This window comes from Melanotaenia boesemani, chromosome 8, assembly GCF_017639745.1.
Source record: "Melanotaenia boesemani isolate fMelBoe1 chromosome 8, fMelBoe1.pri, whole genome shotgun sequence".
Taxonomy (NCBI): Eukaryota; Metazoa; Chordata; class Actinopteri; order Atheriniformes; family Melanotaeniidae; genus Melanotaenia; species Melanotaenia boesemani.
Genome location: NC_055689.1, coordinates 14,716,087 through 14,771,838, shown reverse-complemented (window position 1 = coordinate 14,771,838; position 55,752 = coordinate 14,716,087). Strand labels below are relative to the sequence as shown.

At 37.5% G+C, this 55,752-nt stretch overlaps 4 protein-coding genes across 9 annotated transcripts in view; 2 read left to right on the top strand and 2 right to left on the bottom strand.

Annotated features, from left to right (window-relative positions):
* fem1a (fem-1 homolog a) overlaps positions 1-914 on the bottom strand; it is a 2,357-nt gene extending 1,443 nt beyond the window's left edge. The window contains exon 1 of the mRNA XM_041993150.1: positions 1-914. This exon is cut by the window's left edge and continues 1,443 nt beyond it. Within this exon, the coding sequence (XP_041849084.1) occupies positions 1-742 (742 nt within the window). The 5' untranslated portion in view covers positions 743-914.
* Positions 915-5,036: 4,122 nt separating this feature from the next.
* LOC121643859 (C2 calcium-dependent domain-containing protein 4C-like) lies at positions 5,037-7,949 on the bottom strand. 3 transcript variants are annotated; one of them, XM_041991439.1, is made up of 4 exons: positions 7,697-7,949; positions 7,260-7,293; positions 6,296-7,055; positions 5,037-6,184 (listed from the first exon to the last, which is right to left on the bottom strand). In XM_041991439.1, exons 3-4 carry the CDS (start codon positions 7,022-7,024, stop codon positions 5,633-5,635), a joined length of 1,281 nt encoding a protein of 426 aa, XP_041847373.1. In that variant the 5' UTR covers positions 7,025-7,055; positions 7,260-7,293; positions 7,697-7,949; the 3' UTR covers positions 5,037-5,632. The 3 variants fall into 3 exon arrangements, with proteins under 3 accessions (XP_041847373.1, XP_041847374.1, XP_041847372.1); XM_041991440.1 differs by lacking the exon at positions 7,260-7,293; XM_041991438.1 differs by lacking the exons at positions 7,260-7,293; positions 7,697-7,949 and having other exon boundaries at positions 6,296-7,213.
* Positions 7,950-35,849: 27,900 nt separating this feature from the next.
* Positions 35,850-40,179, top strand: LOC121644480 (phospholipid hydroperoxide glutathione peroxidase-like). Its single transcript, XM_041992434.1, has 7 exons — positions 35,850-35,960; positions 36,633-36,727; positions 37,853-37,997; positions 38,100-38,251; positions 39,351-39,375; positions 39,486-39,545; positions 39,730-40,179. Exons 1-7 carry the CDS (start codon positions 35,895-35,897, stop codon positions 39,760-39,762), a joined length of 576 nt encoding a protein of 191 aa, XP_041848368.1. The 5' UTR covers positions 35,850-35,894; the 3' UTR covers positions 39,763-40,179.
* Positions 40,180-40,439: 260 nt separating this feature from the next.
* LOC121644478 (phosphatidylinositol 4-phosphate 5-kinase type-1 gamma-like) lies at positions 40,440-54,040 on the top strand. Of its 4 annotated transcripts, XM_041992431.1 has the most exons (18): positions 40,440-41,000; positions 44,460-44,488; positions 44,682-44,771; positions 44,881-45,011; positions 45,099-45,216; positions 46,676-46,828; positions 47,276-47,575; positions 47,707-47,915; positions 47,994-48,077; positions 48,879-48,927; positions 49,107-49,191; positions 49,318-49,488; positions 49,983-50,139; positions 50,261-50,329; positions 50,419-50,950; positions 51,498-51,572; positions 52,209-52,292; positions 52,415-54,040. In XM_041992431.1, the coding sequence occupies exons 1-18, from the start codon at positions 40,907-40,909 to the stop codon at positions 52,415-52,417; spliced, it is 2,433 nt and encodes an 810-aa protein (XP_041848365.1). In that variant the 5' UTR covers positions 40,440-40,906; the 3' UTR covers positions 52,418-54,040. The 4 variants fall into 4 exon arrangements, 3 of the variants coding, with proteins under 3 accessions (XP_041848365.1, XP_041848366.1, XP_041848367.1); XR_006011280.1 differs by having other exon boundaries at positions 51,498-52,292; XM_041992432.1 differs by lacking the exon at positions 51,498-51,572.
* Positions 54,041-55,752: the final 1,712 nt, after the last annotated feature.

Genomic DNA, 55,752 nt, shown 5'->3' with positions numbered 1-55,752 from the left:
GTGCATCAATCCGCTCTTCTCTGGATGTCAAAGGCTGGTGGGCTAGATACTCCACGATGTTGGTGTGACCTGTTACACTTGCAGCCAGGAGTGGGGTCATTCCATATCCATCCCTCTCCATGCGGGCATTGCACTTTAGCAGCATCTTCATGATATCCAGACTACCTGATTCAGCACAGTCGTGAAGAGCGGTGTTTCCTTTTACGCTTTTTCTATTAACATCAGCACCGCGGTCCAGAAGGAACTTGGCTATTTCTTTATGGCCCTTGTAGCAGGAGATCATGAGACAGGTGTGACCGTGGCGGTTTGCGACCTCCATGTCAGCTCTGTGCTCCACCAGGTAGCGGACTATCTCCAGATGGCCGTCAAAGCAGGCGGCTCGGAGCGGAGTTGAGTTAGTTAAAGTTGCGTTGTTCACCGAGGCACCGTGTTTTAGTAGGGTCTTAACCACAGGGAGGTGACCGGCTGCCGAAGCCGCCCACAGCGGCGGAGCCCCCTCGATGGTTTCGCCGTCAAAGTTGACTGAACCCCCGAGTTCCACATTTGCTTTACAATGTTCAAGGAGGTAATCTACAACCTCTAAATGTCCGTATCTAGAGGCTATCAACAGAGCCGTGCCTCCCTGTGTTTTCTCCTCTGCTAATGCCTCCAGCTCCTCGGGAGTTTTGTTGCTCAGCAACTTCTGGAGAAGTTTCAGCTTACCATCTCTGGCCGCGTTGAAAACCACCGTGGTTATATCCATTTTACAGGCTCTGTTCAACAGCGCTGGACACCAGCCCCATAACCTCCCGTTTAAGGAAAAAATGGCACATTTGGTTTTAAATAACAGAGTTAAGGAATTTTAGTTTGGAGTCGGATTTGAGATCACATCTCTCTGCCATTTTGAGGCTGCTGTCAAGATGGCGTTTCTGTTGTTTGACAGATCTATGTTTACGATTTAAACAAAGCATTGTGGGTAATGAAGTTCCACGGGAATGCCATTTGTCCCTTGAACGATAGTATGCTACCGTTAAGTAACTACATTACCCACAAAGCCTGCGAGTTAAATCACCTATCAGCTGATGGGTTCGTTTGTTATGGTTGTTCCTGCTAACAAGGGGTACTGTGGTGGTCAGTCAACAGCTGATGTATGATCCAAATATAATATTCAGATAAAGTAACATGAATCCCAATACATGACATTACTGGTTCACACACACATATACAAATATTATCTTTTGCATTTTGCTGGTTGTCAAGTATGATATTATTATTATTATTATTATTATTATTATTATTATTATTATTGGTGACAGCTTACAGAGACAGGTTTTTAGTGGATGGTTGAGGTTCTTTCTTTGAGTAGTTGAATAACTTAGCAGTTCATTGTATTATCATAAATGAAAACAGTTAGTGAAAAACTTCAAACAGTCCCTACTAGCTATTCATTAAGTCATAAGTTTCAGCTACAGGGTAAGTAAAAATAAAAATAACTTCTCCCACACATGCAGCGAGGCCTTCTGGATTGTAAGCAAATGGCATCGTCTTCTGCTGAGAGCATTAATAGTTGTTTGAGGATGCAGTCACATCACATTAATGGTGACAAAATGGCTACACCATAGTCTGCCTATAGCATTGTTCATACTATATGGTGGTAGTCTATTTTGTTCACTGGATTAACTGTGCTAAAATCTTTCATACAGAATTCAGTATTCCGTATTTTCAATGGCAAATATTGTGCTTATTATTCTGAATAAGAATATTTAAAAGAAAATGTCCAAGATTGCACAACAGCAGTATTTAAAATAAATAAATAAAAATAATACTTTAAACTAAAACCTAAAAGCTGGTCCGAAAAATCTAATCACGGTTCTTCTGGAATGGCCTAGGAAAGCAAATCAGAGCTTTTGGTAAATAGAGGGCATTAATTTGATCATGGGCTACAAAACAGAGTTCATAAGATTTAAAAAAAAAACAACAACAACAAAAAAAAAAAAACAACATTCAGCATAACATGGGTGAGGTTCTGTTATAATGTGGAGCTGCTTTGAAAAAACAAAAAAATCCAGCTTTTTAAAGTGAAATGTATCACACTGCATCAGAAAAATTGGGTGAGGCTGCTGATCATTTTTCTGCAGGCCAACCCCTTGAAGTGCACATACAACTTCACACAAGAATGATTTAAGAAGAAAATGTGGAGCATTTTAAACAGGCCAACATTGAGTCCTGATTGAAGTCTTACTCATCCATGCATTCACCTCCAGTAGACTGGATTACTGTAATGGTCTTTTAACAGGACTTCCTAAAAAGAGCATTAAACATCTGCAGCTTATCCAGAATGCTGCTGCTAGAGTTTTAACCAGGACTAAGAGATCTAAACACATCACACCAGTTTTGAAATCTTTACACTCACTTCCAGTCAGTCACAGAATAGATTCTAAAACTCTTCTGCTTGTTTACAAATCCCAGAATGGTTTAGGCCCAGAATACATCTGTGATATGTTCAGAGAATATAAACCTAGCAGAGCTCTTAGATCCAAAGACTCTGGTCAACTAGTCCAGACCAGAGTCCAGACTAAACATGGAGAAGCAGCATTTAGCTGTTATGCTGCAAACAAATGGAACAAACTGCCAGTGGAGATTAAACTTTCCCCAAATATAGACATTTTTAAATCCAGGTTAAAAACATTTCTTTTCTCATGCGCCTATGCATGAAATCTGCACAGTAACTTTTTTAACTTATCTTGCTTTTAATCATTTTAATGTAATTTATTATTTTATTGTGATTATGTGTTGATGCCTTTTACTATTTCTCAATATCTGTAATGTCTTTGTTTTATGTAAAGCACTTGTCCTGTACATGAAATGTGCTATACAAACAAACTGCCTTGCCTTGCCTTGCCTTACAGTCTGTCACCTCAAAATGTACTTCATACTTAAAGGTGATTGAACACGTGTCTGTAAATAGAGATGGTAAGACATGCTCAAAATGCTTCTACAATGAATACTTATTGGATATCATTCTTTGGATATCATTTATATTAATGTTTTTTGTTTTATTGGTTGTGTTTTTTACTGCCTCTTGGCCAGGACTCCCTTTGAAAAGAGGTTTTTAATCTCAATGGGACTATCCTGGTTAAATAAAGGTTAAATGAAAAAAATTGCCCAATGCTCTAGTATCAAATATTAGTAAATAGTGCCAATAATTGTGACATTTGTTTTGCCTTTATATTTTTTAACTATTAAGTAAGTTTGTGTGTGTGTGTGTGTGTGTGTATGTATGTCAGCAGTGTGCATTTCCTGTGGTACCAGCACTACTCAGAAAAATATCTTAGTTTTGATTCTTGCTGGAAAACAAATAACTCACACATTAACACCACTTTGTGTAAATGAACTGGAAATGTATGTGGCTGAGTTTAACAGCTTAAAGGATATCTCAGTGCTCTGCACAATGGCTGTGGCCAGAATATAAACATCAACATTGAAATGCATGAAGCTGTACATGACCTGACCTGCTAAAATCCCCATCGTCTTTATTTAGGGTGTGTAGCTTGTTGAGATTTTAGCAGGGCAGGATAAGAATATTCTTAGTTTCTGATGTTTAACACTGATGTAAACGCGAGACAGAATCACAAGGATCAAGTTGGATGTTAGTTTTAGTTCTTCTTTTAAAACATGGTATGAAATACACTTGTGCTTAACATCAGGGGCAGATTTATCACCACACCACCAAGCTCTCGAGATTGACTAGCAAAGGATGCAGGATCTGCATCCAAGTCAAATATGGAGATGACATGATCGAAATGAGTTTTTTATAAAAATGAAAATTTTACCTCGTACCCTTAAATAAATATGTCCCATGCGTCACATTTATTCAGAAATGACAGATCTTTTAAAACAGATCTCCATAGAACTGTAGCTCTTTGTTGAGAGTTATAACCAAATCAATTCTTTCTATTTTTCTTTTGTTTTAGTCACCCTGATTGGTTTGTGCCTGCCAACAAATATAACCACATTTAGCCAGCAGTCACTTAAGTACAAAAAATATAGCTGAGGCTGCTTCGCTTCTCCTTTTGTTTGCCAGCTGGAACATTGAAAAACAATTTTTTCCTACAAATATTAAAAATAAATAAATAAAACCCTTTATCTGCATTTAATTTAATTAATTTGAACTAAATCCATATTTCTCAGTCCAGAGGTTACAAACTTCTACTTTTGGGTAATTCGCCTCATAAAGCTCTACCACATCCACAGACATAATTGCTCAATTTTTCTTCACCAGCTTTATCGCTTTGCTCTCAGTTCTGAGGGAAATTAATCTCCTTTAGGCTTACAGATGAATGTATCCCAAATGGGTGCTTGTTGAGACTTATTTCAGTACTTCAGAAGTTAATAGAGTTGGCCGGGCATAAGCCCCCCCCCCTCTCTCTCTCTAGAGATGGCAGTCGGGGCAGATCACCAAATAGTTTCAAAGATACCAATGAACTGATTTAATTCTTTAATTTCATTCATATTTTGAGGCATACTTGTCTGTCATTGTACTATTTGACCAGCAGAGGAGGCATATGTTCCACGTTTGGATAATTTTCTTTAATATTCTCTCCGCTGTCTGCATATACTGTATATTATGCAAACAAACAAACACATCATCATTTACCAACCCAAGCAGCAGTTATTAAGTAAAAATACTTCTTTTCATAGTGGGACTGTGCATCTCATTGAGCCATGATTCTCACTCTTGCCATCATTAATAATTATTACAAACATACTGGAGGATGAGTTGAGTTGGATGCGTAGTTTTAAAATTAAACAGGGAGCTTGAATGCACAGAGAGACAATAATGAGTGCGGAGAACCACTAAATGACACCCGGTTTTTTTTCTCAGTTTTTAATCTCAGAGGACTCAGCCTTCAAATTATTTGCTCAAATGGAAAGCTTGAGGAGCAAATGGGACTTTTTAATCACTTTTATTGCTTTCTTGTGATCCAGAGGAATTATTTGACTACAAGACCAAACCAAATACAACCACAAATAAAAAAAGGACATTAGCATTTTTTTGTCCTGTTTATTCACAAGTTCAGAAGTTTACATTACATCAGTCATAATAAAATACATTCACAGACAGGTAAAATCCATTTCTAAACATAAAATATTTCATTTTTACAAAGGTATTTTAATTTTCTCACAGTTACATGCAACTTATATGGGTTATTATTTAGTTATTATTTATTATTTATTACAAAAATACAGCTTCAAGTTAGACAAGATTTTTTAGAGCCAAACAGTTTATTTGATGCTCAGCCATATCACAATGCTCATCAGAAAGGGTTACAACATCTGGAACTCAACGCTTCAACAGAAATACACAAACAAAGACCACAGCTCCACTGTTCACATTGCTTATATATTAGTAAGCACATATGGTGACTTGCTTTTGATTAAAGTGGACAAACAGGAATAACGGCTTGAGAAAACTTGGAATTCATTAACATGCAAAACACAGGGTGCATGATGCGACTTCCTTGTCATCAGTATGCGTCCTCTTGTCCAGTGTGTCAGGTTTGTGAAGGGGGATTAAAAGGTCGCTGAGAAGAAGGGGGCCCTTTAAGCTGTGGGAGCTACTGGCTTTCACCTGAGTCTTGACAAGGCCTCTCTAGAGGCCTGCAAGCAGCTCACTGAGCAGCACCTCCCTTTCTCCTAGAAGCACATCTCTCTTCAGACTGGTTCCTTTGTTCACAACCTTTATCTTCATGGCCAGACTTTTTACTTGTGCCTGGGGCAGTGCGTCAAAGAAAAAGTCCTCATTGAAAACCGGATTCCTGCTATTCTTGATGATGGTGCTCCTTTGTTTCTGCTGTTTACCGGGATTCAGGTAGAGTGCAACGCAGCAGTTGATGCTTTTGAGGTCCGTCTGCCTGTCATAAAGGGCCTCAGCTATGAGCACACGCACCCTCAGCCGAGCTGCCTCCGGGTCGTAGTGAGTGCTTAGCCTCAGTGTCCCCCCCTTGTGGAGATTGACAGTGTGCTCACGCTGCAGGAGATCTGATGCTGTGCCTTTTGTGCCGCTGGTCTTAATTCCGCGGAAGGCAGGAGAGGGAGGGCAGCGCGTGCGGCGCCGCTGCATGTTGGGGCTGTTGTCTGCTGAGCTGCAATCATCAGTGGAGACAGAACTGTGGCGTGCCAAGGAGCGTTTGGCACGGGACACCTTGAGGCAGAAAGTAAAAGCAGTAGGCAAATATACAGACAGAAGCCTCATGTTGAAGATAACAAAACAAATTCAGTCTCAATTTAAAAATGTGGAAACAGAAGTGCTCACCTTGGCTTGTGTCTCCTGGGTGATAGAGCGAAGAAGGGAGGCTGATCTGGACAGGAGAGGGGAGTTAAATGGGGATGATTCAGCTGAGGAGCAGGTGTCACTCTCTCCTCCACTGAAATAGCGGTAGGGGTTGGGGTCAGCCGGAGCCAACAGAGTCCCCCCTTGGGAGCGCCTCTGGGAGTTTGGAGATGTGAGAGGACTGCTGGGGTCACTGTGGAACAGACTCTCCTTGCGTCTTGTATGAGGAGACTCCACCAGTGTGGAAAAGCCGTAGGAGGTTTGAGCCTTGGGGACATATGGCAGGGACATTGCAGTCTGTGACTGGGGGTCAGCATTGGTGTTGACAACACCCGCCTTGTCCACAGACCCAGCACCTGGCTCATCAGCACTCTCTATCTGGATAATGTGACGGTTGGCTGACTTCTGGAGGTTGCGGGCAAAAAGGCGAGGGCTGGAGGGGTTTTTGTTGCTCCGAGCTCTGGGACTCTTGCTGCAGATTGCGTGGTCGGAGGAGGAGGGTCTTAGAGTGGAGCAGTGCTGAAGTTCTGGGCTGGGAGACTCCTCTGGTGGGCAGCAAATAAGTTTGGGTGGGATGAAAAAATCAGGGATCCTTTCTGGAGTGAGTACATTGGCATAAACAGAGACTGGAATGGCCTCTACTGTCTGTGGGGGCTGGGAATGTGCTCCACTGCTCTCCACGGAGCTGCGGAGCTTCTCCAGTAACCACATGCCCACTCAGACGCCTCAACTCACAGTTTCTCTGTCAACAGAAAAGTGATATACAAAGAGAAAGCACCACATCCACAAGACAAGACAGACAAAAACAATAGAATTACACCTTACTGTTGCGGTTAAACTGTTTCTCTCTCTCTCTCTCTCTCTCTCTCTCTCTCTCTCTCTCTCTCGCTCTCTCTCTTTATTCCCTGTAAAAGAAGAAGAAGAAGAAGAAGAAGAAAAAACTTGCCTGTTGCATCTCAGTGGAAAAGCATCCTCTTGAACTGTGGAGTTAATAAAATCAGTGGAGTAAACACTAAAACAAGCACCCACGTTTCTCTCACAAATCTTTCAAAGTATAAGCATCTGCGAAGAGCACCGTAATTAAAAAGGAGAACATTGCAAACACAATAAGATTAAATTAAATCTTACCAAGAGCACTCATTTAACCAGTTCACACAAGCACCATTAAGATTTGTATCTCAGACAAATTCGGCGTTATATACCGAGCCAAACCCACTACTCTTTGCATGAATAATTCAATTTAAGTAATTTTTATTCTAATTACACCACTTAAATATTTAGCATAATCGAACAAATATAAATGTTAATAACTTTTTTCTTAATTTCCAAATAAAGCCACAAGTGTCTTAGTTATACTTTTCTTTTGCAATAAAAAAAACCCACCTGTTGGCTGTTAAACTCTTCCTTAAAAAAAAAAAAAAAACTGAAAAAAGAAAAAAAAAGAGGAGGAGATGCGCTCGCAGCAGTCTCTCCAAACTCTCCAGGCGTAAAATGTGTTTTCCCGACAGTTGAAGTGTGATTCTCAACACTCGCCAGCGGGAAGGGGGTTGGCACTCTCGCTTTATATACCAAGGGGTCCCTGACTTCTGAGCCAATGAGAAGGTTGTGAAACCTTCCCTAGATATTTACCATAAAACAGTTCCCTGCGCAAGCACGCGCGACGTGGGGTGTGGGGGGGATTTATTAGCTGCTATCTCATCTCATTTTAGAGAGAGAGTAAGAGAGAGAGAAAATCACTTTGATTGCATTTGGCGTTCAGGTGACAGCCATTCTCTTACGCATTGTCAAAGAGTGCAGAGCAGATCTGACAAGTTACAAAGATGCAAACATGCAGACGCCTTAATTGGATTTCCTGGTGGTAAACTGGTTATAATGTAGAGAGACAATATGCTGCGCTTTTACTCACCATCTGCACTCATTATCAGTAACAATTCCTCAGAAGCTTCTGTCTTGATGCACAAAAGAATTTTCACATTAAATGAAAGCAGGAGCATTTTTTTCATGAGCACAAATTACGTGGTGATGGCTGCATGTGGGTATCTGTTTCAACTGTATCTCACATTTTTCTACACAGCATTGCTCTCAGCTTCATCTTCACTCACTGTAATTTATTGCAACTGAGAAAAAGGGATTTCATATTAAACCACTTTTGAAGTCCCCACAACTGCTTCCTGACAATGTTTGGATTTTTTTTACTGTAAAATCCCACTTTGACTACTATAAAGCTTCCCATCATGCTGCTAAATGGAACATGGTGCCAGAGTGTGTCCCAGAAGCCTTAGATCCACACAACATGCTGTTCTCTATGAAAAACTCTGACAAAGACCTGGAGCAAAGATCCTTTCTGTAGTTTGGTTGTAAACTCTGAAACAGTCTCCCTGCTGATCTGAAAACTGCACATCAAATGAGGTCTTTAAGTCACCACACACAAGAGAGAGGATTTTTTTTTCTAATATGGCAGGTAGAGCTGAAACAACTTGTTGCTTAAATCATCAACTGACCAAAATAAACATAAGGATGCTCTCTTTTGTTTACATATGGATTACTTCGATCATTTCTAAAGTATAAATCTTAATCATTATAGCAGCTCTTAACTCTGAGGATTTTTCTCTTACATAACAGAACACTAAAAGCCAAACGTAGAGAGTGGGCTTGATTGGGCTATTTTAAGCATTTTCGGACTATTCTTCAGATTCAATGATCAATCAGAGAACTGAGGAAAAGCAAAGCAGAATCCTTTGTACTGTCTCAGCTCTATTTGCCCTAATTGATTGTATTTCTGAACATATATAAAATATACTGCTATATAAGGAGGCAATGAAATTGTAGTTTACTAAAATGTATTTGTAAGATGATTTAAGTCTTGTTAGTGTTTATCATAAACACTTCTGCTTTGTTTCTCTGAGCTGTGAGTCTCCATAAAAGCATCTCAGATATGCACTTGATGGTAGTTCTGATCGCAAACCTGCTAATTTTCATAATATGGAAGCTAATAAGCAAAAACAAACATTTTGAAGTGTGTAAATAATCTGTAGGGAGAAGTAAACATCCTGTTTAAAATCTGGGCCAGATTCTCTTGAAAAAAAAGTACAAAAGTATTCAACCCACATAGTTTATTGCCAGGTGTTAAACATGGAGGTGGATCTGTCATGGTATGAGCAGCCATCTCGTAGGAGTCAGTTGGACCAGTCAATGTTCTGCAGAGTTTCAAAAATGGCCAACAAATGTGACGACATCTTACAGGACCAACTGAAATTGAAAGTAATATTTCTGGTCTACAGTCATCTGAGGTATTTAAGAAAAATGTCCAACATTTATACTTAATGTTATTAAATCTCTGTATATATTTATTAAAGGGTAAGAAAAAACATGCTTATTTCTCCTTGCCTCTACGTTCTGATCTGCTTGGTTCTCAGTTTTCATATAATTTAGATTATTTATTCATGTTTATTCACTCAACAAGCAGGAAACTAGAGCTGGATTGCTTTATATCAAACAATAATACTTAATTCATAAAGCAAAAAGACAACAGACATGCTCTCAGTATATCAAGTTATACAGAATGTTTTATTGATAGAGGTATTTTTCAGTTTATGAAAATAGACAATATTGTATAAATTTAACCTTTTAATGCCTAATGTATCATACTTGATGCATATTTTTTCTGACAGGTCACAAACTATTCTTTATCTGAATATGCTTGTTGGGGTGTAGTTGTTAAAGAACCCTCAAAACAGGGAAACAGTCATCAGTCTTGAAGGGTCTCCCCAGTCATTTTTAAGAGCTCCGAATTTTACTTATAAACATTGTCTTTTTTTATGCAAATTATGGCAGGGTGGTTCACAGCAGGCATCACCACAGTTGGTTTTAACAGCAGCAGTCAGTCACTCAGTCTGATTATATAAAATAAAGGTCATTACATTCTTACTTTCCAATCTGGAAATCTTTCCAAACTGTGTGCATGCAGCTGCATTCACAATTCTCTCTCTCTCCCTCTCTCTCTTTTCTTTTTCCATAAACATTTAAGCCATAAAATCCGTGCATAGAAAATAACAAGGGACATTCATTAACTAATTAGACTGTTTTATGGTGAAAAACTCAACTTCAATCACAAAACAGCAGCAAAACTTACAACAAAGAAAAAAAGAAAAACATATATTAAAAAATAAATCCTAACATAATAAAACTCTCTGTGCAACAGGAGCATGTAACAAAATCTAACAGTAAAAAACAGAAAACACAATACACTTACACAAAAAAGACATCTATGAAAAACATTACAACTAAACTCATTTCATATTTCACTTCAAAAACATACTTTTTGTTTTTTTTTGTTTTTTTTTACTTTTTTTAATTGTTTCATCTCAAGGTTTCCAGGCCACTGTACAACGAAGGCTCAACAGTTAGGTTTTATAAAAAAAAATGAGAAAAATAAAATATGAAATTCTTTATATGGTTATTGATTTACCGCACAAATTTTATATAGAAGAGTAGTATTTTAAATGGTAAAATTTTTACAATAATTTAGCTGATGTTTTATCTAAAGCAGCGTACAAATGAGAAACACTGATGTGGGGTTTAGTAGCTTTCCCAAGGACACTTCAACATGAGCATGAAGAAGTTTAGGGCTCAAACCAGCATCCATTCAGTTCAACAGCAAACACTCATTAGCAAAGCCAATACTGAACATTTCATAGAACATTGCTCGTAGAAAAACAAAGAAAGGGCATCCACTGAGGCTTTTTGTTTTGGTATACTTACAGTGATATTACCATACACTTGTTCAGCCAGTGCTGAGAGTTCAGTCGTTATTTTCTTTTCTTTTCTTTTTCTTTTTTTTTTCTTTAAATAATTTTCTTTATTTAATTTAACAAAACCGTGGCAAATTAAGGTCTAAAGCAGATCTGTTAAGTCTAAGTTGTTTAACTACAGTTTGCACATCATATCCATATAAATCCAAACATTCTATAATTTTGCAAAAGTAAACTAACTGGACAAGGTCATGAATTTATTCCTGTGTTTATTATGAAAACATCTTTTACACAAATGACAAAAACACAACAAACCCAGCTATTTCTGATATATAAATATGTGTGTATGTAAAAAACACATAAGCTGGGGTTTCTGATTCTGCCAGTTTTAATTGGGCCAATACTGCTGTGCCTGTGTGAATAACAAGGTCTTGCACACATATCTGATTCTTCAGGATCTGTCCAACCCAACCTGCAGGATGGCACACATCATTTCTGGCCCCAATTAAGCCTGTGCTGTAGGCAATGATCACATCAACACTTTCACATCATTTTCGCTGACCAACATCTGATCCAGTCACCAGTTATATACTATATCACAACTGAAATGACATAAGTTTCTCTGCAGTAAATATATAATTCTCCTCATTTCTTGCTATATCTGATGTTGATGTTGATTGTTTAATTTACATACTGTTTATCTTGTTATCCTCTTATCTTTTGTAAAAAAGTGTCACCAGTTTGGAGATTTTCTTTGCATCTTTCTGGTTTGTTAATTTATCACTTGCCTAATGAATCAACTTTGCCAACAACTATGGGATGCATTGCCAGGAAATTTTTAAACAATACTCAGAGATCACCAGCTGATACTGGTTTATCTTCTAGCAGGTCCAACTTGTCAAAGTCTTCCAGCTAATAGGGATAGCAATGTCAATTTCTGCCTGAATGCTGTGAAAATTCATTTAATGAAAAAAAAAAAATGTCACAAAATACAAATATGTTCACCATTTTACTCACTGGTTTAGCTGCAGACTGAAAGAATAAACTCTTGAGTCATGTGAAGGTATTTTTCCTTCATTTTGACAAAATAGTCTGAAGAAAATCCATGCATTTACATTTTCATATAATTGACTTAATGTTTTTATTAAGCATGGACACATCGTGCACAGTGTTGAGAATGTGAAGGTAGATCATTTCATAAGGAACTCTGTGTGTGTGCAAAGAAGGGTAAAGATTGAAATGGGAATATAGAGGAATACAGAGAAAAAGAATCAATACACTGGGCTGAATTAGGATGTTGATCCTCATCCTGACATTGAAACCTACAATTTTGGACAAACTGAACTCAGGTTTAAATGTTACAAATCTAATTATGTGATGACAGATAAGATCTGCTTATTAACAAGCTGCTTGTCCCCATTTTTCCTGTTTAATGAAACAAACTAACTACAGGCCTTTGAGAAAAACTTAGTTGGGTGTTAATCTTTTCAAGATATCTTGATGTGATTAGTTGCTGTAATTTTTTTCTTTAAGCAGCATTACTGAACTTTGGTAGATTTTCACACTTTGGTGCCCCTCAACAACGGCTAATTCAGCTTTCATCTTGTATCCTGTCGCCTCTCTGAGCTCTCCTCAGCCAATAAAAGCCATTCTGATGTTGACTCTTGTTTCAGTTCTTGCTCTGTCACTTTTTCTCCTTCTTTTCCTCACCTTCTCTGTAAATATCCTGTTGGGGTTCTTTGCTGAATCCAAAATGGGCAATGTGTTGATATCCAGTTGTTAAGTGACGTGGTGGCATAAAGCAAAACCCAGCTGTGATGTGATGCTTTTGGCTGGAACACAAAGTAATGCAATCTCTTAATGCTGGGATGCTGCAGGGCAATAACATGCAAAATTTTCATTTCAAAATTAGTCTAAAGCACAGATTTTTAAGGACGAAAACTTATGTAGTATTACTTCAAGATTTGCTGGTCAAGTTATCCCTTCAGGTACATGTCTTCAATAAATAATTCCATCCATCCATCCATTATCTTGACCGCTTATTCCATTTCGGGTCGCGGGTGAGCTGGAGCCTATCCCAGCATTTTAACAGGTGAGAGGCAGGGTACACCCTGGACAGGTCACCAGTCTGTCGCAGGGCCAACACAGATAGAGACAAACAACCATTCACACACACACTCACTCCTACGGAGAATTTAGAGTGTCCAATTAACCTAACATGCATGTCTTTGGACGGTGGGAGGAAGCCGGAGAACCCGGAGAGAACCCACGCAGACACGGGGAGAACATGCAAACTCCACACAGAAAGGCCACCACCCTCAAGGTTCGAACCTCCCCCCAGCCGAGATTCGAACCGGCGACCTTCTTGCTGTGAGGCTGCGGTGCTAACCACCACACCACCGTGCAGCAATAAATAATTCTTCATAGGAAAAAATAAATTTACAACTATTTCATAAACTAAAACATGAAGCTATTAAATCTAATCAAACATTAGAAGCATTTTTTATAGGTATTTATGACTAAAAATAGCCTACAGAAAACAAGCTTAGATTCAAAAGAAGATTAGAGAAGATTAGATTCCCATAGAAGCCACAATGTAAGGCATTTCTTTTGTTTTATTTTCCCCTTTGTTTGAAAACCAGCTTGATTGGTGGCATATCATTTAATGGATGAAGATACATTTAATTAACATTCACTTAACACAAAGTTCTGATCCATTAAGTTTGATGTAATCACATAAATCCACAGAGATTATGATTATTTCTTGGTGAGGACCAGAATTCATGATGCATCTTGAGCCATACATTAACTAAGGATTACCACATGATTTGCACCCTTATTACAAAATGAAGCAAATTTTGCATTCTGTAAAACCAAGGAAGGAGAGCATTTGGTAATGACCACCTACATGCCACATCATTGAGATATTGTAGTGTTACCTTGTATGTGCTAAAATGAGATGTTCAAGTACCACAGTGAATATCAGCATGGCAGCATGTGGCCTTTATCAACCACTATTATTGCTCCAAAACAGAACTTATTGTTATACTAATTAAAAAGCCTTATGAGATTGGCCACTATTTAAAAATTAGTCAGAGACAATGTGAGTAGCTAAATAACAGGGGCTGAACAGTGTTGCAACATCTGATTTCAGACACTGTGACTGTTTATATCTTAGTGACTGTTTCATTCAGTTTTTAAACAGCAACATGTGTAAAATGAATTTTATACCTGTCACCCACTGATGTCACTGGCTGATACATGAAAACTGAAGAAAAATAAAGATTCATTTGAATCTATTTATCATAGTGGAACAAATGTAGTCTCAAAGCAGGACATAAGGCAAAATAGCAGCAATGTAAAAGTCCACCCACACATTTCAGCAGCATTGCCTTCATTATGATGTACTCACTATTGAATGTTATTTGGCTGTCATTATTATTGGCCTGATAGGCAGCAATTGGTCCCACATCACAGAGAAAATAGCAGCTCTATCTGTTCCTTTTAGGCTTTTTATTTATTTATTTTTTTCTGACAGTGTGCCAGATGTACAACGGGAGCAAAAGAATCTATTGATTTCAGTACTCATTACTTGCATAGTCAGTGATGGAGGTTGAATTCTCATCTGGGAAACAGTGCTGGAAACTTAAAGTAAATGTCAAATGAAATGTCAAAAGGATTATTGCCTCCACATTTTAATGCTCCGGGCTTTTTTTTTTTTTTTTTTAGCTCTTCAGTTCCATAGTTTTATGAGTTACATTTTCACTGTATCTACATTTCCCACACCAATGTTTTGTTTTCCTGAAAGCAACTTATATATACCATATGTATTTGGAAAAACAAAACAAATACTGTCTTCACTCATTTTGATTGCTGTGTCTTTGTGATCATCTTGTTAGAATCCCGGACACAAACAGTAATGCTTGCTTAAAGGTATATGGCAAATTCAGATTTTACATGCATGTTTTTGGATTGTGAGAGGAAACATGATCAAACATGTAGAAAAGCTTGCAGGTACAGGAGAAACTGTAATTCTCCAAACCATTTTGCTGTGAGCTGACAGTGCAGATCACCAAAGTACTACCACAATTCAATCCAAAACAGATTCATGATATTTCTCTGAGCATGAAAACGTTGTTTCTAAAAAAAAAAAAAAATGTGTGCATTTTGCAACTGAGCTGTTAAAAAGCTGCATTGTGGATGGTGTAGACATCAGGCTTTACCATGAGCAGGGAAAAAGGGGGTGTCAAACACAGGATAGTTTTATCCTGTTGGTGTTTAACTACTTCTTTTTTTTCTCTTTATCTGACTTATCAGCTCTTGTAAAAAGTTCTGTAGTTTTGTTTCTCTTTGCTCTGAAGACACATTTTTATCAATAGTATTGCTCTTTCTATAGAATGTTTTACATGCAGTGTTTAGATCATTATCAGATAAAATATTTCTTCTGTCTGACTGAAATCAGAGTCAAACTGATTTCACAAAAATAACTTAAACAATGTGCTGAAATTACATGCTGGCACTACTGAAATGGCAACAGAATGGAAATAAGAAACACAACCTCATGACTGATCAAATATATATGCTAATCCACTCAGAAATATGTTACAACTTCTCAATAGTTGTACAACGCCTACATTTTCCAACATTTTCCTTCTGCAGTTCTGTGCTGCAATTCAGCTTTAAATTTGGCATGTTAGTACATTGCTGATTCTGACATAACAATGTCAACAGTACAGAAATTCCATGAAAAGAGGAGTTGGTGAGTGGCTTTAATCCCTGACCATCATCTTGGATTTAGCTGTTTTAAATCCCTTACCACACAAGTAGTCCTTTTACCTTTCTACTTTGCTCTCATTTGCTGATAGTTATAGTTAGGTGACCAAGGCTGGGATGAGAATTACTTTGTGTGATTAGTTTTCAATATAAAATACATGGCTGGAGTTGGAAATCCATAATCCAGTGTCACAGACTAAGCAGTTCTAAACACATGGACTGCAGTTCCCATCATGTAACACTATACCCCGCTGCTTATCAAATGCTGTCTCACAATTTTTATTCATGGGTTTTTAAACTGCTATGTATAGGAAATGTAAGTTGTAAAACTACTGCTTTTTGCACATTTTTTCCATTTCAGTTTCCAAGGAAAGGTGCACGATGGTGTGGTGGTTAGCATTGTGGCCCCACAGCAAGAAGGTCTCTGGTTCGAGTCTTGCTGGGAGGGTCGAATGGTGGCCTTTCTGTGTGGAGTTAGCATGTTCTCCCCGTGTATACATGGGTTCTCTCCAGGTACTCCAGCTTCCTCCTACTGTCCAAAGACATACATGTAAGGTTAATTGGTCACTCTAAATTCTCCGTAGGAGTGAGCGTGTGTGGTTGTTTGTCTCTCTGTGTTGGCCCTGCGATGGACTGGTGACCTGTCCAGGGTGTACCCTGCTAATTGCTGGGATAGGCTTCAGTTTCCCTGCATCTCTGAATTGAAATAAGCGGTATAGAAAATGGATGGATTAAGTTTCCGGGGAGACTGAGCTGCAGTTGGTGTGGTAGACACACATTTTTGTCACTTTATTAAATAAGTATTAGATAACAAAACATCCATTTTTGGGGCATCAAACTAGACGTCAAGGAATGAAAAACCTTTAACAAAAAGTCATAGTTTGATATGTGTGGACATTTTTAGGTAATTTTAGGATTTCACTACTTTCAGCTGTTTTAAGCATACTTTAATTATTATTCTCAGCTTTAGTTTGGTTACAGTTCAACATTAAACTACTTGACAAACTTCAGAGATAACAACAGGGTTAGATAAAACCTACATGGTTTGGGCTGTCTGACATTATCCGTGAAATGCTGTCCTGTGAATGCATTTATTAGAAGTCTGGTGTAGTTGTCCATGCTTTGGGCACAACAATGGTTGCACAGCAACCTGGTCTAACTGCAATGTATGAAATAAGCACAAATTCTTCTATAGTCAATGGAAAACAAGCTTGTTGCCTTCCGGGTTACAGATGCGTACATGAAGCATCTCTACTTGATGTGGTGTGAAGAAGTCTTCCTTATCTGACCCTTTTCTGTGAGACCAGCCTGACTAACTTGCACCCTAAATATAGTGATCACATTAGTTGAGGTTTGCATCTGATTCAAATTTAATTTAACATCTTATTTTCTCCTTTTTTACATGTACAAAGAGGCTCTGCTATATAATATGCCAGACATGTGTAATAAAAAGGAATAATAATAAAAATGTTCATAAAATTTAATGTATTGAATTAAAAATGAGCAAGATGGACACACATATGCACCACAATCAATATTTACATTTCTGCAGTTTGTTCTAAGTGAGCAGCAGTCTCACAAGCACTGTCCTTTCTGTCCGTCCTCCCCATATCACCAAATGTTACCCAACATGGGAAACTAATGTCAGACTAAGCATTTGCTTTTTGCATTTCCATGTTAAACCCAGTTAATTATGATCTATTGTATAGAATGCTGAACTGAATTTATTGAGAGCACAGAAGATAATAGCCAATGATAAAGTCAAAAGCTTTCAGTGTGAGTCATGTCCACTGCTGAGGCTGAGATGAGAGGATGGTAGTGAGTTGAGTCATGTTCACGCAGGAGGAGAAGTCTGGCAACCATCCAAGCACTTCCCATTCCCGCACAGCAATATCCTTCAGGTTTACTAAAATGAAGAAATTCCCAATGGATTTTTTTTTTTTTATTTTACTTAACTTAACTGGTTATATGAATCAAATTTGAATTGTGACTCAAAGCTCAAATAAAACATGATGGCTGGGTCTTGATGCCTGTGCATGTAAAATACTATAACAATAGTATCACTACAAAGGTGATGTGAAAGATCTCCCTCATGAACCACTACTATTACTACTCTCTTAGTGAGCATAAACACGATTAGACAACACTGTGGGTTGGCTCGTTTTACTGCAGTACTGATATCCACGATATGGCTCATAGACAACCAACCCATCTGGTTAGGGGATGCCGGGCTCCGAGGTAAACAAACACCAAGGAAATATTGCTAAATACAGAATGGATTCTGGGCTGCTTAGTGTCTGTCTTTGGAATTATGATGATAAATTAGTTAAGGATTATCAGATATACAGACCAACAGACCAGAAGCCATGTGTGTACATAGAACAAGTAAACAAGACAGACAGGAAAAAAAAAAAAAAAAAAAGAGACAGATGGAGAGGGGGTGAAGATGGTGCAAGTCGGAGCATGTACAAAGTGAAGAGTGGACCAATACCATCTGTAAACCACTTGGGATAAACAGTCCACAAGAGACAAAAGACATGAGCAAAAGAACATACCGAAGGGAAAAAAATCAGTTAACGTGTAGAAGTCATGTCATGACATAGGTAACAAAAAATCATTTCAATACAGTGATAAAAACAAAATAATCTATTTTTTCTTTCTTCTTTTTTTCTGTTTTGAACTGTGCTATATAAATAAAGCTGCCTTGTCTTGCCTACACATGTACACAATTTTGAAGTATTTACCTGTAATGCAGTCACTGCTGTATCTAAGGCCACTTGGTTCATTCGCAGATTTAAACACATTTATGTGAGGAAGAATTTTGGCCACTGATGGCCACCATCCATTCCCAACTGTGTTTAGTATTTGAAGTTTATTCTATGCCCATCTTTACCACTAGATGCCAGTAATTCTTACACACATTACCTTTAATGGTCACAGACATGGTCCCAATCGAAATATGTTATCCAGTATATTTGATTGAAACTTTGCTGCCTTTGGCAACTTTCAACAATGTCAGTGTATAAAATTCAGAGATGAAAAAAAAGAAAAAATGGAAAAAAGAAAAACAGAGCAAATCAAACCTGCATGGCATTTGCACAATAAAAAAATGAGAAATTAAAGTAATGAGTGAGGAAGAAGGTACAGTATTGGGAAATTCTGCTTTAATGTGTATCTCTAAAACAGAAAAACAAAACAAAATTTTGTATTTATATAGCAAGAAAAAACAGACATTTACATAAAGCAAAAAGACAAAGTTAACAAAAGAAAGAGAGGGAAGACAGATTTAAACAGAATTATTAACACTGGAGACAACCAAGTCATAAATCCATTTCTGGTGCTGATTAAAATGCATGAAACTGCATGTCCTTTTCAGTTTTACAGGCTGCTTAGTTGCTGTTAACTATGAGCAGATGTTATTTTTCAGATTTTGTCTGCAGAGTGGTTCAGTGTGTGAGCTGCAGAGAATTTAAAAGCTTTAGTTTGTGTCTTTAGTCATTAGAGGTGTGCTGGCACTGAGCTCTGCTACATTACAAATCACTTCTTTATGCTCTTCTTGCTTTTCTGAAATCACATCTGTTGTATAACCAAGCTCATTAAAATGTTTATAAAAACTTCTGCAATAACTGTATCTCAAGGGAACTTGAAACATGGCCATATCAATTTTGAAATTTTACACTATCTGTGTTGACACATGCACTGATGTCCTTAAAGTCTCTGTATATGTTCCAGACAAGTGGTATCTTTATTTATTTATTTATTTTGTTTGTTTGTTTGTTTGTTTTTTGCTTTTTTTCTCTGCTGTGTTTTGCCTCTTTCAAAATTATGGTTGCATTTAAAGTCATTTTTAGTTTTACTGACAGTCATCGAAGAGCCACAGCGACCATTGTTCATGTGCTTTTTAAAAAATTTAATGCTTTCCATCATGTGGTGCCTCGTTGTTCCTTTGGCATCATGTCGTGCCACCCCCATACCCCGCCCTCATATTTCATGCTGCGAGAGCTCATCTGCAGCAGAAAATCTAAAATAAATGCATGAACGGCAACTGCAGAAAAAAAGTCTGGACCTAATTTTACCCAAATTATTGGGTTTTTAAGTGTGACAATAAATTATATGGGTCACTATATCATTGAAAGTATTTGTGTTTTATTATTTAACTGGTGTGGTGTGTTTGCTTAGCTATGGGGAATATGTTGATTTTAATAAAGAGAAGGTTACTAAAGTCTGATTACGAAAGGTCAATCAAGGTGCATATAGGACCCATTTTAATTGTGATTACACATACCTAATGCTGTCCATTTGGGACCAGATCACCCAGTTTACATGAAAATACAAATCTGACCAGCCTATTAGTGTTAAATCACTTTTTTTCCCCATTTTTTTTTTTATCACAACCTGGGTTTTGGCCTAAAGGTAACATTCCTGCTTCCTGTAAAGTTTGGGATGTGCTGCAGATCATCTGCCATTTTGTTTATTTCTCTGAAGTCAAAAATACCTCATGATGAAGGCAGCTGACCTTTGAACAATACACTGAAAAAATGGCAAAACTGTGCACACATCTAAAACATTTTCACATGTTTTTTTAGTAGTAGTAGTAAAGTAGTACTACTGAGTAGTAGTAAAATACTGGTGCACACATTAATACTCTGTAATACAGAAGAATTAGATGTTTCACCTGAATGTGTTTTTTAATGAGGCAGAAAAATAGTTGTTGTAAAAATAGAGCAGAAGTGATTCAGCTTGCCTCCAGCATAGTTGGAGAGATGAGTTTAATGTGGTCAGATGAGAGTGGAAAGAAAAAGCAACACACTCATTATTATCAGTATATTTATAAATCTTTGTGTTGAGGATCTGCTTCATCTTTCAGATATGTTGTAGTATGCTCTGTATGAAAGGTATATGGTATAAATAATAAGATTTATATTTAAAGGGAAGATCTGACCTTAAGACCAAATTGTCAAGAACTGTGGTGAAAGGCTAAGGAATGCAGGGTACTAAATTCAGGATCTTAACTTAAGGTGGAGAAGAACAGACCACCCTTCCTCACCTGGGGAAGCTTGGCAATATTTACAGTGTGCTTTCAATATTGGTGTAAGTTGATTTCCTGAAGAAGGTCAATGTCACAGAAGAGAAGTTCAGAAAAGACATTCAACATTATTTTACATTCCTAGAGAATAAAATGTGGGGAAGGTTGCACTGTGAAACTCACAAATTCTGGTAACTTCATTAGATTCTGCTGATCATGTCTTACTTGGATGCAAAAGAACAAGTGAGTAAAAACTTAAGTTTTGATAGATGTAAATTAAACCTGCAGGAGGCATGCACAGTACACTGTGTACAAAAACATTCAATAATTAAACTGGAAAATATTTCAGCCTTACAAAAATTTCTTGTTCTCTCATTATTGGATTCTTTAGGACATAGAATATTTTTACACAAACATGAGAATCATATTAATTACCTGGTCATCAATGTAGCATGAATGCTGTCTGTGGACCCTGAAGGCTGAAATGCTCTCTGGTTGTCATGGTGATGGGTAGGCACATCACACTGAAACAAAACACACGTTACATAGAGCCCTTATCTAATTTCTCAATTTGTGCAAGCTCAGTCCCTCTTCTCAACTCCTTTTTCAGAGATATGAGCACGAGAGTACAGACATGAAAAGAGGACAGGTAAGTAACTTCTAACAAAATTAGACATCTTTTCTTTAATCATAATTTTAAACTGACATCAACTAAATATGAACACAATTGAAAGATGAGTAGTACATCTATTTGTGACAAAGAAAAAAAATTACTCCAACACAGGGTTCCCAAAGTTCTGCAAGCAAAGGATATTATCTTCTCTGACCAGCCTCCTCTCTCCTCAATCCTCTCCTCTCCTAGTGCATTTTAAAAATTGCAAAATCCTTCTGAATATTTTGTTCTGAACAATTTGAGAGTCACATACAGAAGGATGGATAACTAAAGAGAGGACTAGCCAAAACGTTGCTCAAACATTAATGTGAATTTCACACAGTCCTACAAAACCTTGTACTTTTATAAAAAAAAAAAAAAAAAACAACAACAAGAAAAAAAAAATAATAATAACTCATTGAGCTTAAGAAGCCTTACAGCCTTTTAAGTGCTGGTATTCTTTAAAATTCCCCATTAAACAGTTTCAGGTCCTTCATCAAACTCAATTTTTAGTTTTTCATTGTTGGAATAAAACCTGACTGAATATTTACTTAGTAAACCTTGATAAACATGTTGCTGCTTCCACAGCTGATTAATTATTGTGCACGTGGAATTGCATTGTCCATTTCGCTGGCCATCTAATTTTTCTGCTTCTCAGCACAGATATTATTCTGAGCTGTAAAGGCCAGGTGGAAAATAGATCGACACTAAATCTGTCAAATAACCACTGGTAACAACTTAACTACCTCTTTCACAGGCCTCTTCTCTGATATCCAGCTTCTAAATCCTGTAAATGGTGAACTGCAGTGTCCAGCTTGAAGTCATGTCACGTTACACAGTTGAGTCTACTTTGACAACAATAAAAAATATATTTTAAGTGAATGACAAAAACCTTCTTGACTCTCAAGTGCTACTCAGTTATCCTATAATGCACTTTTTAAATGTCAAAACTGATGTGTATTTGTTTGGAGCAGCTTTCCATCAAGAACTTCCTTTTGAATGACAAGATGAAATCCTTCAGTCTTACGGCTACATTTATGCTTGTGTGTATGCAAGTGTGTTCTTTCCATTTCTTGTGACTGCTTGGCATTTTGACAAGTGTGTGACAGTTAAATCTGTGACAACAACAGCATGATGAAGCCTTACACAATATGCTGGCAGTGAACAGTGTCTCTCAAGACAGACAGAGAGAAAGGAGGAACAACCAAATGGTAGATGAAGATAAACTCAACAGCCTGAGTTTATCAGCAAGACAAATAAATCGATGAATGAATCATGACAAATGCCGATTGGCTCAGGGACAAGAGAAGCTTGATTAGTTCCACAATCAACAGATGTCAATACTGTACTTCAAGAAATTATACATTGTTCACTTTTCTTCCTGGAGCTGAAATATCTTGTGTAAGTCACATAAATGCAAGGAAAGTTTGATTTAGATTTTGAACTCATTCAAAAGTCAAACAAGTTAGTCATCACACAGATTACAGTTAAGCCTCTGGCAAATTTACAAACAGAAATGTGTTACTGAGGGATTTTAATATGATCCAACTCCTCTAAGATGGTGACAGGGCAGTACACTTTTTGTGATTGTTTTTCAAGGGAAAATATTGTGCTGTATACGTAGACTTTGTTATTTTGCAATTTGCAGTAGAAAAACAATCCTGCTGTCTGCAAATAAACCTCTCCCTGTCAGCTTAGAGGCCAGAGGGAAGAAAAGGAAATGGCTTGAAAGAAATACTAAACAAAATAATTAAATGACTCGCGAACCCTTTAGGCTTGTTTTTACAGTAAAGTCTCAATTTCCTCAAGTACACCCTGAACAGTGCTGTAAGCGCTCTTTTATAAGTTCAGCATGAGAGTGACTCATTTCATACTTCACCAAGGAAATGTGAATGATTGCTGGGATTCATTGTATTACAGAAGTTGTCAAAGGGGAAAGTGTCAGCAGGGCTGGAGACCTACAGTGCTGCACTTCAGAACCCTCAATCAATAATCACAGGTAAGAGTCAAACTGTAGCAATTTAATATTTTTAGTCTTTCTCTTAGTCTTTCAAAGTGAATGGAAACTGACTGGCCACTTTATTAGGTACACCAGTTCAATTACGTTACACAAATAGCTATGGCAGCAACACAATGCATTTAGGCATGTAGACATTGTCAAAACAGCTGAAGTTCAAACTGAGCTTCACAGTGAGGAAAAAAAGGGATTTAAGTGACTCTGAGCATGGCATGGTTGTTAGTGTTAGACAGGCAGGTCTGAGTATTTTAGAAAATGCTGAAAATACCTTCTCTGAATACACAGCATAACCAACCGTAAAGCAGATGGGCTACAACAGCAGAAAACCACATTCAGTGCCACTCCTGTCAGCTTAGAACAAAAACTGGACAATAGAAAATGGTAAAAATGATGTCTGGTCTGATAAGTCTCAATTTGAGCTGTGTCATTCAGATGGTAGGGTCAGAGTTTGTAAAAAGCATAGACCAGTCCTGTCTTGTATCAACAGTCCATTCTGATGGTGGTGGTGGTAATGGTGTGAGGGAAATTTTATTGGTACCTTTTGGGCCCCTTAGTACCAGTTGGGCATGGTTTAAATGCCCACTACAGCCAGCCTGCTGACCATATCATTCCTTTAATGACCACAGTGTACCATCTTCTGATGGTTACTTCCAGTAGGATAATGCACCATATCACAAAGTTCAAATCATAGTAAACTAGTTTTTTAACCTAACAATGAGTTCACTGTGAATCAAGCAATCATTAGCTCATGTTAAAAGGAGCTCATCTCATGATCCTAATGAGTAAAACAAGAAATCATCAATTGTTCTGGCTGTCCTATGAGCTTTAATTTATCCACAACACAGCAGAAGCTAATTGAGAAGGACTCTAACCAACTAAATAAAGATATTCATAAACTTTTAACAAAGTAATCACTACAAAATGGTGCACTTTTCTCAATGTCTTATTGTAACATACCTGGCCTGTTCTGTTTTATTTTTAAAGATTTTTTCTGAAGTATGGATAAATGGATCATGGATTGACAAGTTTTCTAACTTTAACTGTCAACAATGCAAATCTAAAGCTTTTCCCGCTGGCATTTTTCATGTGTTATATATACACATCTTTAACTTTCCTGTACCATTTTACACTGTTACCAACTTTAAAACATAATTTGATGAGCAAATTTTCCCATAACCATAGCTTTGGCCAGCAACAAACTTCACCCTTTGATAAAATCAGCTTTTTCCCTCAGTTTGCTTCAGCTGGACGGGAGCCTGGTTAGAAGGACAGGAAAATTTGAGTCAGCAATATTTGCAGCATGTGGCATTTTTTGACAGAAGATACACCTCAATGCACACTTGCCATCAATCAGCTCCTAAATCACAGCAAAATTACTCATATCAAAAATACATAAATGTCCACGTGTCACTACAAATGCACAGACCCTCTCCTTTTCACTGCCATGTAGACTGCTGATGCATGTGTTGATGGTTGATTATGCAGATTTAAGCTGTTAAATTTACACCGACCAAAGCTGTTGCTTGTATCTGTCAACTATCTAGGACAACTTTACCCATTCCATCATCTTGAGCTGTGGCAGATGGGCAGCACCTTCTGCCAGAGAGGGACAGAGCAATTCAGGCGCTGCTCTCTGCCGAGAGCCATCAGGCTGTACAACAGCATATGGATTGCTTCTTATTTAACAACTTTGGACACAAGCAGAGATGATTTTGCTCATTTATTATTTTACTCCAGCCTGTTTTCATTTGCGTTTTTTATGCTGCTGATTAAACCTCCCCTCCAGGGGATCAATAAAGTATAAAAATCTAGTCTTACATCAATAAATATCAATATATTCATTTTCTATGCCTCTGCATGAAATTAATGATCAATTTCTTCACGCACTGCACAGAAGGTGAGGTGGAAAATTTTCCAACTTTATTTCAATGCATTTTATGCGAAGAGCTTCAAGGAAAAGCATGAGTGGGGCTAGCAACAGTAAGCAAGAGAGCTTAGTCAGCTGATGAACATTTGTTCATCTATTATCTATACCTGTTTCTTTAATTCTGGGACACAAGGTGGATCCTGTCCCAGCAGCTAATAGGCAAGAGGCAGGGTACACACTGGACACGTCATCAGTTTATCACAGGGCACACACAGACACACAATCACTCACACTCACTCGCACTAGGGAGAATTTGAAGACACTTTAAATTCCAGCGGCTAGCATGTTTTTGGACTGTGGGAGGAGAATCCAAATTCCCTGTTTTAGTTGATATAGGAAAGCCAACCAAAAAATGTGAGCCATCTTTCTTGACAAGCCTTGTCTAAACACACACCATCTCATTCTGAGTGTGATGTAACTGTGTGAAACACGACACCTTTCACATTCTATGATAAACTCAATGAGTGAAAGACTTTAGAAAGAATGGATATCAAGAAAAACCAGCACAAGATTGAATAGAACTGTCTATATTTGAGTTGTTTTGCTTGCTCCCTGGACTGTTATCTGCTCTGACTCTTTCATATTAATACGTAGTCTCTTCAGAGCTGTTATTTGCAAATAAAAAAAGACATTTTATTTTATAAATGAGATCAGTGTGGCCCTTGATATGCTGATAAAGTTCTTTAATATAAAAGTTCAGCCTCCAAGCTGTTGTCGTTTGCCTGTGAAGGTGTTTACAGTGGCAGCCAAGTGATGAGGGTGTTTGAAATGGAGGAGGTCCCAATGTAAAATGCTGAAGACAATAACAGGCTACACTTAGCACCACAGAGCCTAGGTTTATTTATATTGTTAGCACTCCCACAGACTACAGTTGGAGTTATCAGCCTCCAGCAAGCTGAACACAGGTGCCAACTAACTTGAACTATTAATATTATAAGTTGAATAGGTTATGTTTTGATTGATTTCCTGCCAAACTCTTTACTGAGGAAGAACCCGCTTGTTGTTGGAATCACACCAACCATACCAATAATCAAAGATCAGGCTACATCACAGCTATTAAGATCAGTCTTCAGCATAAAAATGAGAAATTTTGTTATTTCAGAAAAAAAAGTTTTAAAGTCTTGTATTTCACTAAGTGTCCGATAAAGGGCTGAAGTTAGAAAGTATATCAGAAAGTGTAGAAATCCAAAAGAGATCTATTGTTGTGTTATTTTTAATATCATGAGTCAAGATCCTGTAAAGAATGGACCTCATTGGTAACAACCACCCACATCTTTTCAGTAGTTAGTCAATGCACATGCAAAAATATGGAAAAAATATATTGTACACACTATTTTTCACACATGCCTACATACAAATGGAGCCAATCCAAACATGATAAAATATAGGAATATTGAATCCTGAGAAAAAAAAAGCTAGACACTTTCTGTCTCCGTTGCTAAAGCAACAAGGAAATGCCATGCCTAAATACGGACTACTGAAGTGAAACAGAGAGAAGAAAAAAAGAGAGGAAGATAACATTTCTTTCCGTGCAGGTACCATGTCTGCCCAAACCAACTAGACATCTCCACCTGTCAAAGACTGCCTGCTCTTTTGTCTTATGTCAGCGGTTGACAGCTGCAGATAGAAAAAGAGGGGTGTAGAATTCTAGCTCATTTGATTAGCACACTTCGGGCATATCTACAACTGACAATACAGCACATGTCCTGTTTTAATGTTTCACTGAAAATAATTAGCCCTTCAATCAAATTTTATTCATAGCATGGTAAATATATTCCTCCTCACTTGGTTATGCTTCATAGCCACAGCAGTGTGTAATTATGCTTGTCTCTGGTGGTATAGGGCTATCAGCCTCAGCAGTCATTTTTATTGTAATCCAGTCCAGGTGGATAACAACTCTCTGAAATGTTAATGTATCTTCATAAGTGACAGTACATAACAGGCAACTGACATAATAGCTTGTTGTGATCACAGGGATATTGCATGTGAGCATATGTTCAAACTTCTGGAAATGTCAAGTGGAGCCATTTCTACTATGGTTCATTTTCTCAAAATAATGTAAAAGAAAACCTCTCAAATGATATTGCAATCTCACTCCAGGATGTGTAACAGCTTAATTTATATACAATGGAATACATAAAGGTTAAATAAGTACATTTTCATCAACTCATGACATATCAACATTTGCCTTTAAAAATTGTGTTAATCCTGCACTACATACAATACACATGTCATCATTAGGGTAGATTTAAACACTTAACATCAAAAGACTTACCTTGGCATTATGATTTTTATTATTATTATTATTATTATTATTATTATTATTATTATTATTATTATTATTATTATTACTACTACTACCTCTGTCAAGGTCATGTATTTTGTAGCATTGCTTTGTCTGTCTGTTAGCAACATAACTCAAAAAGTCATGGACAGATAAAATTAATTACATCTTCAGGAAATATCAGAAATGGTATTAGTAACAAGTGATCAGATTTGGGGGTGATCTGGATCTGGAGATAGGGATAATTTTGCCATTTGAGCTTCTAACTAAAAAATAATGCCCACAATCATTGGCAATGGCAAATGAATGAATAAATAAATAAATAAAGGAAGGCTGAATGCTTTTTTATTCAATAGAAAATGTGGGGTGTTAGTAGACACCTCAGTCTGCAGGAAGTCAACTCCAGAGAGGACAAATTGAAGAAGAGTAAGCTCCTGTCAATATTGCTGTGCAGTGGGAAATGTTATAAAAGTCTTAAGTGTTTAGAATAGTTAAATTGATGTTGGACTTATTTTCTTTGGTCTTAGTGTGCATGATGTATTTCACATCTTTGAACAGAGTCAAGGGAGTAAAAATAAATTGTTCATCCACATAAAAAAGTCACCAGTTTTATTTGACTGCAGCTCCTACCTGTCTAGTAAAGCAGATTGGGTTGTGTGGCATTGGTACAAAATGTGCCCTTGTTTTGCTATGAAGTTTCTAGCTTTTTCTGCCTTTATCGTGCCATCAGTCAAGGCACCTTTTCTGCCAACAGAGCCTGACTCTAACCACATGATGATAGAATGTCTCTGAAAATGCTATAAAGATTTTTTTTTAATTCACCAGTTTGATGCCTTTATAAAGACGGGAGAAGTCTGAGCAGTGGATGAGCTGAGATGTCATTTACTGGTGTAACTTTCCTCCATCATTCCAAGATGTTCTTTCTGATTTAGGTCTTTATATAAAAACCTGAGAATAGAAATATTCTCTTTATTCTAATAAATTTAACAATGTAATGTCTACATTTGTTTTATCATGTTTATGTGCTTGCTCAGTGAAATTCAATGTGCTCTACCATCTTTTTAATACCTTTTACACTTCCTATTTAGAATATGACAAAGTTTATAGTTGAGAGAAAACACACTCTTGAACATTAATTTGCATCTAATGAATGTGGGGGACCAATTTCTTGTGCAAAGGCTAACTAAGCTGCTCTCTGGGTTTGTATTTTTGAAATTGTGTGTAAAACTTATGTGTTGGTGGGAAGGAGCTGTCACGATGAAAATAAGCTAATTTGATCAAAATAAAGGCAGGAAACACAGTAGGGTGATGTCTGCAATGAGAGAGATTAAAGAGGGGGAGGGAGAGTAACACAAGAGTAGATAAATGTATACGAAAACATAAAAAAGAATGATAATAAGAAAATAAAAATGCATAACTGAGATGAAAGAGAAAAGATCTTAAGTCAGCTGCAGAAGACTGTCTTGCCGTGAAGCAGCAGGTGAACACAAGTCTCTTGTTTGTGATAGTTCTAATACTTTTTTCCCACTTTTTAAAGTGCATCCAAAGCAGAGGTGTGGTGCTGTGATTTCCAGCAACACATTGAGCTTCTTAATAGCCTAAAATAACATGAATCCTAACAAGACATTTCCAACAGAGACACTCTTAAATCATGTTCTGTTTCATTTTTTGAGACAACCCTTCACACTACACAGCCTGACCATATTCATCTTTGACTTTTAGGGAACGGATGCAAACCCGCTTTCTGAAATCAATTTGCAATAACAAGCTGTAACGGGGAGCCTATGCTGCCGCTGCTTGTTCCAGGCATATTAGTGTCATTCTGTGAATGTGAAAGGTGGACCATGTGGACTGGTCTACCAGATTATATTCAAAATGAGTGCCAGTCCTGCATTCGTCTTTACCACCAGTAATAATTCAAATCAGAGCAAAAAGATACATTTGTCTTCATAATAATAAGACTGAAGCTTTCAATTGCTAGAAAATTTCTCTTTGAAATGTAAAGCTCTCACCAGGAAACTATTGTGCAACAAAAAGGAATATTGTGATCAAATATAATTTAAAATCATAATTCTTATAACAACTAGTTAGCATTAGAAGACCTATTGTAGTTTTCATTATTGCATTTAGAAAATGTTGCAGTGCCACAAATTTATTATTAATAAGGCTTTCCTTCAGCAAAATGTGTTTAAAAATAATATACAACCTGCTTGAGGATGTTAGTGATGTCAGAATAGTTACTGAAATACAAAGAATTTATTTTATGTTTTTCAACTCTTGTCAAGCAGTTCGGATTAGTTTCTAACCCTCTTGCAAGTGATGTTATCACTCAAACCCAAACAGAAAGCGATTGTGTTGTAATAACATGTTGGTGTGTTAAATTGTCACCAAGGCAACAGGGAAAATGGAATTGGAAAAGCAATGTATTTTATCATAATCACAATTGTTTTCTAGCCCCTAACAAATAGTTTTGATTGCTAATCATAATCAAACATTGTTATTGTCTTAACCCAACCTTGAAGTGTCCAATGTGTTGCTGTGTTTTTGACCAAAAGCAACCCAAGAGTGAAAAAATCAAACAACACTACTGGACAACTCCTCACAAGCAGATTTGATATGACTCCTAAAGTTTTTCTCATTCATTTGACCAGCAGTGACAGTCCAAAAAGTCAAACAAACAGTTTTTAAAATTTCTCATAACCAAAATAATTTATGTGGCTATTAAATATCTGATGAAATTATCAGAAAAATAAAAGTTGCGCAACAAAGTTTCGTGACTGAGTTTCATTTGCATTTCAATTTATATTGTTCCACTTATTCATGTCTCCTGGTCCCTGCCACTCAACACCAACAGCGCCTTCCTGCCACACTTTCAATGCTTCATTGCTTCACAGTGGGGATAATGTTAAATGGGCAATGAGCTGTGCTAGTTTTCATCCAAATATAGCACTTTCGGTTATGGCTGGAGAAATCATTCCTCAGACAGCATCATATTTTAAGCTTTTCTTTTCTTTTCTCATTTAATTTACTGTCTGTTGGCAGCTCTTGATAAGTATATCAGCCCCCAAGTATTAACCTGCTCATGTATCATAGTATGGATGGATGGATGGATGGATGGATGGATAGATAGATAGATAGATAGATAGATAGATAGATAGATAGATAGATAGATAGATAGATAGACAGACAGACAGACAGACAGACAGACAGACAGACAGACAGACAGACAGACAGACAGACAGACAGATAGATAGATAGATAGATAGATAGATAGATAGATAGATAGATAGATAGATAGATAGATAGATAGATAGATAGATAGATAGATAGATTTTTTTATTTGACCAAATTAGAGCTGAAATAGTTACAAGCAGCAAAGGTATGGCAGCTTAAACCCTTGGAATTGATCTTGGGAAAAGGTTTTAGAGATAATGATGCAGGACGTAGTGAGCTGGCTGCCAATTGCCTGTCAAAGCTTTCAACACATTTCATGGCTGCCTGATTATACTCACATTCTGTCAAAGAAGATGGAGGGATGTGGTTGGGGGGGGGTGTTGATCTGGACTATTGAGATGCAGTCATGAAAAACAGACTGCAGAATCTGTTGCCTTGCCAACCAAGCCCCTCAGAGTGTGAGGGTTAAGTGTAAAATATGGTCTGCCAATGCAAATTTAGTTTACCATCTGTTTACATTACATTCCTTTTGTTATGAATTCAAAATTACACAACTCTTCAACTGTGGCACTGTAGGTGTTCACATCGTTGGTCCCTTGTAGTATGGTCCTAATTAGATTTTCCTCAGGGTGCAATATGCATTCCTGGGTTGTAAATATAATACAATTGCATACCTTTCAAGTCATTAGCATATGAAAGCAAGCAAATGTAAGCTTCCCTTATAGTACATCTTTGGTTGTTTTAACTGCAGCTATTATGTGACAGTTCAAATATGTGTTGAATTTACTAATGGTGTCTTACACTTCAAACTGTGGAGCATATTATAAATTTAGTAAATACCTGAACATTACATGTGAAATGATGTGATCAGCATTTCAAATAACACACTTCCATACATTACAAACAGAATACCGAGACATAAAGCACAATAATCCTGAAATGAAAGACAGAGACCTGCCTCACTCCCTGTGGTCCCACTGAGTTGATGGCAGCTTTTGCTCCTCCCTCAAACATAAAACAAGACTTCTGAGAAATTGCTAAAGTTTTGCAGTCAGCTTAATTTCTGTCTCTGACTATTAATCTCCAGCGGAGCCATCAGAGATATAGTGAAGGCAAGAAAACAGCAAAGTTGTTGCTTAGGAACAGCAAGAAATAACCCTAACTTTTCCTGAAGCATCTGATCTGGTCTCCCATGGTGCTCATAGCTGTGTGTGTGTGTGTGTGTTTGTGTGTGAGAGAGAGAGAGAGAGTGTGTGTGTGTGTGTGTCTGTGTGTTGTGAAGGGTGGAAGGTGGGAGGAGGGGTGGGGGGTGGAGTCAGGTTTAGCAGAGGTTGTTTCTAGGCAACAGCTCTTTTTTTTTCTTTTAATATCAAATTTGTTTGTTTTTTCTGAGTTGCTGTCTTTTCCTGTTCATTATCTATCACTTTTTCACAAATATGAGTTCTCATTAGAAGGTACTGTTTAATCGCTCTGTGGCTCTTGTGCCAGTATAACTCTTTCGCTCTCAGCCCAAATTTTTACACAGTTATGCTTATTTTGACTCTTAACTTCATACCCAGATAACTCAGGTATTTTTTTTCTTACACTTTTACCAAAAATGTGCAAAAACTGTTTTGTTTTAATTTAATGATGATTAGTCACGCTACTTTTCCAATACACATGCCTGCAGCATACATGAAATGAAGATTTGATCTATAACATCTGCTGGCTGGCTGCCTTGTTGTTCCATATATATGTGAGGTGATTATTTCATTGAAGCGTGGTTCGTGGTAAAGTAAACAAATGATAAACCGTTTTTTTAATCAGGCTTTGTAACAATCTGAAGCCTGTTGTGCAGCTGTTAAGATACGTGTCTTATACGCCACTTTGAAATGTCATCTTATGACCTTATTATCCACACTGCTTTAATTAAACCTTCATGTGTATGTGTGTGCAACAGATACACTAACTTGTTTTAGGATATTGTTCATCTTTACGTGATGCATTCATATAAATGATCCCATTTTTCTATAAATTAGTTGCACAATACATGTGAAATAATTAAGAACTAATCTATTTCAGCAATGCTTAGCATGAACACCACCTGCATGGTTGAAACTGTATTATTTTACTTTGATGGTACAGGCAGAGCAGCAACTAATTGCAGCGCCTACACTTCTGCACATTCACACATCACACTGATTGTACTGATGTCTTTTTGCAACAGAACCTCTTTGATCCAAGATTTAATTGGCGATGTGTGAAGATTTTAATTATAGTCTGTCGACGGGATGTTTCAGGTAGAAACCTGGGGCAGATTCTGTGTTTTTCAAATGCTAATTAAAAACTTTTTTCTCAGAAGACACGATCACACAAACACACCGAGTGCGTGTCAGTATTAAGCGGAAGCTTGCAGGCAGACCCTATAATTTTCCAGTGATTTTCTTTGACCTCATGATTGAGACAGGCAGTTTGGTCACCTGAATCTGGTTTTATAAATTCTCTAAGTCACATAAAGCAGTATGAGTCAATGCTGCCATCCCATCATATGTATATTAATTTAAAGTAAGTTGGTTAAACAGCTGCATTTACAAGTTATCTGTTGCATGTGAGACATTATTTATTTATTGCTGTAATTAATGTTTTCCAATTTGTCTGTGGTCACATTTACAGTATTTTAGAACCTTAAATATAATGCAAACAACTTTGTAGTGCAATCTAAAATAATTAAAACAGTCTGAAACACCACAGACGATAAGATACAGTAAAATATATTCAAAAGTAGTGGACCTTTTGCCCTTACCATTTGCCCTCTTGGTTTCCATTCATAAGTGATTCCTTTGTGTGTCAACTCCCTTCTCCATCATCCTGTTTCAGCAGGGAATACATCCAATTAAATTAAAGAAATGCTGTTTCATGGGGATTTTAATTATGGTACCAGTCTGACGTCAGGCTACTGGAGTCTATTCAAAGCAGTAGCTTAACACTTGGGTGCAAAGGAAAAAGTCACTTACTTTATTAGTATAACAAAATACCATGTTTACTTTCGACTGTTTTGGAAAGACGTACTGTATTTTCAAGATAATGAGTGCAAACAAACCAAAAGATTTCACCATTGAGTTATTTTATATGATCCTCTGGAAGCAAACCTGGTAGCTGACAAAACCTCCATAAATTCTACTTCATTCTTATGAGGATCTCAGATTTGAACCTCAGTTTTGTTTTTCTTTCTCAATTGTAGCTTCATGTAGCTTCAACAGTTATGAAAGCTCCTGTCTGCAAAGATAATGCCCTCTTTTGGAAGAAAAATGAAATTACACCATTTAAACAGACCACCTTTGCAGTTTGACTTGAAACCTTTTGATGTGAAATAAGTGGGACTATTCTCTCTATTCTATATAAAAGAAGAAAAAGAAAGAAAACATACTATTCTGTCACTGTTATTCTGTCTGTCTTGAATATGTATACCCTTTCAGTTAGTAGTGAATAAGATTTGTTTTATGTTTGTAATAGTGTGCAGTTTCCATGAGAGAAACCCAGCAGTATAAACTCACAGCAGCAAAGTTTTGTAAACTGATAACTTTTCCTACTTGAAGGTTCCATGTTTCTATGCCCGCAGGGCATATGCCCCGTGACTGCAGGGACTCTGGCTGGGGCCTTCCTCTGCCACCCTCTGGGTGGGTCCTGGATTGTCTGCATGGCGGGGTGGCTGGGATTTGTGCTCCAGGATTGCTGCTGATCACCCAGATCTCTCACAGCTCAATACATACAGTATTTTCATTTATTAAAAAAAAAAACAATAAAGAAAATGTGTAAAATATTTTACAGATTTGTGTTAGATGTAAAAAGCGGGTGAGTGCTTGATTTATGTTTTCATTAAATACACACCCACCTGCTCTGAGTGTCTCTAAGGCAACGGGTTCTTTCTTATTGTGCAGTCATGTTGAGACAAGAAATCATTACCAACTTGCATCAAACGGCTCAGTCCTTGTGAAAGGATAACACAATTATTGTGAAACGTCTGTCAATAAGGAGGAAAGTCTGTCATTGTCACAGATATCAGTGTGAGAGCTGTTTCTTTTTGTGTATGTATTTGAACTTTACAATTAACAAGTTGTTCTCCATGTGTGATTTGAGCATTTTTGGATGTTGCTGTTTGCACGGTTTTGATTAAAATATAAAGGCTGGTTCATTTGTTTGTTTTTCTTGTCCTTTGTAACAGTTTGTGGGAGCATGTGAACTTTCATATAAAAAAGTGTGATTTATTGTATAATGAGTTATCTGAGAAGCTTTTATAGTTAGGAAAACAGTTCTCTGAATTTCTACCTTATAACTCACCTTAAAAAACTTAGGTGCATTAGTAGTGTGATTACCCTTTCAGATATTACACATCTATAATTTTGCAAAAAAAGTTTTATATTTCACAAAAACGTGTGGATGATCTTTGAAACAGATGTTTGCAATTTTTTAACTAAATTAAAACTCAAATTAGCAGGGCGAGATTGCACACATAATGTTGAAAGATAATAAATATGTCCCTATTTGGCCAAGCCAACTTTGTTTATAAACCACATTAAAAATAGTAAGTACTGACCAAATGTAAAAATACATTAAACATTTATCTACAGTTCAAGTCAGATTTTATCCAGAGGAGTTTAACTATGGGGCATACGCCTCACTCAGACAAACAAATAAAATTCTATTGGCGTTTTACAGTAAAAAGCACAAATGATGTTGCTCTCTTACAGTGAATTATATAAATATATACACCTCTAATTGGCATTGTGTGCTACTCCAAGTTTATGCAGTTTGGTTAATATATATATTTTTACATATTATAAATCAAAAACGTTTTCAAAATCCCAAAGTACCATATGTGGGGAAATTATTATCTAAAAAAACTTTTCTAAATGTCGGTGAAACCAGTGGTTCTCAGTAGGCGTAGCTAACATGTAATTAGAGGGGGGAGCTAATGGTCACGTGGTATATGTGTCAACCATGTGGTTAAGATCGACAGCGTTATTTGGTGTGGTGGTGGGAAGTAGAGGACTGGTTAGAAGTATGGTAAGCTCGCTTTGACATTCAGTGCGTGTTTTCTACATTTTAATTCCAGCGGGCTAAACGGGTAATGTAGTCGCCACTGACTACCTTACAGGACGCAAGGACGTCATTTAGGACGTCTATTTTTAGTTACGGTGCAGCAGACAAATGAGTTCGACGTTGTTGCAGCTAGCGAGCCTAGCTTGCTAGCTGTAGCTTCAACACAATCAGTACCATATAGATTATTTCTGCTAATAACGGGCAGTAGCTTTTTGGAGGAAGATTTGAATATAATGTTAAAGGTGATGTAATTCGCGGTGAGAATTAGCTGGACATCTTTGGTTTTAAATGTTTAAAATCCTTTTATTTGTCTGTTCGTTATTTAGTGCGATTATGCGGCAGTGGAGATTTACTGTTAACGGAATCAGACATTCGTGTTTAATCTGCTTCCCCCCCTGCATAGAAAACACAAGGGTGGGGTAATAAATGATGACGCAAAGTGGGCCAAAGTGCACCAAATATGAAGAGCATTGGTTAACGTCTTCCGTTTTCCTCTAGATATGAATAATCGTGCTTAGTTTACTGTCGCCCTTTGGTTTGTTTTTGTAGACTTCAGCCCTGACAGGTCTGGATCATCAGTTGTTGCCAAATAAAAATACTTACCTGTGTGCAATTTCCCCCTTTTACCTTTGTCAGTGTGCTCAGGTGGGAGACTGGCAGACTGCCAAGTCAATCTATGAGTTTTCAGCCAAGGACATTGATGGGAATGAAGTGTCTCTTGAGAAGTACAGGTAACATACCTTTTCTTTTTCTTTTTTTTTTAATTTAACAAGACCCACTGATCACGCTCAGTACCTGTAAAAGGATATGAAATGAAAAATCTTTTATTTATCCCTAAGGGAAATTACAATGTTGTAGTGTTTTTAAATAATTATTAATAATAATAATAAATTTAGAATAATTTAGTGCTTTGTTTCAGAGGCTGATGGCTGCTGTCAGGATTGGTCTCCAGTACGTTTCTGTATTGCACTGGACTTAATGAAGCCTCACGCTGAACACACTCTTTGCCGTGTTGTGTAGAGGATGCAAAGATTCGTCTATTATTTTCAGCAACCTGTGCAGCATTCTTTGTTGCACAATCTGCTCCAACAGCTCCAGAGTTATCCCCAACACAGAACCAGCCAGTTTGTTTAGTTTCTTTAAATCGCTGGCTCCGATGCTGCTGTGCCAACAGATGGCTGCAAAGCTGATTGCACTTTCCACAACAAACTTACAGAAGATATGCAACATCTTGGTGCAGATCATTGAATGAGCTTAGCTTTCTTAAGAAGTAGAGTCTACTTTGTCTCTTCTTGTAGTTGGCTTCTGTGTTGCGTTTCCAATTAGTCTGTTGTCTAGCTGAACTCTGAGGTATTTGTAGTCATATATGGCCAGAAAATACAGCCTTGAATAATAATAATAATTATTATTTTTAATAATTTTGTGGCCACATAAACCAAAGACAGAACATAATTATGAACAAAAAGTATTTAGTATGTGTAATGTATATTGGCAGTATCAACTATCAGTTGCAAAAAACAGCATTTTTATTTGCAGATTATTTTGAAATATAGTTGGAGATTTACAAAAACTAATTAAATCTTGTTATAAAGTGATACCTTCTCAAGATCCATTTCAGTATTGTCCTATTTGTCAGACCTCTCAAATCAAGTAATTTTCATATCACTGATGAAAAATAAATGTTTTTCATCATATTCAGCCTCTGACTTCCACTACTCAAGCATGTTGTTGATGTGCAGAGATCTCACATGCAGGTCATTTCCAGTACTGACGGTTAACGGTTGCCCCCAGGACATGAACTAGTCAATACTTGACAATCCTCATTTAATCCTTTTCTGTTCTGTTTGCTTTGCCAGAGGAAATGTTTGCATCATCGTAAATGTAGCCTCTAAATGAGGAAAGACCAAAGTAAACTACACTCAGCTAGCGGAAATGCACGCTTCCTACGCTGAGAAAGGTTTACGCATCTTGGGCTTCCCATGCAATCAGTTTGGAGGACAGGTAACCAGTTTTTCCTCCTGTCCTGCCTGTATTAACATTTATTCATATTTTTTAACCATATAACTATGATTTTTTTATTTATATTTATTTTTTGTGATTCAGGAACCAGGCACAGACGCAGAGATTAAAGAGTTTGCCAAAGGTTACAACGCAGAGTTTGATCTTTTCAGTAAGATAGATGTGAATGGCGATGATGCTCATCCTCTATGGAAATGGATGAAGGCACAGCCCAAAGGAAAGGGAACCTTTGGAAAGTGAGTGAATTTTCTTTTGGCATGTATGATTATCATCTTTAGCAGATTGTAATGCAAAGTGGTTGCTATTCTTTTTCTTTGTGTTTTATCATAGTAATGACTTCTGCCTTCATTTCAGCATTAAAGTGAAAAACTTGTTTTCTTTTTGTATCTCTATAGATGCCTCTTTTTTTCCCCTCACCTATTCCCTCCATTCTTCCTCACATTATCTTTTCCATCTGTGAAAATGGTGCACTGCCCGGCGGCGGCTGCCTCAGTCCACCTGATCCTGTTTATGTTTTATATGTTGTTGTCTATTCTTGGACGGGTTGTACTAGGGAAAAAAATAGTTGTACCTGTTGCAATGACAATAAAGTTAATTCATTCATTCTTGAAGTCTGTCAAACCTGTCATTGCAGGTTCACATAAAAAGTAACCTGCTGGTGCAACAATGTAGGAATGCAATTATATAGTACCAGTACATGCTTACTCATTTATTATTAATGGGTAGGTGTGTTCAGACTGTTGGCTGGTACTGTATATGTATACAGAAGGTAAAACATGCTTCTCTAGTGTTTAAATTTGAGTGTTCATGGCAGGCATGAGATCCCAGGATTCCAACATGTAATGCATTTTCTGAGTAGTTTTTGATTATTTATCCCACCCCATTCTCGCCCCTTTGTCTTTCATTTAGTTTGAGTGTGGGGGAAAAAATCCAGCATTATAACCATCTTTACTTTGCTGTGCTGAAAGAAAGCATCATTTAACCCCTTGTAAACTCATTAGTAAATGTCCTAATGTCAATATGTTTGTTTATATTTCTGAGTATCAAATAGTCACTCATAAAAAGCTTAACAAATGGTGCGACTGGGCAAGAGTAAAAGCCATCAGTCACTTTATATTGTAGTGGAAGCCTTAGCCAGATCATAAATTAAATTGCTTTATTAATACCAAAGGCAAGTTGCAATAAAGAGTATGCAAGTAAAAATTAAGCTATATGGTTTTTGAGAAAGTATTGTATGAATAATTACTAACTTGTAAATGTACTATTGAAATCCCTTTTGCATCTCATGTTTCAACAAGGTTGTAATGCATTTTCCTGTTCTCCCTCTGCTCTCAGTAACATCAAATGGAATTTCACAAAGGTAATTTGCCAGTTAAATAAGCTTCCCCATTTAAAAACAGCCATCATCAACAAAGTATCATTTTCTTGCTACAACCGCTGTGGTAATACCTTTTATGTTGTGTTCAACAGTTTCTCATAGACAAGGAGGGACAGGTGGCGAAGAGATACGGCCCCACAGAGGATCCCAGTGTAAGCTGCACCTGCTTTGTTTATATCATTGTGTATGATCTGCAGGTAGTAGCCATAACCTTTTGTTGATTTCTTGCAACTTGATAGTGAAAGAGAAATAATTACAGAATTTAGCTTTTTATTTTGCACGTTTTATTAAGATGAAGATATTTGTCCCAGTTAAACTTGTATTTCTTGTCTGCAGGTGGTGGAGAAGGACTTGCCCACATACATGTAATGCTACTGATATCTCCTATGTGTTTGTCTGACTCCTGACCTCTCAAATGGACTCAAGGGTATTTGTGTGTGTGCCTGGACCTGTGACGGTGCTGTCTGCAAACCCATTATTGGAAAGGACAGAGCCTGATGATCCCCAGCGTGCAACTTTATCTCCAGAGCCCATACACATCAAGCCTTTTGTTTGGCCATATGAGAGGACATTCACTAGTTAGATGAAGTAGAGATAGTACACGTCATAATCCAAATTCAAAACAGCCATTCCTTGTTCTAATAACAATGTCAGCTTTGAGTGTTAAGTGCTAAATTTACCTGTCAGTGTCTGCATGTTTTATGTCATGACATGAATACCATAAATTGCACAGGTTTCTGTAAAGCTACTGGTTAAATGGAGGAATAAATGCTGTGTTGCACATTTTCTCTTGTTTTGTCTACATAGCAATAGTTTTTTCTAGCTGATATTCACCAGTTGGTCTTTTTTTTTTTTCTCCCACAAACTCATTTAGAAGCCTGTTAGCAAATTGTGTGATTGGGATAAATAGCATATATATTATGGCATTATTTTACTTTTGTTACTCACCAGACACTTTTTATGCAAGAACCCAGTAAAATAGCGTTGCATATATATATATATATATATATATATATATTCTTTTAAGTTTTTATATTTTCATTTTTTGCTGAGATTATTAGAAAGATTGTGCTTTATTTTATTGCTGGGGTCTCCCCACAAGAGTAGAAAAACAGGGAATGCTTTTAGCTGCTTTGTACACCAATATGTTTGATTTATGACCCCATTGCAAAAATGTCCTGCAGAACAAATATTACCCCTAGTTTAGTGGTTTTAAACTTGAAAGTAAAGTAAGCTTTGGTCTTTGCTGGTGATGATGCTGTAGCGGCACGCGCACCAGCCATTGCGTGCGGATGATGACGCACAGCAGCGGCGGAGATGATCAGCACCGCTGGCTGTGAGCATAACAACGTCGCTGCGAAAATACAGCGACAAGCGCACATTAACGGAGGAAAGTGGCCTTGTGGTGTATAAAGGCGAAATGTCGAGGCTTTTTTAAGACGTTTACCGCAGCGTCTGCTTTACACTGAAGTAGAAGACGGGGCTGCCCGTCGTCCTAAGAGCCGTCCTGGAGATGGACAGGGGGGATGCGGAAACCGGGAATGACGGGAACACGAGTGAGGCATCGGCCGTTGGTCTCTGTCTTCAACTTGATATCGGGGACACCGGTTCGTATGTCTTCTTTTGCAACAAGCGGAATCTTTTTTTTTTCTTTTATTTTGGGATTATTAAAAAAAAAAACTGCCGATAGCAGCAGGTGTAGTGCTGGGGGACAGGACATGTTGGCAGCATCCTTAGCTATTACACCATATGAGAATGTTAGCTAGCCAGTTTAACCTAAAAATGTACATGTTTTCCCCAAAGACAGTCGAAAATACAGGGGTATTTCCATTTAGCTATGCAAATGAATAATAAATTGCCAGGTTAGATAACAGTGTCAAGATACAAGTCACTGCTGCTCTGTTGCAAATGTTAGTGGCTCACTGCAGGCTGACACATTACTAGGTGCACGTCATAAGTGTATACATAGTCTCAGATTACCTTTTAAGATGAGGTGCATTAAGTGTGGAGCTGCTGTTTAATTGTGAGATGTATGCCAAATAGTTAAGTGTACATGACCTGTACACATTTGTTATGAAACCTGCACATGATGGGATCTTGGTAGCCGCTACTAAACATCACAATTCTTACCACCTCTCATCTGCTTTTTCTGTGTGAATCTGAAGAGTGTCTTATATAATATGATATGAAGTTACAACATAAATTGCACACTAATCTGTAGATAAGAACTGCATTTGAAAATGTCACAAAAAGAAACTAGATGTGGTCATTAGTTCCGCAGGTCCAACAAGTTGTCATTGCATGTGCATGCTCATACAGTCATGTTGGATGTTTGTGCACGGATGATTATTAAGTCTGACAGATTATATTTTCATGTAGAGAGCTTTGAGGAATCAAAATCTACCCGTGTTTAGTGTCACATAAATGTCATAGCTACATTCTGCCATTTTCTCAGCTGATAAGGGAAAGATTTAATCCTCTTTACTATGACACACACATACACACAAGCCTCAAGGCGCGCTTCCCTTAAACCTAGCAAAAAATATGTTGTTGCATGATTATCGAAGTGAGCTTTTAGTAAGGATAGATTTGCTTTGTATTTTAAGTCTTTGACACATTCAAACTAAATTATTTTACAAATACTAATAAAAAATCTTGTAATGAGATTCTCCCAGTTGTTACTCCTAGCTCAGGGACACATTGTTCTGGCCTGACCCTAATCTCATGGAGACTGTGTGTGCTCCTGTCCCACACTCCTCCTCATTGTTCCGGTATTAATTTGCAGGTTACAGGTGTGGGCGTCCTGATCGCAGGCAGGAGGCATTTATTTCATTCAAGTCACTGTTTAAAATGGGTCACAAAAATTTGGTCAGCTACAGTTTTATTGATGTACGCTAGAATGGAAAATATTTCTCAGCATTTTCCCTTTAACCTTTTCAATTTTTGAAGATGACATTATTGGTTTGTTTGATCCAGATTACAGCAAGTCATCGTATATTGAATGAATGTTCATTAAGAATTATTCAGACATGTGAAACCTGTTCATTTTAATATCTGTGGTGATCCTCTGACATTTGCTCCTTTGCCATTGTAAGGTTTACATTCAGGGTTTTGAATGAAAAATCAGTTAGAGTGCCTTGAAATTTGATTCATACAGACCTAGTCAGAATTTCTGGGTCCTCTGAAATGAATGATAAATAGCAACCTATTATGTTTAATCAGAATATTTTAATACAGTGTCAAAGCAAGATAGAAATGCTGATCTCAATCGCCAGAGATGGCGAACTGTTGGGATTCAACCAAGATGTGGTGCTACAAAAGCAATTAATAAAAAAAATGTAAAAAGGACTAAATGAGAGAGGTCTGTGATGGTTTGTGTGGATTTACACAAAACATCCCAGAATAAAGTGCAAACAGAAAAGAGCATCATAACTATAGTAAAGCATGTTTAAGGTTCTATTCCCAGTGAAAACTTAGAGAGCACATTTCTGTCCATTAAAAATGTTCAGCTTCATTAACTCTGGTAAAACTCTGACTTTTAACCTAGCACCATCTTCAGGACAAAATTTTCGATTGTACAATGTTTAGATGACAACAAGATTACTTCAAAAACTGACATTCTCAACAGCCTTAGCTTTGCTTTGTGTTATGATATGATAATCAAATCTTTGTCAGCAAACATGCAACTTTAAGATGGTAAAAAGAAAACATTTTAAGGTCTACGTTTTAAAGCTGATGCTGGCATTTAGCTCAAAGTGTGCCACAATGCAGTCACATCTTGTTAAGAGTCAAACTTACATGCAGCGGACCATATTACTGAACTGTCAGGCTTTAAAATATCAAATATACAGTATAGTTAGAATTTGTTTACAGTAAAGCTTGTATTAATATTGTCTTTTGTTTGCATCTACTCACTCAGTATAGGGAATTCATTATTTAATTGTGTCTAAGCTGTTATTGTGTTCTGTCATTCATTAGTGGGAACACCATATGCTACAGTGGCTGCTGCGTTATTTAACAGGGCTTAAATATTCATCCTCCCAACCCTGTTAGCAGCACTTTTCTTAATCTTCACTGTCATAGCCCAAAAGTTGGTAAGATGGTGATGTAAACCATGTGGTTCATAGAGCTGTGAATTAAAGAGAGATGTCCCTTTTCTCATTCACTCCCCCCTTGACCTCTTACACACATACAGATGCAGTGTCGTTGTGTCCCTCATGTCAGCTGGGAAAAATCTTCCTAATCCTTCTGTGTGATTGGTTGGTGATGTGATCTAGAGCCCTCAGCCAATGGCAGTTCTCAGATTAAGGAGGAAGTCAATCCAATAGAGTTTTTTACCTTGCCTGGACAAATCTAGAAATTGCATTGATCCAGGAATAGACAACAGCAGACTGTGTACTGCAGAAGTCTGACTGCTCTGTCAGAGTTTGCTTTAGTATATTTTGCTGAATTCTTGCTCATTTTCTTTCTGGATCACCTCACAGCTGGTAACCTGTAGGCAGTGAATTCTTCTGCTTGGTGAGTTAAGCACCATTTCTTTTTGGAAGCAAGGTTAATAAAAGCTGCTTAACAAGCTTTAGCTGCATTAAATACAATACACCACATGCAATGCATTTTCTATTTTAACGAAGCTTTATGATAAAAAGGAACCTGGGCTGCGAAAATGAGGCTTTTCCAAATTAAACATATTTTCTGATCAAAGTTTGAGTTAATTATCTCATGTTGCGCTCATAATCCATGTAGTTTCCTTCAGTGTTTGATAAAAAACTGCAGCCTCATAAAGCAAAAAGTAGCACATCTGAAGAACAAGTTCTTCTCCCTCATTATCCATGTAAGCAATCATTATGTATTTCTTGCAGAATCAGTTTTATTTGGTAGTGATTTTTTAACCAGTAGATAGATGTGCACAATCCTTGTTTATGATGGGTTTAATTTATTTAGGTAACTAAAGCAACAGTGTGAGTGTAATGACACACCCACCATACTCTGCTAAATTACAATTAAGGGTACATAATGTATTGATTTAGGCACCTCTAAATCCTTTTCTCCTCTGTCTTTGTCCCCAGATTCAGCCCAGAAGGCTCAAATTACAGAGGTGAGATGCCAGTTCACACGATACACCTCTCATCTGTCACTAGGAATGTTTTTCTTCTTATTTCTACCTTTCTTTCAATAGTTTCTTGAAGATAGCTCAATCCAAGAAAACCTTAGGTGGAACCCTTGTGTTATATATTTCCAGTATGTACTTCACATACATAAATGCTTTTCCCCTCTCATCATTTTATTAGATGCCGTCCCCATTTGGAGCAGACCCAGCTCGTGAGAAGAAGATTGGCCACAGGAGAGTAGATGCCTCTGGAGAGACAACATACAAAAAAGTAAGCATCTTTGTCTTTTGGTAACATTACTGCTGGTAAAGTAGACTTCCTAGTCTTCTTCCCAGCTGTACCTTACTTTATTGTTCTTGTCTCTGCTCACCGCCTCCAGACTACTTCCTCTGCCTTGAAAGGCGCCATCCAGTTGGGTATTGGATATACTGTAGGCAACCTCAGCTCCAAGCCTGAGAGAGATGTTCTTATGCAAGACTTCTATGTGGTTGAGAGCATCTTCTTCCCCAGGTGGGTTTATATGAGTGGATGTGTTAGAAGTTTATTGTCATCTTCTATCTGCTTTAACACTCTTTTCTCCTTCCATGTTCCTTACAGCGAAGGTAGTAACCTGACTCCAGCCCACCACTACCCAGATTTCAGGTTTAAAACCTATGCCCCTGTAGCCTTCCGGTACTTTAGAGAGCTTTTTGGGATCCGGCCAGATGATTACCTGGTGAGATACTCATTTTCTATGATCACTTATCATATAGTCACTCTGTCTATGTGTATTATTAAGTACTGTGCATCTACATTATAATAGGCATCCTATTATCTGGTGAAATGGTAAAAATACCTGCTGCAATATTAAGACACATAGTTTAGAAAACAATTTTGCATTGACAAAAGCATAATGCTTAATTATTTTAACAGTGCTAGCAATTTTAATGAGCTAACTATCAAAGCGACATCCTGTAAGGATACTACATTTTTGATTATATTAGATTTAAAAACTGATACAGTTAAGTAGAGCAAAGACTTTACAAGAAAGGAAAAGTATTATTGCAACAACCGTACCTGTCGAAACACTGTCTGTTCAGTGATATAAAAAACGTTTTTTGTGCTTCATTTAATTTTATATCATAAATTATTCATACCCCATGATTCAACCTAACTTAGAAGTGAACTAATCATATAAATGATTTGTGTTGTGTCAGTCTGCAAGCTTTCAAATGTTGATAAAAGATCTTCTTAGATGGACATCAAGCTTTCAAGTACATAAAAGAAAGTCTGCACATCCAAAGACACACAGACTGTGCTGCCTTTGAGTATTGTGCATGTCACGGTGCACATACACACGCCTGCACACTAGCAGTGACTTACAGCATGCTGGACAACACATGTAAGCTCACACTCTACCTGTGCTGAGATTAGCAGAGCAAATCCCTGTTTGTTTTTATGTCTGAGTAGTGGCAGCAGATGGTCAGCGAAGTTTGCATTTGTGTTTGGGCGTTTTATTTTGTATTTGTTTTGTTTTGTTAGTGGAGTACAAGTATAATATATATTTTTTAGGTTAAGTAATAGAAAATGTAGATGATTGATAAGACAAATTAATTATACACAAACAGCCTATTTCTTACTTTTCAGCTCAAGTCTCAATATTCTAACCAAACAATCTGTATAATGAAGGATTTTTAGAGTAAATATAAAAGCTTTGATGCAAGGAAGGGTGTTTATGTTGAGCAAGAATAGCATGCTTAATGTTATACTGCACAGTACATGCAAGTCTCCACAGTACTCACTGTTACTGTGAAGTAAGTAAAACCAACGGTTGAGGTAACAACTTGACTAATACAACGGTCGGGCGTAAATGTCAGTTGTCAGCATGCTTAGTTCTCCACAACAAAGATGAGTAATATCATGTGAGTGGGTAGTCAGTCTTTGGAAGGTTCAAATATCTGGGGTGATAAGGAAGTGATACATTAAATATGAAGTACAAAGAACAAACTTTGTTCAAAACATGTATAGAACTAAATTAATTTGATGGACAGCTTATTCAGTCAAAACAGTTGTTGGACAGAAGAAAAAAAGGGACTAATCTGTACCCATGGAGACACTGTTAATCCAAATGTGATACTTGAAACAAGACACCAGGTTTAAATTCTAATCTGTTTGTCCTTTGTGTCTCCGTCTAGTATTCTCTGTGTAATGAGCCTCTGATTGAGCTGACAAATCCAGGAGCTAGCGGCTCCATATTCTATGTAACACGGGATGATGAGTTCATCATCAAAACTGTCCAGCACAAGGAGGCTGAGTTTCTACAGAAACTGCTTCCTGGATACTATATGGTAAGACAAAGTAGTTATATTCATTTTCTTATCATGTTTTTTTCTGAAGGTAAAGACACCCAAAATGACAATATGCTTTTGTTGAAAAAAAAAAAAAAATTGGCAGTTTTTTTTGTATGTGGGTTGTTAAACTGTAGCACTGCAACAGAAACTTCTAGTTGTCTTTATCCTCTTTATCTAACCTCCTGGTGTTGGCCCCCAGGCAGCTCTGACGTCAGTAGTTGGCTTTGTCATTAGTAAGAGCAGAAACCCACGCTACTTATTTCCTAACGGGTTAAGCATGCACACTAGAGCATGGGTTTCTACTGAGGCCTGTAAATAAGTCACGCTGTCTGGCAGGCGCTTGTTACTGGGAACATGGAGAGCAAGCCAAATATTTTCTAATATGCTGTGTTTTCTTCTTCTTTTCTCTTTTCCTTCTGTCGACTTTGTAAAACACTTCTCCAGAACTTGAACCAGAACCCTCGGACTCTGCTGCCTAAGTTCTTTGGTCTCTATTGTGTCCAATGTGGAGGCAAAAACATAAGAATTGTTGTTATGAACAATATATTACCACGCTCCGTACGCATGCACCTTAAGTTTGATTTGAAGGGCTCAACATACAAGAGGCGAGCTTCCAAGAAGGAAAGAGAGAAATCCAAACCCACTTTTAAAGACCTGGATTTTCTGATTGATGTTCCTGAGGGTCTTATTCTGGACCAGGACACATACAGTGCTTTGGTTAAAACACTACAAAGAGACTGCTTGGTGAGAAATTAACATAAACAGTTTTTTTGAGTGAAAGTACAAAAAAAAAAAAAAAAAACCACTGTTAGTGTTCAACTGTGTTGATAGATTCTTTACAAAACAATAACAATTTTTTTTTTGCTTCATGTCAGGTTCTGGAGAGTTTTAAGATTATGGACTACAGTTTACTACTTGGCGTCCACAATAAGGCTCTTGCGGAGAAAGACCAACAGTCCCAGGGCTCACCTGTTGGAGGTGGGGATGAGAAGAAGCCTGCAGGCCAGAGAGCCTTATATTCCACTGCAATGGAGTCAATACAGGGAGGATCCACATGTAGGGACACGCTCGACCATGATGACACGTAAGTAACCATTCTTGATGTTTTTCCCCGTCTTTCTATTAAATCCACACATGATGCTAACTTCTCTTCCCCGTCTAGTATGGGTGGTATTCCGGCTGTGAGTGGTAAAGGAGAGCGCCTCCTGCTGTTCATTGGAATTATTGACATTCTGCAGTCCTATAGGTAGGTTGTTAGTCAAAGAAAACTATGAGGCAGTAGCATAGGTTGCACCATGCTCCTTTCACTACACTTTCAGGATGTTTTGTTTAGTTAATTTTTAAAAAATTAAAAATTTAAATCTACATTATCCAAAGACTTAGACCCTTTGTTCTAATAAATTAAACTTCTTGGGATGCTGACTTATAACTCGGTGTGCTCTGACAGTTTGTAGGGAAAATGTCTGTGCAGTGTATGAATGTTCTGTGGTGGTCAGAGAGAGACCATTGGTGCAAACCGACTGCCATGTTTCTGTCAGTCTGTCCCAGGGCAGCTGTGGCTTACCACCACCAAGTATGAATGTCAGGTGAATGAATAATGGATTTAGTTTGAAGCACTTTGGCTGCCTTAAAAATGCACCAAATAAACCTGATGCATTATTATTATTATTTATTACATTCCCACATGTTGGTGTTACAAAAAAAAAAAAAAAAAAAAATTATATGCACTGCACTAGCACTACATGACAGCACCTGGGTCCAACTGGACTCAAAAGCGGTCTGACTATCACTTAATTATGACGTCCCATCTTGTTTGAATTCATGCTTGTGTTGTTCTTCCTCTCAAATGTAAGTCGCTTTGGATAAAAGCGTCTGCTAAATGACTGTAGAATAGAATAGAATAGAACATATGATTTAATACATATCTGAGGGAGATGTTTGTAGTAATTGTGCTCTTTTGTGGGTTTCTCATCCAACCTGGTTGAACACTGAGTTTCTAATTAAGCACAGCGAGTGTCTAATTGAATTTAACTGTATTTTCTGACAGACTGATCAAGAAACTGGAGCACTCTTGGAAGTCTCTCATACATGATGGAGTGAGTGGTTTTCATGTTACTGCTTTGTAATTGACTTTGTTTAATCAAAACCAGACACAATAAACCATTTTTGTCCTAACTGCATAATTAATTAAAGTCCTCTCATTGTTGCAGTTTTCCAGCATAGCAACGTTATAACAATCATAATCTTGTCTCATGGCTGTTCCATCCCACTACAGGACACTGTGTCTGTTCACAGACCTGGTTTCTATGCTGAGAGGTTCTACAAATTCTGCAGCACAGTTGTCTTCAAGAAGAGCAGCTGTGAGTTCACACACATGCATTAGTCTTGTGCAAGCAAACAAAACTCTTTGTTTCACTTCAAATTACTAGTCTTAACATCTGACTTTCTGGGAAGGTGTTCAAGTAAACCATATTTTCATTTCACAGCATTACGATCATCTCCATCTAAGAGGGGTCGAGGAGCTCTCTCCATGTCCAAGTCCAGTGCTGGAGCCAGTTCAGGCCAGCGCCCCTCACTGAGTGAAGAACGACAGGAAAACTTGGACAACTTGGAGAACCTAAGAGGAGCTCGCAACTTCCCCATGCTGGAAGACAATGGTGTGATGTCCTCTAACCTTAATACATTCAAAATTATGTTTAGTCATGATATAAAAGGAAGTGATGAAAGCAGCAGAGAGGTGCCCATTGGGTGCATAAAGGTTTTTTGTTTTATTTCCCCCATATCCATTATGTCTCCAAACTTGGGGCAGCCCCTTATCTACTGCTGAGTTTTGTTTAGAATAAAATAAAGAAAATCTTCAATGTTCGCTGTGGAGATGCAATCATTTTAATAGAAAAGAAATAAAGTAAAAACTGACTAGTCAAGACTAAATATTCACATATTTAGTATCAGATGTCGACAAAAAAATAGTGCTTATAAGCAAAGTATCCTGACTTTGTAGAGAAGACTAATTGAAATGAGCAAAAGAAAACAGAGTTCATAATATTTCAGTTCAGTTTAAGGTTGTATGCTGGATGTAAGGAGTTTAAATAGAATATTTTCATTGGTCTTGCACATGGCTCATGATGTTGTACTTGATTATGTCGCTCAGGGAGAGAGCCACCATGCACTCCTCCTTCATTTGAAGATGCTACGACAGCATCTATTGCCACCACTCTTTCATCCAACAACTCCTTACCGACCAGCCCGTTCGACACACCAGAGCATCCACGCTACAGAAGACAAATGCATTCACCAAATGTGGCCAGGTGATACTGGCTTTGTTTATGTGTAATCTTATATTTCATCCTTATCAGTTCAGTCACTATGATGTACCATCGTCATGTGTGTTTTTCACACCTTGTTTTGTGTGTGTGTGTGTGCTCTCAGGTCACAGAAAGAAGTAGTTGAGGTTCATGGTGAACGTCATGACACCATAACTGTCGAAGTGGAGCTTAGGTACACATGTAAACAGGATAAAAATATTAAAGCAATGTACATATGTAACTATTGCAGTGTTATAATATTCTCCTTCTTGTTTCATACAGTAAAATTCCCCAGGCCACGGAGCTAACGCAGATGACAGAAATTACTGCTACGAGCCAACAACCTCCTGATCATCAGACTCGTGTAGCTGCCTCATCCTCTGCACACTCCTCCTCTACCCTTCCTCCTCCCTTTACATCGTCCTCCTCCGCTACTGATTGTGCTGCCCAGTCATCCTCCACACTTTCTTCATCCATTAGTCCATCCACCAAACCCCTCATATCTCCCGTCGCTACACAGTCTTTCACTCTACCTTCTGTAGTCTCTTATTCAGGCACACAGTCTACACCCGATAGTTCAAATCCAAGCAGTTGTACCCTTCATCCTGCCTCAGCATTTACCCCTATCTGCCCTGCATCCACCCAGTCCTCTAGCCAGAGCCCCTCTCATCATCTCCCATCAACACCTCCCTCCTCTGCTCCTGCAAGCCCCCAGGTTCCCCAGCAGGCACCACGTATGTCACGTAATCAGCTTTCCGTGTCCAGCAGCCACAACTCGTTGGAAGGGGAGGTGCAGGTTTCTGACATTTACTTTGTAAGTTTCTTTTCTCATGTTTCAGTACTTTTTCTTTTTTATTGACAACCTTCAAACAGAACCAATTTATTGGAAGTAAAACTAGACTGACTTTCTAGGTAGTAAAGATCATTTGCTTTCTGTTTCTCTTTGATCTACTGGGTCTTTTGCAGTGGCCCAGTCAGGACAGCGTGGTAGAATTATGATGGTGAGGAGGGCTGCGTGTGTTGCAGTGTGCACGCACTATGCAAGCTGCTCTTGCTGCATAAAATGCTTTTTTCTGAGGCATGTGCCTTCCATCACTTAAAGTAACATCTTATAACTGCATCAGAAAAATAGGTTGTCTCTCCTGCAAAGCATGAAGTATCCCTATCAGTTTGTCTTTACTTGTCAATGTCAATTTTTTTTGGGGGGGGGCTACATTATCACATCAATTCTCCATTTTCCACTTTTTCAAATTTTCTTTATCCATCTCTCTTTTTTGTATTAATAATAATCTATTCACATTCTTTTATTTCCATGTGTATACTTGTGTTCATCTGTGTGTGTGTGTGTGTCCAACCATCAGTATGCAGATGGCAGATATTGGGTGTACTCTCCGGTTCTTGGTCGTCGTAAGCTTAATTCTAGCTCAAGTTACAATGTAAGTCACTGGCAAGGTAGAGTTATTTTAGAGTCATCTGAAATACTGGGAGATGTTGCATCGCTGGCAGTTCTTCTACGGGGGTTTTCATTGGCAGTGCTGTTTATGGATCTTCAGAAAAACTTAATGAAACTACAATCCATTTCACATGAGTTATTTACTGCTGAGGTCTACAGAAAAGGACCCTGCATATAAAAATTGCTTCTTCTGAAGTTCCATCGTCAGCATTTTTTTATTTTTTGTTACATCTTAGGAGTCATTTAAATTTTCAGGATCTTGGATGTGTAGTTTGTAAAACGTAGATGTGTGCTTTCTGTTATCCATCAAGTTTCTGCCCTGTAGCTGAAAAGCTGATTAATGTTGCCTGTGCCTCTTTTGACTGAAAACTCTCTTGTCGATATTCAAAATTAAGTGATAATAAAGCTGCACTTTGAATATGTTCAATCCCCTGAATTCAGAGTTTCAATTAAATTATTAACAAGGATACAAAAAGAATGTGAATTAACAGAGGGATGTGCAGCTTTAAAATGTGCCACATATGATATGTCTTTGTAGCTCTGTCTCTCACAATGTTATGTCATCTATTGTCTCCTCTTTTATTCTGCTGCCCCCTGCTGGCTGTTTTTGATATTTCAGACTCAGGAGGACCGGAGCTGGGTGTACTCTCCATTACATGGCAGCTCAGAGTCCAGAAGAGACTCAGATGGGGAGAGTGAAACAGTGAGTGTACAGTTTATTCATGATTTATATTAAACTCAGAGAATAAAGATTAGTGGATATATATATATTTTGCTATTCTTCTACTATTGTCTGACATTTATCGAGCTTTCTTTGTCTTTCAGTAACTCACAATGGAGACAGCAATAATGGGTGGAGCTAGAGGCTGTCTCTACATACAAGAGCTGTGAAGTTTTAATAATAAAGTCACCAGGATACTGAAGATTTACTGCTGGCTGCTTAAGCTGCATGCGGGAGCCTGTTTTTCTAACCGCAACAAAGACTGATGGAGTGAATTATGCATTTAAGTGTTAAGTGTGCCATGAAGCATTTTGACACATTCAAATGAATGTAAAGATGGAATTATAAACAAAGTAATAGAAATCAGTACCTCTGTTTTTGGACAATCTGATTTACATCGAGTGCAGAAATAGAAATTAAATGTTATAATCAAGCTACATGGAACAGTCAAAGATTTTAGAGTTTTTTTTTTTTCTTTTTTTTTTTGTTTTTTTTGGAAAAGCCAGATCTGCTGGATTGGTCAATCAGATGCTTATCATTTGATTCTAATGAAACCAACACAACACAAATTGAAGGATAAACTTAAATGAAGCTGAAATAAGTTTGAAAGTTTCTTAAGATACCATACATCATTATATTCATCAGTTTTCAACACCTGCCCAGAGTTGGGAGGCAGCTGTCTAAGCAGGGTAGTTCAACATCCTTCTCCCCTACCTATGCAATATGTGTTATTGATTTCTTTTACTGACTCAGATGTCAGTACTTCAGACTTTTTTCATGCATTCATTTTTAACTAGGGACATGTCAGCTCTGTGTTATTTTATTTTTAGCACTTTATCAATGTACCTGTGGCTGAAATCATTTGAAATCCTGTGTTTTGATATCTTGTCTTGAGTTGTCAGTTAAAAAAAAAAAGAAAAAAACAGTCAATGTTATGTGTGCTGTGTGTACACAGTGTTGTTATTCTTCCAGTGGTGGGTGGTGGTCCACTTGAAATATTTTAATCTGACTGAATGGTTTAGTTCAAACTGCCTTACTTAACTCTATCAATTTATTTTCTTTAATTTTCCAATTACATGTAAGCACTGGCTAAAATACAAAAAATGTAAAAGTACAAACATGCAAAATGTTTCATTCTCAAGGAATACCAAATATTTGGAGGAGAGTCTAAACATTATAGAGGAATATAGCAAAAATTATAATCAAAATATTTTTGTAAATTGTTGATTTGCATGTGCTGAAGCACATGCATGTAAGTCTGTATGTGCTCTTACAGTATGTTTCTGTGTATGCATGTGCTTGCATGCATATGATATGTGATCGGAAGACACGTGTAAGACTTTTCTGTCCTGCCTGTTTATCAAATTGCCAGAAAGTGTCATTGTTTTAAGCTGTGAGAGTGTGAACCAGCTATAAGCATGTTGGCTGTGTGAGAAAATAATACCCAGTTGGCCCAGTCTTGAACCATAACAGATTCATCCCAGTTTACCAAATTAACAGTGTGCAAAAATAAAATATTCTTACTTTCTAATACAGTTCATGAAGAAAAGACTTACATCTTCCTTAAAGTGTGACACCTGATGAAACAAGACTAATGAAAATTAGACTCTCTTTCTGTTTCTGTAAGCAACACTTTACCAAGTTACTGGACTGAGTCTTAACATCAACCTGCAATGGTGTGTGTAGCTTATCACTGTGAAAATAAAATAAAGACTATATTGCGTAAATTATGTTGATGGAGTTTTTGATGTGTAATCTTTTTTTTTTTTTTTTTTTGAGATTGTAAAGTTTAGCCACCAGGTGGCACCATGGTGTTGTAAGGAAGCAGAATCTCAATGCTGCCACATCTTTTTTTGTCACCATACTGAACTATGAATTATTTTAAATAATTCATCCCTCTTAGCTGCATTATGAAATTAAACTGCACCACAACATATGCCAGAATATAATTCGCCTATAGATCGTTATTCTTTTTATTGCGTTCCTGATGGACCATAAAAGCGAGGCTCGTATTTAAAGCCTCGTACCCTGACCCTTCCCATTGCACTGACATTTTAATGCACATAAACATAATAATATAAAATTTTGATGGGCACTTGGGATGGCGTCTTTTCAGTCCGCATAGGCTGTACACTAAGTCAAATGGCATGAATAGGAACAAAACTCATTCAGATTTGAACCAAAACAGCCTTTTTGTATCTTGGCTGGACTTTAAAATACATGTTATTTTCATAAATATATTCTTATATATGCATTCAGAAATAAAATTAGCCTCATTAGATACAAGTCATCAAGAGGAAACTTATTGTGTGTAATATTGTTTGATCTTCTCCGTGCACAGGTGTGCATGTACTGTTGTGAGGATGTGTGTACTTTAGGTATAAGCCAGAGTTGTGAATGTCACTCGTGGTGATAAGTCAGGCATGTCGGGCCATGATGGAATGTGTGATGGACAAGGATCAGCAGTCACCTGACCAATTGGCCTGGAATGAAATTGTCCTCCCTGCACACATGCACACACAGATGTGCACATTATCCTTTTGGTCTATACCATAGCTTGTTCAATAGCTTTATTTTCACTGAAAACTTTTTACTGGTTTTCTTTCAGTGGGGAAATTCCTTAACTAGAATGTGCAAGTAACTTAAGTGCACTAAAGAATTATCAAAGAATAAAGGGGCAATATTAAAAAAAATTGTCATGTTTTGGCAGATTGCATTAATAAATCTGTAGGAAAATTTGATGAGATGGTATTCCTATTTGCAAAAGAGTTTAGTAACATTTATCCTTTTACAATAAAAACATTGATGTGCCACACTGTTACATGTGCTAACATGCTACTGCATCACGATAAACATGCCGACTGTTTAATAATTTAATTTAAATTCACATTTCCAGAGTGTTTTAATTTTCATCTCTCTGCTTGGTTTGGTCACTTAAGCTACAAAAAACTAAAAGAACAAATTAAACAGGATGGTTTCAATGGCCGGAAAAGCTTTGGGAATATTTATACTGAAAGGAAAGCTAGAAGAATCCTGGCAGATAGCGATCACCCTCTGTCCTGTTTGAGCTCCTAAAGTCAAGAAGGTAAATGGTAAATGGACTTATACAGCGCTTTTCCAGTCACTTTGACCTCTCAAAGCACTTTACACTACATATCACATTCACCCATACAATCATACCCTGATAGGCACATCAGGAGGCAACATGGGGTTAAGTGTCTTGCCCAAAGACACTTCGACATGGAATCGATCCACCAACCTTCTGGTCTTGACTGCTCTTCCTCCTGAGCTATAGCCGGTGAGGATCAATCTACAAAGGCTGATTTGAACTGCTGCACTTTTACATTTTACCTCTAATTGTTTATGTTTTAGGAAGCAATTTAGTCACATATCTATTTGTGCTTTTATTGCACCTCATTACTGTGTGTGGAGGTGTGTGTCT

Bases quoted from the DNA above. Each gene is read 5' to 3' on its own strand.
- LOC121644478 (XM_041992431.1), top strand. From the start codon at position 40,907: ATGGACAGGGGGGATGCGGAAACCGGGAATGACGGGAACACGAGTGAG. The intron at 45,217-46,675 runs GTGAGATACTCA...GTCTCCGTCTAG, and splicing joins TCCGGCCAGATGATTACCTG to TATTCTCTGTGTAATGAGCC. The intron at 47,576-47,706 runs GTGAGAAATTAA...GCTTCATGTCAG, and splicing joins CACTACAAAGAGACTGCTTG to GTTCTGGAGAGTTTTAAGAT.
- LOC121643859 (XM_041991439.1), bottom strand. From the start codon at position 7,024: ATGTGGTTACTGGAGAAGCTCCGCAGCTCCGTGGAGAGCAGTGGAGCA. The intron at 6,185-6,295 runs GTGAGCACTTCT...TTCTGCCTCAAG, and splicing joins CCCAGGAGACACAAGCCAAG to GTGTCCCGTGCCAAACGCTC.